The 72,089-nt window shown below is 47.0% G+C and overlaps 1 protein-coding gene across 1 annotated transcript; it reads left to right on the top strand.

Annotated features, from left to right (window-relative positions):
• The first annotated feature begins 26,721 nt into the window (after nucleotides 1-26,721).
• On the top strand, nucleotides 26,722-70,723 carry LOC123770803 (goosecoid homeobox). The gene is made up of 3 exons (XM_045762961.2): nucleotides 26,722-27,422; nucleotides 49,092-49,297; nucleotides 70,064-70,723. Exons 1-3 carry the CDS (start codon nucleotides 26,834-26,836, stop codon nucleotides 70,574-70,576), a joined length of 1,308 nt encoding a protein of 435 aa, XP_045618917.1. The 5' UTR covers nucleotides 26,722-26,833; the 3' UTR covers nucleotides 70,577-70,723.
• The last annotated feature ends 1,366 nt before the right edge of the window (nucleotides 70,724-72,089 follow it).

Raw genomic sequence — 72,089 nt, 5'->3', positions numbered from 1 at the left:
AAAGGAAAGATGTACAGTAAATTTGTTTGCGTAAATGCTTGATGAATACTGGCCCTGGAAGCCTGGTCTTGACGCCAGCTGCGAGTGGCAGCATCATGGAAAGCTTGTCGTGCGAGAGGAAGAGTCCTGGAAGGCAAGGCAAAGCTAGAAGGCGCTGCAGGTTGACCCAAAGACAGGTGGAATGAGCTTCAATGAAGGGATAAAGGCAAAAGAGAAGAAGCGATGGGTCACAATAACGTGGCTAAAGTAAGTAATCACAATCGACTTGAGAATGGTCCAGGACGGACCGAAACGTAGTCGTCCCTTCATCTTCTAGTGTGTGGTCTGGTCAACAAAAAAAAGAGTACTGACAGTGGATCGCATAGAAATAGCTGAAGAGGCGTGGATGATGAAGAGGCCTGGATAACTGTCCTTCGAGGGGATGTGTGAGTCAAGCTGGAAGAATCCTGGAAGATCGTAGTTGGTAAGGAATTCTATGTTTTGATATGCTGAGGGTTAGACGTCCCTGAGGACACTGAAGTCTTTTAAAAGTCTGTTGAAGGACTGGAAAACATCTTCCCCTCACCACCAAACAAAACAGAAAACCTTAATGGCACTTTGAGGGATTATTGAGCTAATAAAGAACCGAAACCCGTCCGGACTAGAGGGAAGGTATTGGAAAAGGCCCAGAGGTGGATCTGTTCGGAGGTCAAGCTGGAAGAGACGAGGAGGGTGCTGGAAAACCAGGAGGGTGCTGGAAGCTCTGGAGGGCGCTGGAAAGGGGCCCTGAAGTGCGCCGTGCTGGGGGGGAATCACTATTATAGCGCCGCCCTCACCACAAAAGACCCACAAATTGAGCAGCCACTCGCAGTCTGCCCTCCACGGCTCTTCTCCAGCTCCTCGCCCGGAACCCCAACTTTCCAGGGATAAGCGCCAGAAGCCTGGAAACGTCGACCGGGAGACCCCCGTGATTGCATCCTTTCAGCGGTGTTGTGGTGAAGTGGGTGGGTCATTGAACCGCCGCCACTCTCCGCCTCCTCCTGAAGCGTGTCGGGGCAGAAATTGTGGTAGCGGAGATTGTCGGGGCAAAAATGATGGAGGTGGAGTTTCTTGGGGCAAAACTGATTGTGTTTGAATTTGTCGGGGCAAAATATGGTGGTGTTAAAAGTTTGTTTTAGGATAAAAATTCTGGTTGTGTCGGTGGTCAAGCACAAATGGTGGTAGTGGAATTTGTCGAGGGTTAAACAAGAGGGTAGTGAAGTCTATCCGGGAAAATATGGAAAAGGGTAGTAGTAGAATTTGTTGGAGCATAACTGGTGACGATGGTTGGAAAATATTGGCATGGGTTGTAGGTTGTTTGGGACAAAGAATAATGCTGTAGGTTGTTTGGGACAAAGAATGATCTTGTAGATTGTTTGGGACAAAGAATGATCTTGTAGATTGTTTGGGACAAAACAATTTTGGTTGTGATGCTCGTCAGTGCGAAATGTTAGGAGAAAGAAACGGGAATTATGTTGGGGACAAAATCAGATTGTGACATTTGTATGCAGATGGTAATTGAGTCTTTTGGGGGATAAAATGATTAGGGAAAGTAGGATCTGTCAGAGGGTAAAATATTTAGGTAAGGTAAGGTCTGTCAGGGGGTAAAATATCTAGGTAAGGTAAGGTCTGTCAGAGGGTAAAATATTTAGGTAAGGTAAGGTCTGTCAGGGGGTAAAATATTTAGGTAAGGTAAGGTCTGTCAGGGGGTAAAATATTTAGGTAAGGTAAGGTCTGTCAGGGGGTAAAATATTTAGGTAAGGTAAGGTCTGTCAGGGGGTAAAATATTTAGGTAAGGTAAGGTCTGTCAGGGGGTAAAATATTTAGGTAAGGTAAGGTCTGTCAGGGGGTAAAATATTTAGGTAAGGTAAGGTCTGTCAGGGGGTAAAATATTTAGGTAAGGTAAGGTCTGTCAGGGGGTAAAATAACTAGGGAAGGCAAGATAAGCTAATTATCCGGAGAAAGCACTAAGCCATTACGACTATATAGCACTTACGAGAGATACGAATATAAGGATTTAGGATAAAATGGTTTGGGGGGTATTGCATTAAATATAAGACCATATAAATTCATGTTATGGCTACTGTAAATCATTAGGATCGTATAAAGTCTTATAGATATTGTAAGATCGTAAACTGTCAAAGATATTTGTGCCTGTGAAATATATATATACGGTCCTCTGCTCCTGTTCTCATAAATTTGAATTCGTTTAAGATTGAGGTCCGGTTATCATTTTGCGGACCATCTCTGCAGTGTGTGTTTGTTAATATATTACCGTCCTGCTCTGCTATGATTCTTCTCCGTAATTTGCATCAACAAACATTGATATACTGGAGCAATTTCTTCTGTTACTTTGTTAACGTATATTAGGAATAGGACGAACTCTTATTGTTGGCCCTTGCGGTACTCCACTCGATAACTTGCTCTACTATGACGTCTTCCCTGCCTCCTACCTGAGAAAGATGCTCTCTCACCAGACTTAAAATTGAGCCTCAATACACCAGACTGTTCCTCTACCTTGAGTAGACGTCTCTTGTGTTACAAGTTTGTTGCGATGCTTGTCTGTACGTCTGTGAGGTCCTTTGACTTCTTAAATATATGGCTATGCATATAAGTCATTCTTCCAGACTCCCTTCCATTCTGAAGGTACTCTTCTTTCTAATGGGGATTTGGAAGGGATAGCAAGGGGGGTCCACACAGTACTATTACTGTCTTTTTTTAGCCTTTAGGTTGAGATAATTTGTTCATTACATCCAGTTTCTTTTAATCCTTTTTCATATTTCTTCTGCCACTTCCATATTGAGCAGTCTATCTTCAAGGAGCTTCTGTTTTTATTAGATCTTTTAATATATTTTATTAATTAAAATTAATTAAATTAAATCTCTTTCTTTCTTTTAATAGATTATTTTTTCTTCTAAGATCTAGGGAGCAGGTTTGGTTCCATTTTGAAAAATTGATGGAGATATTAATTGGGTTTTTCTTATTCTTTATTTTCCGTGTGTCCTCCATGTCTTAATGTTGAACTGATTACTTGGGCATTCACAGATAGTTACCTTATGATCTTCTATGTGGTGGTTTAGGCATGACCTGTGTGTGTGTGTGTGTGTGCATGTGTGTGTGTGTGTGCATGTGTGTGTGTGTGCGTGAGTGCGTGTGCGTATGTGCGTGTGACCGCTGCCGTGAGCCTCACCTGAGCAGCTGTGTCAACATGTAACCTAAACTCCGAGGTGAGGACCTTCCCCCCCCCCCCACCTCCACTCCCACACCATTCCTCCCCCCCCCCCAAGGTCAGCCTCCTCCTCTACGCCCCATCACCTCCCTCCCCCCCCCTCAACCCACACACCTCCACCCCCCCCCTCGTTGTGCCTTCTGCTCTGTACACACTCTTGTTGTCCTTATCACACCTCCACTCTCCTCTTCCTCACACCTCCACCCTCCTCTCCCCCCCCCACCTCAGTGTGTTGCAATACACCTAACTAGGCCAGTAAGGCCTCGCTGGTTAGACCCGAGGGCCGGGGCAGACGGTCGTCACAACGTCAGGGGGAACAATTGGCTGTAATTCGAGGGTCGCGACAATTACGACGTCGGGAAGCAGTCAGTTTATCCCTGGAGGAGAAGCCAGATATATATATATATATATATAATATACATATATATATATATATATATATATATATATATATATATATATATATATATATATATATATATATTGTGTGTGTGTGTACGTGCAGTATGTACACAATATGGGATACCCGGCGGTGCCCGGGTACACCTAGTCTGTTTTTGTCTCAGTGTATTTCACTCTGTCTGCCTATCTGTCTTTCTGCCTGTCTCTTTCTGCCTGTCTCTTTCTGCCTGTCTCTTTCTGCCTGTCATTCTCTGTCCCTGCTTGTCTTGATGGCACCCACTTCAAGATTGCCTTCCGTGGCTGCTAACACAGCTGCCTCTGGGTGTATGGTCAAGTTATCTTGAGGTTATCTTGAGATGATTTCGGGGCTTAGTGTCCCCGCGGTCCGGTCCTCGACCAGGCCTCCTTTTTTGTTACACATCGCCAGGAAGTAGCAGCCCGTAGCAGCTGTCTAGCCCCCAGGTACCTGTTTGCTGCTAGGTAATAGGGGCATCAGGGTGAAAGAAACTCTGCCCCCCCCCCCCATTTGTTTCCGTCTCCACCAGGGGATCGAACCTGGGACTTCAGGACTACGAATCTGAAGCGCTGTCCACCCCAGCTATCAGGCTCCATCTCAGGCCAGTGTTAGTATATACATTCATGGGAATTTGTATATTATTAACTGTATTTGGTATGCGTTTTTTCGTGCTTCGAGACCTGATTTCCGTGTTTCGAGACCTGATTTCCGTGTTTCGAGACCTGATTTCCGTGTTTCGAGACCTGATTTCCGTGTTTCGAGACCTGATTTCCGTGTTTCGAGACCTGATTACCGTGTTTCGAGACCTGATTACCGTGTTTCGAGACCTGATTACCGTGTTTCGAGACCTGATTTCCGTGCTTCGAGACCTGATTTCCGTGTTTCGAGACCTGATTTCCGTGCTTCGAGACCTGGTTACCGCGCTTCGAGACCTGATTATCGTGCTTCGAGACCTGATTATCGTGCTTCGAGACCTGATTTCCGTGCTTCGAGACCTGGTTACCGTGCTTCGAGACCTGATTTCCGTGCTTCGAGACCTGGTTACCGTGCTTCGAGACTAGATTTCTCGCGCCATAATATCCGGTTCCTATAACTCGAAATTCGCTTAGCATCCCCGGATATCCGATTCCCGTACTTGGAGATCAAATTTCCCCACCTCGAGTTCCGGTTCTCTTGCGTCCATAACCAGGACTGAGAAAAATCTTACAGGGAAGTGAAATCCGCAAGAAAACATTATTCAGAAGGTATTTGTGTTGGGTTGCAAGAGTGACAAATCCTGTTTGAGTCAGGCGAGATATCGATGCAAGGACTTTACATTCCATTACCGGTATTTGCGATAGCAGAGAGATGTAGGGCCCCGGTCGGTGAGCATCTTTTTGCCGATAGCGATTCTCACTCCTGGAGCTGCCTGAGGAATCCGTCGTTTAGCAGCGTTGTCAACCACCATCCTTCTTTTCTTTCAGAGGCCACTATCAGTCATTCCGTCCTTTGCCATGGCGTACATCTGGGACTAAAAGCTCTCTTTCTCCCCGGCAGCTCTCCCCTGCCGTGTAACTTTATGCCAACACCGGGGTGAGGATAATTGATCGGCTAAACAGCGCGTGTATTCAAATTAGTAATGATGTGCGTGTGTTTGAGGAGCGGCTCAAGTGCAGACACAACCGCCACCGCCGCCAGATTTCCCGCCTTTTCACGCCCTCTCCTGTTTGGTGGGCTTCGGGGACTTCCGTTTTGTTTCGTTCAAGCGGCGGAACTCTTAATTCGCCTTTTTCGCTTTTTATCTTCGTGTATAACGCTAAAATTTGTTGTATTTGGCGATTATACTTGTCTTCAGTCGAGGTCGGAATCCATTGTTTTATTAGGTGAGAGATAAGTGTCCCTGTGTGAGGTAGAGAGGAAGGAGAGAAGAGGTGTGAAGAGTGGTCAAAAGTTAGCGTAACTCAGAGGACAGACGGCGGCCAGAGCGTCGGGCCATCCCATTGGTTCTTCTGCTTTTCCCGCCTAAACTCGCGCAGCCTGTCAAGTTTCCCACCCGAGTGGTTTCGCCTTCGCTTGAAAGAACGTAACCGCCCGTCCCACAGGTTCGCCGATGTCGCTCTTCTGTCCAGGCCAGCGGAGGGGCGCATTTTGCGCCCCCGGAGCGCCAGAGGATGTAGCCTTCAGCGGCAAGAGAGTATCAGTTTACATTCGTCTGTTAGATGCGGAAAGCAATTATCGTGTTGTTTTTGGAAGACACACAGGCAACAATTGTTTCTTTGGGAAGGGATTGTCAACAGTCACAAGTTTTAGAGAAAGATGGAGCCTTTCCTCCCCCTCCCATCCCCCTTCCGGGCCCCCTGTCCCTCCCTGCTTTAGATTCTGCAGCAAGTTTGCACTAGGGAATTTTGGGAGGCGTTCACACTTTGGTCTTTGACTGGTGGTGGTAATTAACACGTCGCTTTGTCTGTCGCGGATGACGGCCGGGTAATTGTAATCATGACGGCTCTCTTGTTGCCGTCGTGGCTCTTATTAATGTTACGCCTCGCCATTTTTACCGCTGGTAAATTTGTAGAGAATGTTTTCCCGTATTACTTGGAGTAGTTTGGGAGGAACCTGAGAACGCAGCCGGAATGAGGAATAAAGACTCATTTAAATCTCAAGATGAATGAACTTTAGCGAGTAGGCAATGAGTTTTTGTGTTTATAATTGTCCTTTGCGTAGACTTGCCTTGATGTATTCACCTGGCTGGTCTTGTTGGGTCGAGCACTAGTTCCCAAGCCCCCGCCTGCGCCTGATGCTTTCATTCCTCGTGTGCTCACTTGTACTCACTTATAATATGCCTACAGAGCTAGCTTCAGCTCCAGAGTCCCGCCTTTGAGTCGCCGGACACCTATTGCACTATTGCAAGGCCTCACGACGCTCTTAATCACCACCATATCTACTCTCGAAACCATGTATGGACTTAACCTATTACCTCTAATTTCACCTCATTAAACTTGCTCACTACTCTTGCACTAATTAAGTGCTTTCTTGCCTCCCTGCGACTCACCTGAGTGTTTAGCCGTCACCTGTCTTCTCTCGTCTGCCTCTGCATCTTAAACATCTCAGTTCTATCCACTTGAGTAGAAAGCCCACTACGGGCTCACCATAGCCCGTGCTACTTGGAACCTTTGTTCCCAGTCGCTGAATCTTAAACAACAACAACATATCCACTTTGATTTATAGTATATTCTATCGTAATATATAATGCTTCCAGATTCAAGTATGTACAGGTAGAGTTAGATACAGGAACACCGAAATAAAGGTACAATTAACTACTAACTACGGTTAAATACAGAGTTAATTAGATACACATATACTGTGTCATTAGCGGATACAGATGTAAATAACCAGTTAGAGGCTCTGTGAGGCGGTTAATGACGCAGTTTGAGATGTGTGAATAGACTCATGGCTAGTGGGACAGTACTCTCTACAACACGGGGTGACCCTGGGCGGTGAGGGTTCGAATCCTGATCGGGTCAATAGTTCTATTGTATATATATAATAAAAAATTTAGTAACTCGCTTCACAATATTGTCATTTGCTTAGCTAAACGAACTATGGGGTTCAGTCCCTGAGCCCATTATATGTCTCTCAAACCCTTTCCACCACCGCCCATGGAATGGGTATGGGGTGCATAATAGATGACTAACCACTAGGAGGGACAAGTCTTTTCTTATATGGATAATAAGATATATGTGAACTGTTCTATACCTTCTCCTTTGTTGTATATCACTTGCACCTGCCCTCACGTGTGTGTGTGTGTGTGTGTGTGTGTGTGTGTGTGTGTGTGTGTGTGTGTGTGTGTGTGTGTGTGTGTGTGTGTGTGTGTGTGTGTGTACACACCCACACAGGAAGAAAGAGGAGTGTAAGAACACACATGAACACACACACACTCCCGCCTCTCAACCGTGTGCGGGACGAGAAAGCTAAACGAATAGACACACCAAAAATAAGACTTCTAAAAAATTGAGAGTATTGGAACACAAAGGAATTGGTGACTTTGTGTGAGCGGGAAAGCGTGTGCGCGCGCGCTTGTGTAAGAGAATATCAGACAGTAGACATACAGAGATATAACAACTACCTCCCACACAAAAAATAAGACAAAAATTGAATTCTAGAGAAGGCCAACTAGCCAATGTAAGGCTCATTATTAGTATTTGTAAATCTACCCATAATGTTTATCTCAGTGCAGACGAGGAGTCACAATATCGTGGCTGAAATATGTTGACCAAACCACACAGTAGAAAGTGAAGGGACGACGACGTTTCAGTCCGTCCTGGACGTTTCGATCCACAATCACAATCTCCAGTCGATTGTGATTGAACACCATTGAACATCTCAATGATGTTCCTTGTGAGCGTACTCCACTCAACTCCCTCTCCATGTCCCAACCCATGTTATACCCGAGACCAAATATAGCGGCTGTACGATGGTACTAAACTAGCATACATGAACTCGTATGTCTTCTAAGTTGTCTATTTCCACCCCCTTTCTAAGAGACCTTAAGGATCAAGGAACCTGCAAAAGGTCTATTGACCAATACGAGGCAGCTCCTATTGGCCCATGCGAGGCCAGTCAGTCTCTCACGCTATGAAAATTCTATATGAAGCACTGAAAAACAATTAAAGACTCCACGGAAAGCAAATTCCCGATTTCAAACTTCATGAAAATCTCACGGGCCGCTATGGGGGCCGATATTTCTGAAAGGGTGGCATTGGGGCCGACCTCGATTGACCTGTGACACTCTCATACTTCCCACCGCCCTTTGGAGGAGACTAGACTCAAACATCCGGCCTACTTTGGACAAACAGTAGCATAGTTAATATGTCATTCAATTACATCATCGGAGATTCGAACTCGGGCCTCAAAAGTATCGAAACTGTTGTCCTACCAACCAAGCCAGTGATGCTCACAATAAGGAAGTATCTTAGTATCTAACTGGCGTCCAACTGAGACTCTAAACCTGTCCCATTGGAGCACCACTGATTTATCTGCCGGTATAATCCATCCTTTTTAATCCATATCCCACAAGATACCTGCATCAGCTGGGCAATGTTTACGTGCATCAGCTGGGCAATGTTTACGTGCATCAGCTGGGCAATGTTTACGTGCATCAGCTGGGCAATGTTTACGTGCATCAGCTGATCCCAACCCAACAGCACGAGGCGAGACTCGCCGTAGAAAACGTTTCGCGGGAAGATTACAATTTAAAGATCGATTTCAGAGGCAAGTAGTCGCCTTTAAGGTCACACTGGCCTTATAACCTGATTGAACATGGCGAGGATAATATCTGATTTAGTCTAGTTTTTCGCGCCGTGAGATCGGCGCGAAAAACTTTCTTGTCTCCTGCGCATATCTTGTCCTCTAATCCTTCTCATCAGCTCTGCATTGTCCGCAGACAGATATATAGACTGTTCTGCTTCCGATTCAGTTGTTGACAAGAACGGAATAGGTCTCGGTAATTACCGTCTCGACACACACCACTCCGGATTCTCCTCCGTAACTGGTACTCTCTGTTTCCTACCCGGCAGGTACCCCTCTCGTGTATCCAAGCACTATTCGCGGCCTTGGTCTCAAGTTAGTATAAGAGTTGGTCATGTAAGACGGCATTAGACACTTCGTGGAAGGCAAATAATAGTCAATTTGCCTTTCTCTCTCTCTCATGTTTCTTGTCATTGGACTGATAGATTCGTGAAGTGGGCGTCGGGATGTACTCATCAGCTACGTGGGCGGGGTGGGTGGGCGTCGGCTAGGTGGGTGAGGTGGGTGGAGGAGTGACAGCAAGTCGTGGGCGTGGGGCAGGTAGTGAGGTGCAGTAAAGTGTGTACCCAAGCCCTCACCCGGTGCTGTGTTGGGGCTCCGCTTGTCGACAATTTGCAAACAGAGAGACGTGACAAAAAGCCTACCTACGCCCACCCTTTACCTCCCTACATCCATCCCTACCCTCCTTCCCCATCTTGTCTCCAGTCCACTCAGAGCTTCCTCTTGCCTCCTTACCTTAGTCTCCCCCCCCCTTTCCCCATCAACTTAAACCAACAGACTCGCTTATCCTGTGGCTTCTCCCGCTCAAAGGAGTGAAGATAATGCCACCCAACGGAGACTAATACAATTATTCCTGTTGCTGAACCGTTGTTTGCTGCGATACACCCTAAATGTATCTCCACACCTGCAGCTCCCAAATACACGTATTGGACTCTTCAGAAACATCTCTACACCCATTAGAAATAAACCTGTGTTATCTACACTATATCTATGACTGCTATCTTCAGCGTCGAGTGCACTCACTCTCGCCTTAATTAGAGGAGACGTAGAGGTGAGATCAGTGAGCATAGCACGAGTGCCAGTTAACATTTGTTCTAGTGGACTGCATAGCAAAAGCGGCACCCTAGTTCAGACCAATTAGGCACGCCGCTATGCCTCCTCTGAGCGATGTGTGTCCTTTATGCTTGCAGCCTTGCATGCTCTACTTCCTCACAGTAATAGACCGACTCTCTCTCTCTCTCTGTCTCTCTCTGTCTCTGTCTCTCTCTCTCTCTCTCTCTCTCTCTCTCTCTCTCTCTCTCTCTCTCTCTCTCTCTCTCTCTCTCTCTCTCTCTCTCTCTCTCTCTCTCTCTCTCTCTGTCTCTCTGTCTCTCTCTCTGTCTCTCTCTCTCTGTCTCTCTCTCTCTCTGTCTCTCTCTCTCTCTGTCTCTCTCTCTCTGTCTCTCTCTCTGTCTCTCTCTCTCTGTCTCTCTCTCTGTCTCTCTCTCTGTCTGTCTCTCTGTCTCTCTCTCTCTCTCTCTCTCTCTCTCTCTCTCTCTCTCTCTCTCTCTCTCTCTCTCTCTCTCTCTCTCTCTCTCTCTCTCTCTCTCTCTCTCTCTCCCTCTCTCTGTCTCTCTGTCTCTGTCTCTCTGTCTCTGTCTCTCTCTCTGTCTGTCTCTCTCTCGTGTGGGTGTTCTGCCTCTCCCACCCAAACGCCAATGGTAGACTATTATATTATTTTTATAAGAGACAGGCAGATATTGAGACAGAGATAGGCCTACAAAGAGACTCACACACTGTAGGTCTACCCTCATTTTTCCCAGTTTTCAACCAATTACAGTTTCGGCTGTAATTAGTCGACACTTAATATAGGCCTTTTGGGTTTCAGAGTTTCGTAACCTAGCATTGTATCAGACATTGAAGAGGCCTGAATCAGGCGTTCTTCTCTAACACTATAACTCTCGCAGGATTTAATATATTAAATTTGTTTCCTTTCCCACTCTCTTAAACCCATATATATGTACTCTGTTCACCAGGATGTGCTCTAATATGTACTCTGTTCACCAGGATGTGCTCTAATATGTACTCTGTTCACCATGATGTGCTCTAATATGTACTCTGTTCACCAGGATGTGCTCTAATATGTACTTATATATGTACTCTGTTCACCAGGATGTGCTCTAATATGTACTGTGTTCACCAGGATGTGCTCTAATATGTACTCTGTTCACCAGGATGTGCTCTAATATGTACTGTGTTCACCAGGATGTGCTCTAATATGTACTGTGTGTGTTGGCTGTCGCGTACAGTACTGTGCTCCCGATGTTTTAAACGTGTTTTAATGCCATTTGTTTAATTCGCTTGGATTTGCCACATTAATTTGTTGCGTATTATTATTATTTAAAATTTGTTGACGTCCTGTAATTTCCATGTAACCTTTCTTTTGGCAAAGTTTTATGTATTACTGTAATTATACATGTATCAACATACACGAAGGAAAAGTTGTACAGTTATTTCGTTTTATACATGTTGAATGATGATAATTTATTATAGTTATACGATCTATCTGTTTCTATAATACAAGCTGGAAGTGAACTTTTCTGAACTTTCATTTGTGTCAATGTTGATCTTTCCTTCACCTGTGTGGGTTTTTATTTCGATAAGAGGAAGTTTTATGAGATTTTATAAATACAATTGTGTGAGTATTTAGCAGAAGCAAATGTAACAATTTCTGTTTTGGCTGCTGGGAGCTGCAATGTTGCTCTGGTAGTGTGTGTTTTGCTTTGATAAGAGTGAATAGGCGTGTAGCCTTAGTGGCTAGCTGTAGCGAGGAGGATGGAGGGAGGATAGGTAGGTGGATAGTGTGAGCTGGGATGAAGGTAAGTGAGAAGTATGAGGGGGAAGGGAGGCATGGATAGTGTAGATCTTGTTATGTATTCCCGTCTCCTCCGCGTTACGGGTCTGTATATGAGGCATTGAGGAATATTTTGCTCGTCTGTCATTCCAGACCTGAAGCTGTGTTCTGGGTGGACCAGACCTGAAGCTGTGTTCTGGGTGGAACAGACCTGTAGCTATGTCCTGGGTGGACCAGACCTGAAGCTGTGTTCTGGGTGGACCAGACCTGAAGCTGTGTCCTGGGTGGACCAGACCTGAAGCTGTGTCCTGGGTGGACCAGACCTGTAGCTGTGTTCTGGGTGGAACAGACCTGTAGCTGTGTTCTGGGTGGAACAGACCTGTAGCTGTGTCCTGGGTGGACCAGACCTGAAGCTGTGTTCTGGGTGGAACAGACCTGTAGCTGTGTCCTGGGTGGACCAGACCTGTAGCTGTGTTCTGGGTGGACCAGACCTGAAGCTGTGTTCTGGGTGGAACAGACCTGTAGCTGTGTCCTGGGTGGACCAGACCTGAAGCTGTGTCCTGGGTGGACCAGACCTGAAGCTGTGTCCTGGGTGGACCAGACCTGTAGCTGTGTCCTGGGTGGACCAGACCTGAAGCTGTGTCCTGGGGTGGACCAGACCTGAAGCTGTGTCCTGGGTGGACCAGACCTGAAGCTGTGTCCTGGGTGGACCAGACCTGTAGCTGTGTCCTGGGTGGACCAGACCTGAAGCTGTGTCCTGGGTGGACCAGACCTGTTGCTGTGTTCTGGATAGACCAGACCTGAAGCTGTGTGCAGAAAACCAGCCAGAGCCATAAAAAGGATTCGAGCCTCCGAATGTTCGGAGTTTCTGTATATCCTGAGTACTCCCTAGCATGTAGCAAGTCGATTGTGATTCACAATCGACTTGAGAATGGTCCAAGACGGACCGAAACGTCGTCGTCCCTTCACCTTCTAGTGTGTGGTCTGGTCAACATACTTTAGCCACGTTATTGTGACTCATCGCCTGCACCTTAGTTATGTCTTATTCGCCATAAAAGCGCTGCTATTGTCTCATTAATCAATTTGAAGCTATATGGTAGATAACTTCTCGAGATTCCATATTCACACTGAGAGGTGTCTCCCGCTTCTTGGTGTATATACACTCGGAGGCTACTTTGTTCTTTGTTCAGGACTAAAGCATTCTTGGTGGTTGGTCGGTTTGCTGTTGTGGTGGCCTTAATAACCCTCCAGAGATTGAGAGGTGTTAAGCCCAACACCATAACCGTTCATCTTTATACATACTGAAAAACCTTCTTTAATATACATATGCCATATTTCCTTGTGTCTATACAAGGGATATTAAAAACTGATCTGCAAATACACACTCCCGTAGTTACTAAATATGAAGCTTATTTAAACTTGTGAATGTATATATATACATAATATATATACATTTTACCAATTATATTACAAATTATCAGTGTGTGAAGTAGGTGAGTGGGAAGGTGTTGGTGGACGGGCGTCACCTGGTCAGTCCTCTTGCGTCCGGCAGCGGGGTGGCGGGAGTCAATATTAGTGTTGTAGCCGACGTCAACATCGCTAAACACCGGAGACTCGTCGCTGCTAACACAAATAATCGTTTAATGTACGTTTCCTGCCTTCTGCTGCTGCTCCTCGCTGTTGACCCTCGGTATTAAAGAATTTTTTTTCCCTCTCTTTCCAGGGAGGCCGCAGTGTTGACTCGATGGGCGTTCCTTTTTGTATAAGGGAATTTTCGAGAGATTAATTTTTTGGGAAGTATCAAGTGGCGGATCGTGGGCAGCAGCAGCCATTAGTGTATTACGTGGGCGGGGTGGACCCGTATATGGCGTCAGTGTCCGAAATAGATTTATCTCTCATCCCTGGTCTTGCTGGCTATAGTCTAGGCTTTATATAATACACACACACACACACACACATTATATATATATATATATATATATATATATATATATATATATATATATATATATATATATATATATATATATATATATATATAATATATTTTTACACACACACACAACAATCAATAAAGAAGGAGACCTAGGGGTGGTTTTGGATAGTAAGCTGTCGCCAGAGGAACACATAAAGAACATTGTGAGAGGAGCGTATGCGTCGCTTTCCAACTTCAGACTGGCTTGTAATTATAGGGATGGTGAAATGCTCAAGAAATTGTTCATGACTTTTGTGAGACCAAAATTGGAATATGCAGCAGTTGTATGGTGCCCAAATCTCAAGAAGCACATAAACTGGAAAAGGTGAAACGGCTTGCTACAAAATGACTTCCGGAACTGAAAAACAAAGAGTTACTAGAGGCGTTAAACATGTCGAAACTAAAAGATTGAAGGAAGAGAGATGATATGATCACAACGTACAAAATACTAACAGGAATAGACCAAACTGACAGAAGAATTCCTGAAACTTCACGAACAAGAGGACACAGATTCAAGCTAAGGAAACAAAGGTGACGAAAACATATTAGAAAATGTTCTTTTGCAAACAGAGTGGTAGACGGTTGGAACAAACTAAGTGAGAAGGTGGTGGAGGCCAAAACCGTCAGTAGTTTCAAAGCATTATACGACAAAGAGTACTGGGAAGACGGGACACCACGAGCGTAGCTCTCATCCAGTATCTACACTTAGGTAATTACACTAAGGTACTTACACGGTTGAGAGGCAGGACCAAAGAGCCAAAGCTCAACCCCCGCAAGCACAACTAGGTGAGAATGACAATCGACTTGAGAATGGTCCAGGACGGACCGAAACGTCGTCGTCCCTTCACCTTCTAGTGTGTGGTCTGGTCAACAACTAGGTGAGTACATACACACATACCAGACTGCAGCCCACAATGGCTGTCTAAGTCCGAGGTGCCTACTTACTCCTAGGTTAACAGAGGCATCAGGTGAGAGAAACTCCTGAAAGGTTTCTATTTCAACATGGAATCTTATCATGTCCCTGAATTGTGAATCACTGCCGCTGACCATCATCAGTATACGTGTGTACTCACCCAGAAGTTCTCATGATAAAGACAATAAGATCGGGGTATAACATTAAAAAGAAAATTACATTGGATTACGTTTTCTACATTAGAAACCCGACTTTTAAAACGGCAACATCCATGAACTAAAGATCTACCCTGCTAGCTCAAATAGGTAAGAATTCCCCCCTACCCTCCACTCCCTTCCCCCCAACACACACAAACAAACATTCAAACGCTAAAAACATACATTCCGTCCATCAGCTTAGAGGGTCCGGCTGTGTAATGAGTTTTGCCTTGGTTTAATATTTGTAGAGTGGGTGAGAGGGCAACCCCCTCTCCCCCCCCCTCTCCCGTCCCAGGTGACAGAGACGGGCAAATTGACACTTTGAGACGGGCTGAGATCTTGTTTCCGGTCATAGTAAGACAAGGAACAGGAAGAGAATGACAGTGGTGTAAAAGGGAGAGATGAATATGGTGCGAAAGAGGGGAGGAATGGGGTGAATAGGAGGGGGGGAGAAGGTGGGATAGAATAGGAAACAATGATACAATTAAAGCTCAGTACAAGATGCTGCTGTGAAACCTTGAGAGGAAATCTTTTTTGTCAGTGTTGTCTCACAAGAGTAGGTTGATTTGCCTTGATCAGATTTGGTATAGTGGGAGTGTTGAGCATCTGGAGTGTTGCCTGGCGGTGTTGAGCACCTGGAGTGTTGCCTGGCGGTGTTTCCCTTCACCTGTGTTTGGGAATGTGTGGATGACTAAGGCAGTGGGCTAGCAAGGCGTTTTATCAGAGGTAGATCCGTTGACGAACACAAAATAAATACAATTTTTTTTCGCTATAACGTCAAGGGGGGGCATCAGGGGTTATTTTTTACAGCAATGTTGGCCCTTGTTCTCCTGCGTCATGGGACAAGATTGGCCTGCCAGTTTTGATGTACTTCTTTAAGATGATTTTGTGTATTGATAGGTATAATACAGGCTGTTGGTAGTTATTTGAAGCTTGAATAAGTGGGTTTAACCTCTCTCTCTTTCTCTCTCTCTCTCTGTCTCTCTGTCTCTGTCTCTATCTCTCTGTCTCTCTCTCTGTCTCTGTCTCTCTGTCTCTGTCTCTCTCTCTGTCTCTGTCTCTCTCTCTGTCTCTGTCTCTCTCTCTGTCTCTCTCTCTCTCTCTCAGTCTCTGTCTCTCTGTCTCTCTCTCTGTCTCTGTCTCTCTCTCTGTCTCTCTCTCTCTCTCTCAGTCTCTGTCTCTCTCTCTCTCTCTCAGTCTCTGTCTCTCTCTCTGTCTCTCTCTCTGTCTCTCTCTCTCTCTCTCTCTCTCTCTCTCTCTCTCTCTCTCTCTCCCCCCTACGTATTATCCCAGACTGTGTTGTGATAATGAGTATTTAAAACCTTTACTCTACTTGCTTTTTATGAACTAGGGAACAAATTAATAACTTGATCCCAAGGAGTAAATCGGGGCTGATCCGCTGTGCATTATGCAAATGAAATCGTTTTTCGGTACTAAAAATGTCATTTTATTTCCAGAAGAAAATTTAATTAGATTCTTCTCTGGTTTTCCTATTTGGCTCGACCCTTTATCTTTATATCTTTATCTACTTTTTCCCCCCTTTCTGTGTCTCTATGCCATTTTCTATGTACTAAGACAAGGGTTCAATAGGGATGGTGATGAGGAGCCTATTGAAATTGTACTTTTTTGTTGTACTTACCTAGTTGTGCTTGCGGGGGGTTGAGCTCTGGCTCTTTGATCCAGCCAAAGGTATATTTAGTATTGAGTTGTAATCATGTTGTAGCTTGTACGGAGCCGGTCGGCCGAGCGGACAGCACGCGGGACTTGTGAGCCTGTGGTCCTGGGTTCGATCCCAGGCGCCGGCGAGAAACAATGGGCAGAGTTTCTTTCACCCTATGCCCCTGTTACCTAGCAGTAAAATAGGTACATGGGTGTTAGTCAGCTGTCACGGGCTGCTTCCTGGGGGTGGAGGCCTGGTCGAGGACCGGGCCGCGGGGACACTAAAAAGCCCCGAAATCATCTCAAGATAACCTCAAGATAACCTGATAGTCCAAACAGTACGGGTCAAGACTGAAGATCAGTCTTCTATGGGCGGTTCGCTGCTGAGCCAGAGTTGAAATTAATGACCACGAAGGCAAGAGGGGGGGAGGGGGGGGAGGGTAGAAATAGCGTCAGCTACTCTGTTCGTTTGAGATGTATTTATTTGTCTCAATAAACGTACTTGAACTTGAGCACGAACTTGAGCACGAAGGCCAGCCATCCTTGAGGGCGGTGCAAATTCAATGTGAGAGCGAGATGGTGTTTCACATAATATTCTGCAGCAGCTCCTTCTGTTGCAGTGGTGTCCCTCCTGTTGCAATGGTGCCCCTTCTGTTACACTGGTGCCCCTTCTGTTGCACTGGTGCCCCTTCTGTTGCACTGGTGCCCCTTCTGTTGCAACGGCGCCTCTTAGCGCTACAGTTTCTTGTCTTGCTAGCTAGTATCAACACGTGACTATTCCGGGTTACTGAAGAGTTAAACTTCATCCTAAGATGTCACTTTCATCACCTTGAACACTAGATTTATATCCCACTCATTCGTCTGCCTGTATCAGGTGCAGTGTTACGCAGTCTGGTTTTAATCATCATTTGTGTAATTTTCTGCCGCATATTTACATGTCTTCGCTGACCCCCAGGGGGATGTTGCTGTACATCCCCCTGGGGATGTTCAGTAAGTTCAGTAGAACTTCGGTTTCAACCCTTTTACCCTGTCGTAGCTCAGTCGATTAAGGCAGTGTCTGGGATGCTCCCGGACGAAGGTTCGAATCCTCGTCACGGCCCTTGTGGATTTGTTCATGTTGCTGTAATTGAGTGATTAATGAGCCTTGTAGTAGTTGTCATCTCTTGTGTATATAATTATTAGAGTCCTCTCATCATCTAGATATACAGACAGAAGGATTAGTTGAGTCTTGAAGTGGGAATTCCACGAAAATTGGCCAGGACACTACCTTGTGTCCATCGAGTATCTTTCATATTTTGTTCTCATATGGCTACCTTGAGAGTCTGTTTTGAAGGTTGTCCGTAATTAGCTGTAAGGTGGAGCTTCAGATACCTACTGCTTGAAAAGTGGCAGGACGTCCAAGTGCCATATCCAGTGGAAGGCACTACAATATGCATTTGCAACAACATCTGCTGGTCTTGGAGTCCCCTTGTGACTTCTGCCATTTGGTGGAAATGTATTGTAACCGATCTACGACAGAACGTCCTTACTGGAAACCATATTGTCAAAAGAACGGTGTCCAATGACGGAAAAATATTCTCTCATATGTTGTGAGATTCTGCCTGTTGTTGAAAGTTTTGATACTGAGGTGAAATTACAGACCACTAAAAGGTTCTTCTTGTTCGGTGACTGGAACTATATATCTGCTTTCTTCCATGAGAAGCAGGTCAGCAGGTCAGCAGGTCAGCAGGCCAGTAAAACAGTCTCAGGCTGATCTTGCCTGGTCTTACTGCATTACCTGTGTCCAGTAAGTTAAGGAGCTTGTGGAGCTTATTCTGTTTAATAATTTTTACACTCTCTCTCTCTCTCTCTCTCTCTCTCTCTCTCTCTCTCTCTCTCTCTCTCTCTCTCTCTCTCTCTCTCTCTCTCTCTCTCTCTCTCTCTCTCTCTCTCCCTGTTGTCTCTAACATCACTTATTTAATTTTGTTATTTTCGTGTTTGAACTAATGGGAACAAGTTTATGATCCCACGATGTAAATCGAGGCTGATCCGCTCTTCATTATACAAATCATATATATATGTTTTTATTTTTTTGTACTAAAAATGTCCATCTATTTGAAAAAAAAATATATTAAATGGACTGAATCTTTTGCTCTCTCTGTTCATTTTATCTTTACCGTTTGTCTCTCTCAGATATTAAAGATATTCAATGAACTAAACAAAATGTTGATACAAATGTGTGAAAAATAGAAGAAATATATATATATATATATATATATATATATATATATATAATATATATATATATATATATATATATATATATATATATATAATATAATATAATATATATATATGTGTGTGTAATTCTCGCGAAGATTAAAGTTTTCTCTCTCTCTCTCTTTGTAATTAAACCAAAATTATAGAGACCAGTCTAAAGACCCATTATAGGGTCTCTAGACTGGTAGACCCTATAATGTCGAGTTGTATAGTCAATGCAGGGCTATAAGAAGTGGTTAGATTAGGTATTTAGAGCCTATATATTGAAACTCAACTCACATTAATGCGAAAATATTTTGAGTCATCTCAGTATTTTCCCACTGGCAATTTTATCATTCACTTCCCTCAATGGGATGATTCTCAATAAATCATTCCATTGAGATGCTGTTCTCATCTCAGTGGGATGAGACTCGCCTCCCTGGACTTGCTCGGCAGGTCCTTTGGACTCACGTTGGTGATGAGATCGTGTGGTTGTTGTTGTGGTGTGCCTGTAGGAACAGGAGCAGTGGTAGAGGTTATTGTTGTGGTGGTTCCTCTGGCTGTTGTGGTGGTTCCTCTGGCTGTTGTGGTGGTTCCTCTGGCTGTTGTGGTGGTTCCTCTGGCTGTTGTGGTGGTTCCTCTGGCTGTTGTGGTGGTAGAGGTTGTTTCATTGATTGAGGCTGTTGTAGTGGGTTGTTTTCTCCTGATTGTAGCAGTACCAGTCACTGTAGTTGTAGTACCTCTCTCTCTCTCTCTCTCTCTCTCTCTCTCTCTCTCTCTCTCTCTCTCTCTCTCTCTCTCTCTCTCTCTCTCTCTCTCTCTCTCTCCACCAGCACCTTCACACATTTCCAAGATGTTGAGGCACCTTCCTCCTGCCTCTCTCACCCTTCCTCACCTCTCTTCAAACACCCCCAAAGTCCCTCAGGTAGAAGAGACGCTTCCCCCACCCCCAACCCCCCACCCCACCCTCTCCTCTTCCACCCTAACAAGGAGGTATCTTGGCTCGTCCAGGCTTCTTAAATCCGGATTACATAACCGCATTATATATCCAGGTCACTAAACACGGCCGAAGTAGAGAGTCTGCACGGCTGGGTTTGGATATCCGGAGATATCCGTGTGGATATTAAGCGTAGTTTTGGTTTGGTGTTGGGCTGCAGGTCTATCCACCTCTGGAGGATTATTGCGGTCACCATAATTGCTTATTGACCATACAAGTATACTTTAATCCTGAGCATAGTCCGGGACTAGAATGGATATACTCTACTCTCAGTATATATACTGCAGAAGCTGGTGACGGTTTTCGCTATATATACCCTTCGTAGCGGAGTTGACTTCGCTATGAAGCGAAGATAGTGGGCGAGAGAGTTAGTACAATATTATTGCTGTGATTCCTTTCCTATTATTTCTTAAACTCATCATTCTTGATGTATATAACCTTGTCAAAGAACACATTTCTTTGACACTCATTTCCCGGCAATGAGGTGACTTGAACTGGCGTTCTGGGAGTTCCCAAACACCTGCCGTAACCGACTCAGCCACGATGGGTTTAAAAGTCCACCAACCCGGAACTCTACCGAGTTCTCTGGGAGGCTCTGGAGGCCAGGAACTGGAGCCCAACCAGGGTTTTACAGTCGACCCGACCACACACACACACATACACACACACACACACACACACACACACACACACACACACACACACACACACACACACACACACACTGGTCTGTGGTAATAGGGCCCGCACTCTTACTCACAAACTCGCTCCATTGCCTCCAAATGATTTTCATTGATACAACTCGCCATTGTGAGTTCATTGTGATACATTTCGTTGGCTTCTTCTTCATGATTTTACTCCTCGTAATTACACTGTTGTCACTGCTGTAAGGTGCGTTTGGCTGCTTCTTTACACAGTTGTCACTGCTGTAAGGGGCTCTTAGCTGCTTTTTTACACTGTTGTCACTGCTGTAAGGGGCTCTTAGCTGCTCCTATACACAGCTCTCCTCATGATAGACGTTCCTCTGATCACTTCACGACCACCGCACTCTACATGCATATGTTAAACTGGTGAAAATCCTCAATTATGCATTCTTCCTTTGTGCAAATTTCAAGATCATATTCAAGCGATGTCCTCATTTTCGATTCTTGTAGATTCTTTTTCTGCGTTGATTTGGTTGGCTGGAACGTAGCGGCTTGGTTGGATATGGTTGGGTTCTTCCAGGAGAGCTGGTGGTTGTAACACGTGTTGAAACCTGGTTGCTGGGGGCTGGGTTCGTCATTGCTTGTGGTTGCTTGGACTATTGGTGAAGATTCTTCTGTTGGTGCTGCAATGATATAAAATTGTTGTTGATAGTATATCAGCTGGAATTGTTGCTGCAAGCAACAATTTGCAATTAACAGGGTATTAATAGTGTGGATGGCTCTCTCTTTCTCTCTCCTTCTCTCTCCGTCTCTCTCTCTCTCTCTCTCTCTCTCTCTCTCTCTCTCTCTCTCTCTCTCTCTCTCTCTCTCTCTCTCTCTCTCTCTCTCTCCCGCTCATTCTCTCTTTCGAATACATAAGTTTTATATAGGTCAAAATCGCTGTATTTTTACTGAGTGACAATTTATATGGGTTACGACTCCGTCTCTCAACTTGACCTACACATTTAGAAACCTTTCCTTAACTTTACATAACTTATCTTAATTTGGCTAAGTTCATCCTGGGGCATTGGGCCACCCCTCCACCCCATCCCCTGCACCCTAATTCCTATTATATCTCATTTCTGTAACAATGGGTAACAAATTACCCTTATCCACCCCCCCAGTTCACAGTTGCCTAGCCCACCCCCACCTCCCTTGCCCTTAGTTGCCCACCATAGCTCTCCCTAAACCTCCACTGTCTACCCCTGCCCACCCTTCCCTTGACCATAGCTGCCCACCATAGGTCTCCCTAAACCTCCACTGTCTACCCCTGCCCACCCTTCCCTTGCCCATAGCTGCTCACCAGAGCTCTCCCTAAACCTCCACTGTCTACCCCTGCCCACCCTTCCCTTGATCATAGCTGCCCACCAGAGCTCTCCCTAAACCTTCACTGTGTACCCTAGCCCACCCTTCCCTTGACTATAGCTGCCCACCAGAGCTCTCCCTAAACCTTCACTGTCTACCCTAGCCCACCCTTCCCTTGCCCACCATCTCCTTCCACTACTCACCCCCCTTCCCCCACCTCCCACCCCCACCTCCCACCCACCCACCCAACCCGTCCGGCGAGAGCTCCTCATTAGTCAGTGTGTGTACAGGTGTCGACAGGTGTGAAGAGTCAGGTGTGGGCTGTCCACACCTGAGTGATGCTACCCTAGGGGGAGGGAGGGGGGAGGGGAGGGGGAAGAGGAGGAAGTAGGGGGTAGGGGGGGGGGAAGGATGGTTCCCTTTTCAGGGGGGTGTAATGTGCCCCTCACTACCTCATCCCGTCTACTCCTCCTCCTCTCGTCTACTCTACCTCCTTCCGTCTACCCCACCTCCTCCCGTCTACCCCACCTTCTCCCGTCTACTCTACCTCCTTCCGTCTACTCTACCTCCTCCCGCCTACTCTACCTTCTTCCGTCTACTCTACCTCCTCCCGTTTAACCCTTATACAACCCGTCTAACTCTTATACAACCCGTCTAACTCTTATACAACCCGTCTAACCCTTGTACAACCCGTCTAACGCTTATACAACCCGTCTAACCCTTGTACAACCCGTCTAACGCTTATACAACCCGTCTAACCCTTGTACAACCCGTCTAACGCTTATACAACCCGTCTAACGCTTATACAACCCGTCTAACGCTTATACAACCCGTCTAACCCTTGTACAACCCGTCTAACCCTTGTACAACCCGTCTAACGCTTATACAACCCGTCTAACCCTTGTACAACCCGTCTAACGCTTATACAACCCGTCTAACGCTTATACAACCCGTCTAACGCTTATACAACCCGTCTCCTCATCTAATACATCACATTTTTGTACGGCATCGACCAATCTGTTTAAAAATGCAATATTATTTTAAAATATAAAAACACCTTAATATTTACGTTTTGGCTTGCAGTGGTTTGGACGGTAGAGCGTCGGTCTCGCTTCATGCAGGTCGGCGTTCAATCCCCGATTGTCCAAGTGCTTGGGCACCATTCCTTCCCCTCCGTTCCAACCCCAAATCCTTATCCTGATCCCTTCCAAGTGCTATATAGTCGTAATGTCTTGGCGCTTTACCTTGATAATTCCTGAAAAAATTGCAGTGGAGTCGACTGGTCAATTAAATGCCGCTCCTACGTTAATTAAACGATGTTTTAAGGTAAATATATAAACGTTGATCAAACTTTAATTAAACGCTGAACCCAACAACGTTTTATTAAACGTTGACCAAAAGTTAATTTAACGTTGGCGAAACGTTAATTAAATTATGATCAACGGCTAATTGGAATTTATTGAAGCATATTTTGCCTGGTAGAAATTGCCTTGTCGTTTAGCAAATTAACAAATCTTGAAATGTAAAATTCTTGCATATTTGTTTTGTAAATCAGTAATGAGACTGTAAGTCCCACGGCTGACAGCTGGATGGACAGCGCTTCGGATTCGTAGTCCTGAGGTTCCGGGTTCGATCCCCGGTGGAGGCGGAGACAAATGGGCAAAATGTTTCTTTCACCCCTGATGCCCCTGTTAGCTAGCAGTAAATAGGTACCCTGGGAGTTAGACAGCAGCTACGGGCTGCTTCCTGGGGGTGGAGGCCTGGTCCTCGACCAGGCCTCCACCCCGGCCTTAGGACCAGGCCTTAGTGTCCCCGGGCCGCGGGGACACTAAGCCCCGAAATCATCTCAAGATAACCCATATCTATGGCCACTTTAGGTGTGATAAAATAGCGACCTCATACTTCAAGTGCTTGAGATAATGCTGAGGCACTACAATGGGATCGAATCCATGTCTATGGACTCCCTATATAGGCCAGCATGAGCTAACGCGGCCTCTAGTTACCTATGTAGGTATGCAGGGTCGAGTTTAAACCTCTGGGCCCCGTCATGCTAACTGTCGGTTTAGGTTACCTATGTAGGTATGCAGGGTCGAGTTTAAACCTCTGGGCCCCGTCATGCTAACTGTCGGTTTAGGTAATGAAGCCCTAATTTGCGTAACTAGAATCTCATTTATCTTTCCTACTGATTCACCTGTTTCCCCCCCTTCTGACTGGCCAGATAACGGATGTGTTCTCTAATGACAGGCAGCAACTTCAGTGCTATACACATGTAGTTAATATACCTATCCATTTAATTCCATACTCCTGGTTTTTGCCTGCATTTGGAGAATCACAATATCACTCTCGCTATTATATATCTTTCGTTATTCATTTATATATACGTGTATATTTTATAGCTTTTTACTCTTGATTTACACTCAATCTCCTCCCCGGGGCGCCGCGCTGCATTTGGCTAACTGGATTGCAAGCCGCGCTCAATCACAGCTAATGAATGCTCTTCAATTGTTGAGCTTTTCAACTGGCCTGTGTTCTTTGGGGTCTCTCGTCTCCCCATGGTAATGCTTGGACGGGGTCATTAGTGTGAGTGGCGGTGGCTGGTCTCAGCGTTGCGGTGACAGCTTTTTGTTTTTCTGAGCTTCGCAGGCTGCTGATTGGACTTTGCGACCGTGGACAGAGTAGCGCCAAGGCATATGCGCTCATACGTCAATATGTCTTTCTGTAATGAGTACTCATACTCATTACAGAAATAGGATAAGTTTAATAGGCGGGTGATTGTAGACTTTTGTTGTCCGGATGGATCTGGGGAGTGCAACTCAGCTTGCTAGTTCACCATGCATCATTGGAACTCTTTATAGCCTCGAAGGAGCACCTCCACACAGGGCCCAAATAACGCAAGATAATGGGTCCAACCCAGTCACGTTCGTGGGCCACTATGAAATATTTTCAGTTGCTTAAAGGATTGTGAGAATGACTTACAGTACTCGAGGTCAAGGCTGTTGGTCAGCTGGTTTATTGGTACCTTTCATCCCTATCAAGAACATTCCAACCCACCCAATTTCTATCATACCCATTGTGTTGACCAGATCACACACTAGAAGGTGAAGGGACGACGACGTTTCGGTCCGTCCTGGACCATTCTCAAGTCGATTGTGGTCCAGGACGGACCGAAACGTCGTCGTCATTTCACCTTCTAGTGTGTGGTCTGGTCAACATTCTTCAGCCACGTTATTGTGACTCATCGCCTGCATACCCATTATCTACCACACCCCCATCCACCCAGCTCCCTCCTTTAACTATGCCTCGTTCCCCAATTTTCAAGAATGGAAGTTGCTAGGCATACTGGACCATTGGTCTGACAAGGGACATTTATATTTATATTACCCTCGCTATTGCATATTGCCCTCGTTATCCTACTGATGTGTGCTTCTGGTGTTGGGTCTCCAGTTATGTCCGCGCCTAAATCTTTTTTCAGGAGTTGGAAGTTGCCTTCCCTTCATCCTGTACTGAATTTTGAAGTCTTCTTGCGCCATCGGTGCCCCAAACCACTTGGGCTGGACGGTAGAGCGACGGTCTCGCTTCATGCTGGTTCAATTCATGTTCACGTTCAATCCCCCCCGACCGTCCAAGTTGTTGGGAACCATTCCTTTCCCCTGTCCCATCTCAAATCATTATCCTGATCCCCCTTCCAAGTGCTATATAGTCGTAATGGCTTGGCGCTTTCTCCTCATAGTTCCCTTCTTGTCCCATCTCCTGTCCTCATAACATTGCATTTGTCAGGGTTATAGTCTAGTAGCCATTTCTGAGATCATCTCTTTAGTGTGTGTCACTGTGTAATGTTTTGCAGCTCTCCTCAGTTCTGATGTGTCTCATTTGCTTAACATCGTCAGCAAACGTGGATAACAATGAGCTTACTTTCTTCTAGACCATTTACACATATTATCAACAGGCTGGACCCTAATACCGACCCCTTTGAGGTACTCTACTCATGACCTCTCTTCAGTCTGATCTCTCCCCCACTGTGTAAACGGAAGTTAGTTTATCTCTCCCATTGTGCAAACGGAAACACGTTAACATCTCCCATTGTGTAAACGAAAACATTTACATCTCCCACGGTGGAAACGGAAGCTAGTTAACGTCTCCCGCAGTGTAAACGGAAATGTTTACCTCTCCCACGGTGTAAACGGAAGCAAACACCTGCAAAGTAGATTAACGTTTGGCGGGGGAAACTGCAAGAAAATAACTCCGTTCTGCCCCCCTTCAGGAGAGTCCCGTGACGACCAGAAGCCTCTCGGTGTGCTGGTAGCGGGTGTGGGCGATCCGGCGGGCTATAAAAGAACAATACGGAGAGTGGCGGGTGTAGGGCCATCCAATTAGCGGTTCATTAGCGGGGCGGGCGTGTGAGAGGCGCCAACGCAGCCATCATATCCAGTAACTCCCAATATATTGTGATAGATTACCATCTTCCACCTCGGCTGCTTCCTGGAGGGTCCATGGTCCAGCATTCAGGATTTGGGGAACTCCTGGAAAGGCTGGTTTCATTGCTGCCTGGTGGCCCGACTTTTGATCACCTGCCTCGCCTGGTTCTCACAAAGAATAAGATTCAATTGAGTTTGCCAGTGTAAAGTTTCTTAATATTTGCTTCGGTCAATTGGATTGATGTGAGGACTGATAACGGCGCCAAAATCGCCGTGTGACACCACCAGCCCGTAAAAGCCACGCCTTCCCGGTGTTTTTCCCGGTTGTGATTGGCGGTAACGCGAGCGGGTAATGTACGGCGGGCGGAGATTGGTTGAGAGGCGGGACTTCGGGGGCACTCTGGCGAATCAGACGTTGCGGATGTCGTCGGGGCGGAGCCTGGCGAGTCAAAAGTGATTTATGGTGAGTGATGATCCTGGGATGTTCACTTGGGAGTCACGCTCGGTGTGTACAGGTCGTGGTAGGCACGTGTTGCGCGCTACACCTTGTGCTCCTCCGCCATAAACATCCGCCCCGTGTGTTTACTCGCCCAGAGAACTGGAGATTACCCGGACGATTGATAGACCTTGTGGTGTGTTGCTTTACAAAGTGGCGTCAGGAGGCGGTAAAATGGTGGAGACGGGAGGCGTGCGGTCCTCAGGTTCTTCGCCCGTGTCGTCAGCGCTGCCTCCGTTGCCGCCGCCAGGGCTGCAGCTTGCAGGCACGGCGGTGTCCATGTCGGACCCCCTGGCACCCTCCTCCCTGCCGTGCCTGGCCCCGCTACCACACTACCCGTACCCGGCCTACCTCCACCACCTGACGCAGTACATGGGGGCCGCCGACCCCCTCAAGCAGTACCTGGCCTCCAGCGACCCCCTCAAGCACTACCTCACCTCGGAGCACCTCAAGTACCTCCTGCCGGAGCACATGCGGCTCTACCTCGGCCACGACCCCCTCAAGACCTACGCCTCCGTCGACCCCATGAAAGTGCAGCTGCAGATGTCGGATCCTCTGAAGAGCTACGCGTCGGCGTCGGAGCAGCTGCGGTGCCTGGCGTCGGGGGAGGCGACAGACGGCGGGGTGCTGCAGCCGGCGTCGCGTGCACCGTCCTCGGTGTTCACCATCGAGAGCCTCCTGGCCCCCAGGACCTCGGCCGGCGCCCCCCGCCTGCCCCCCACACACTTCCCCGCCCTCCCCCGCTCACACTACGACCTCTTAGGTAAGACAGGTCGTACTCCTAGCTCGTGTTCTCGTAATTTATTCCTTCCATCTTGACTGGCATTGATGGTTACTCTCCCTATCCGGCTATTCCACATTACCCTTCCTGTACCGTTCCATCCCTTCATCCGGCGTGTAGTGTAGCCATGGTTAGTGTAACCATGGCTAGTGTAGTCATGGCTACTGTAGCCATAACGAGTGTAGCCATGGCTAGTGTAGTCATGGCTACTGTAGCCATAACGAGTGTAGCCATGGTTAATTCAAGTCTGGTCAATGCGTTGGGGTGTAGTCAGTCCAGGAAAGTGTAGCCAGTGTCAGCTCCTTAAGTGTAGGCGTCGTCGGGTCATTAAGTGTACCCAAGGGTACCCTCACTTGATTAAACAGCCCTACAGTTCCACTTGAAAGATAAGGGCCAGATTCACGAAGCAGTTACACAGTTACTTACGAACTTGTATATCTTTTTCAATCTTTGGCGGTTTTGTTTACAATTAATAAACAGTTAATGAGCTCCGAAGCACCAGGAGGCTGTTTATAACAATAACAACAGTTGATTGGCAAGTTTTCATGCTTGTAAACTGTTTAATAAATGTAACCAAAGCCGTCAAAGATTGATTAAAGATGTACACGTTCGTAAGTACTTGCGTGAATGCTTCGTGAATCTGGCCCCAGGTTAAGAGCTGTTCTTCCGTCTTGTTCAGTCATTTATATTGATTACCCTTATTAATGTTATTCTTTATTGTTATTGATTGAGTATCATTGTTATTGAGTGTTTTCTTCCTGTTCTGTAATTTTATACTTCTATAATAGAATTTTATTTCTGTGAAAGCTTCGATGATTGAACTAAATTTCTTTGGTACAGCTTCATTTTTTTTGTGATGGAACTAAATTTCTTTGGTACAGCTTCATTTTTTTTTGTGATGGAACTAAATTCCTTTGATTGAACTGCACTTGTGAGATTGAATTATTTTAATATGACTACACTTCAATGGCAGAACTAAATTTCTTTGATAAAACTACACATCTATGATATAATTAAATTTGTATGATAGACCTGCCCTTCTGTGATAAAACTAAATCCCTTTGATAGAACTATCCTTCTATGACAGAAGTAAACTCCTTTGATAGAACTATCCTTCTATGACAGAAGTAAACTCCTTTGATAGAACTATCCTTCTATGACAGAAGTAAACTCCTTTGATAGAACTATCCTTCTATGACAGAAGTAAACTCCTTTGATAGAACTATCCTTCTATGACAGAAGTAAACTCCTTTGATAGAACTATCCTTCTATGACAGAAGTAAACTCCTTTGATAGAACTATCCTTCTATGACAGAAGTAAACTCCTTTGATAGAACTATCCTTCTATGACAGAAGTAAACTCCTTTGATAGAACTATCCTTCTATGACAGAAGTAAACTCCTTTGATAGAACTATCCTTCTATGACAGAAGTAAACTCCTTTGATAGAACTATCCTTCTATGACAGAAGTAAACTCCTTTGATAGAACTATCCTTCTATGACAGAAGTAAACTCCTTTGATAGAACTATCCTTCTATGACAGAAGTAAACTCCTTTGATAGAACTATCCTTCTATGACAGAAGTAAACTCCTTTGATAGAACTATCCTTCTATGACAGAAGTAAACTCCTTTGATAGAACTATCCTTCTATGACAGAAGTAAACTCCTTTGATAGAACTATCCTTCTATGACAGAAGTAAACTCCTTTGATAGAACTATCCTTCTATGACAGTAGTAAACTCCTTTGATAGAACTATCCTTCTATGACAGAAGTAAACTCCTTTGATAGAACTATCCTTCTATGACAGAAGTAAACTCCTTTGATAGAACTATCCTTCTATGACAGAAGTAAACTCCTTTGATAGAACTATCCTTCTATGACAGAAGTAAACTCCTTTGATAGAACTATCCTTCTATGACAGAAGTAAACTCCTTTGATATAACTATCCTTCTATGACAGAAGTAAACTCCTTTGATAGAACTATCCTTCTATGACAGAAGTAAACTCCTTTGATAGAACTATCCTTCTATGACAGAAGTAAACTCCTTTGATAGAACTATCCTTCTATGACAGAAGTAAACTCCTTTGATAGAACTATCCTTCTATGACAGAAGTAAACTCCTTTGATAGAACTATCCTTCTATGACAGAAGTAAACTCCTTTGATAGAACTATCCTTCTATGACAGAAGTAAACTCCTTTGATAGAACTATCCTTCTATGACAGAAGTAAACTCATTTGATAGAACTATCCTTCTATGACAGAAGTAAACTCATTTGATAGAACTAAACTCCTTTGATAGAACTGCCCTTCTATGATAGAACTGCCCTTCTATGATAGAACTGCCCTTCTATGATAGAAGTAGACTCCTTTGATAGAACTGCCCATCTGTGATAGAAGTAAACTCCTTTGATAGAACTGCCCTTCTATGATAGAAGTAAACTCCTTTGATAGAAGTGATTATTTTTATCGATGCGTTTTGACGGCTCCCTTACGTGACTATTTCGTGACCTCTGACACGGTGGCTGTGTGGTGCCCCCCCCCCCCCCCCCCCGGGAGCCTTGTTAGTAGGTGCAAGCATTTACGAAACCTTTAGATCTTGCATCAATTATTGCGGCTTTTGTTGATATTTATGAATCATTGCACGAGCTTGCAAATTTCACGACCCATTGTTATTGTTGTAACGCCTTGACCTGCCAACAGTTAGGGATGATTGTTGGTAGGGGGTGACGGTCTGGCATTTTAGCACGGTCGGCGTTCGATCCCCCGATGGCCCGAGTTCCTATTATGCGTTTCTCTGTCTAGCACCAGACACACACACACACACACACACACACACTGGCTTAGCGCTTTCTTTTGATAGTTGTCTTAAACTATACCTGGAGCTCGTCCTGGGGGTGGTTTGGGGGGAGGGGGGAGCCGGCAACAAGTTAGCTTCCTGAGGCCGCGGTGTGTGTGCGTGCGTGTGTGTGTGTGTGTGTGTGTGTGTGTGTGTGTGTGTGTGTGTGTGTGTGTGTGTGTGTGTGTGTGTGTGTGTGTGTGTGTGCGTGTATTCTCTCTACCCCCCCCCCCCCTCTCCTCCCGTACACCACCACAGATAGAGGCGCCGGTGGCTGAATGGACAGCACGCTGGATACGTAGTCCTGTGGACCGGGGTTCGATTCCCGGCGCCGGCGAGAAACAAAATAGGCAGAGTTTTTCACCCCGTTATGGGTGCCCCTGTTACCTAACAGTAAATAGGTACCTGGGAGGCGAGTTCCTGGGTGTGTACTCACCTATTTATACTCCCCTGTTTGTGCTTGCAAGATCGAGCATTGACTCTTGGATCCCGCCTTTCTAGCCATCAGTTGTTTACAGCAATGACTCCTGTCCCATTTCCCTATCATATCTAGTTTTAAAATTATGAATAGAGTTTGCTTCCACAACCTGTTCCTTAAGTGCATTCCATTTTTCCACTACTCTCACACTGAAAGAAAACTTCCTAACATCTCTGTGACTCATCTGAGTTTCCAGCTTCCACCCATGTCCCCTCGTTCTGTTACTATTACGTGTGAACATTTCATCTATTTCCACTTTGTCAATTCCCCTGAGTATTTTATAAGTTCCTATCATATCCCCCCCCCCCTCTCCCTTCTTTTTTTTTAGTGTCGTAAGGTTCAGTTCCTTCAGGCGCTCTTCAAATCCCATCCCTCGTAACTCTGGGACAAGTTTCGTCGCAAACTTCTGAACCTTTTCCAGTTCCCTTATGTGATTTTTCAGGTGGGGGCTCCATGATTGAGCGGCATACTCTAAGACGGGTCTCACGTAGGCAGTGTAAAGCGCCCTAAAAGCCTCCTCACTTAGGTTTCTGAATGATGTTCTAACTTTTGCCAGTGTAGAGTGTGTGTTTGTGTGTGTGGAGAAAAAAATTAGTAGTTAGTAGCAGTTGATTGACAGTTGAGAGGTGGGCCGAAAGAGCAGAGCTCAACCCCCGCTAGCACAAATAGGTGAATACAGACACCACCATTACAACCATTCTCACTGCCAGTATTATCTCTGCCACCATCACCACAATCATAACAACCAACTGGCCAACCGTATAACAACTATCGGAATGAGCATAAGATCTGGTACTGAATGTAAGTCCAACATTAGCACCGGAGTCACACCTAAACAGGGTATCATCGGCGGCATATGTGACGCTGGCCGACATTACCACCTGACTCGACCAAAAACAAAAACTCGAACATCGGCAAAATTCAATTAAACTCAAGAGGTACAACAAGGCCAGGAGGCGAGGCCTATAGAGCTAGGCCTCATTCTCCTCCGTAGACTCACTCGCGTAGTTAGACGAGTAATCTTAGTGACCTAACAAGGGTCGAGGGTCGCTAGTCCGCGGAAGCGTTAATGCAGAGGTGCTTCGAGAATTTTACCGCGCCAGGAGTCAAGTGAGGACAGGTTGCACTGTGCATCAAGAAATGTGAGGACAGGTTGCACACTTGCCACCTACATCACTGCCGCCCCCCCCCCACCGCCACCGTCAACACCCCGCCCCCCGCTACCACCACCGTCACCCCCCCCCCCTACCACCACTACCACCACCCCCCCCCTACCACCACTACCACCAACCCCCCCCCCCCCCCACCACCACCAGCTACAGCAGGAGGCGAAGCAGTCAGCACTCAGGTTATATATATATATTAATTACCACTAAGTGTGGCGGCCCGAGCGGGCACTTAACCACTGTACCAGCGGTAAGTGGAGGCCCTCGGGAAACAGCTCATCCCCGCCACTCTAGACAAACAAGTCATAACCCGTCATCACTACTTCCGGCAGCGCACTACCTGTTAATTTCCCATCGGTGATGCGACTAAATACATTTACTTCCCCTGTGTGAGTGCGTGAAAAAGTAACAAACATAGCAGGTAAGGACAGAGAGAGAGAGAGAGAGAGAGAGAGAGAGAGGGAGAGAGAGAGAGAGAGAGAGAGAGAGAGAGAGAGAGAGAGAGAGAGAGAGAGAGAGAGAGAGAACATCCCGCACTCAGTCATTACAGCTCCCAGTTAACATTTTCCATTCTAGAGTATTAAAACCGTGAAGGGATTGCGCCCAGCTCCTCCCGGGCTAAGCTGCTTCCCCCCCGGGCGCGCTATCTCTGCATTTTCATCTAGATTGTTTTCTAAATCCCACGAGATGAGCCAAGGTGAGGCGTCGGTGTCATGTCGACCGCTGCCACCCTCCCACCCCACACACACACACACACACACACACACACACACACACACACACACACACACACACACACACACACACACACACACACACACACACACACACGCACCCAATACACACACACACACACCCTCCTATCCCACACCTCACCCCTCCCCTTCCTCATACACAAAACTCGACAGTCATTAAGCTGCTGAGTCAGTTATCCACCCAGGCTGTTATCATACGAGCCTGGCTATCATCCAGCCTCTAAAACAGCCAACCAGTCATTTGACCATCCCAGTAAACAGCCCTAATTAGTCAGCCATAAGGTGTTTATGTTAGTCTATCCACATCAGCTGTCTAAGCTATTAGGCGGCCCTAAGCCAGTCAGCTATCTATTAAGTTACCCCAGCTAACTAGCCGTTAAACCCGCCACTCAGCTAACTAGCAATTAAACCCTCCACCCAGCTAACTAGCCGTTAAACCCGCCACTCAGCTAACTAGCAATTAAACCCTCCACCCAGCTAACTAGCCATTAAACCCGCCACCCAGCTAACTAGCCGTTAAACCCGCCACCCAGCTAACTAGTCATTAAACCCGCCACCCAGCTAACTAGCCATTAAACCCGCCACCCAGCTAACTAGCCGTTAAACCCGCCACCCAGCTAACTAGCCATTAAACCCGCCACCCAGCTAACTAGCCGTTAAACCCGCCACCCAGCTAACTAGCCGTTAAACCCGCCACCCAGCTAACTAGCCATTAAACCCGCCACCCAGCTAACTAGCCGTTAAACCCGCCACCCAGCTAACTAGCCATTAAACCCGCCACCCAGCTAACTAGCCGTTAAACCCGCCACCCAGCTAACTAGCCGTTAAACCCGCCACCCAGCTAACTACCCATTAAACCCGCCACCCAGCTAACTAGCCGGTAAACCCGCCACCCAGCTAACTAGCCCTTAAACCCGCCACTCAGCTAACTAGCAATTAAACCCTCCACCCAGCTAACTAGCCGGTAAACCCGCCACTCAGTTAACTAGCCCTTAAACCCGCCACCCAGCTAACTAGCCCTTAAACCCGCCACTCAGCTAACTAGCAATTAAACCCTCCACCCAGCTAACTAGCCGGTAAACCCGCCACTCAGCTAACTAGCCGGTAAACCCGCCACCCAGCTAACTAGCCCTTAAACCCGCCACCCAGCTAACCATCCGGACACTAAGTCTCACAGGTCGACTTCTCCGACTTACGGACTCCGCAGTCCTCAATTAACTAATGAAAAATGGATTGGTTCTTGATCCGATCATTTCCCTGGATGTACTAGTGGTGTCTTATAGGGGGGTACCCCTCTTGTGGAGGGGAGGGAGGAGTACCCCCTCTTGTGGATGGGAGGGAGGAGTACCCCCTCTTGTGGAGGGGAGGGAGGAGTACCCCCTCTTGTGGAGGGGGGAGTACCCCTCTTGTGGAGGGGAGGGAGGAGTACCCCCTCTTGTGGAGGGGGGGAGGAGTACGCCCTCTTGTGGAGGGGGAAGTACCCCTCTTGTGGAAGGGGGTGTACCCCTCTTGTGGAGGGGAGGGAGGAGTACGCCCTCTTGTGGAGGGGGGAGTACCCCTCTTGTGGAGGGGAGGGAGGAGTACGCCCTCTTGTGGAGGGGGGAGTACCCCTCTTGTGGAAGGGGGTGTACCACTCTTGTGGAAAAGAAAAGGTGTGCCCCTTTTGTGACAAGATGGGAAGGTGTACCCCTCTTGTGCCAGGGGTAGGGGGGGGGTATCTTGAGGTTATCTTGAGATGATTTCGGGGATTTAGTGTCCCCGCGGCCCGGTCCTCGACCAGGCCTCCACCCCCAGGAAGCAGCCCGTGACAGCTGACTAACACCCAGGTACCTATTTTTACTGCTAGGTAACAGGGGCATAGGGTGAAAGAAACTCTGCCCATTGTTTCTCGCCGGCACCCGGGATCGAACCCGGGACCACAGGATCACAAGTCCAGTGTGCTGTCCGCTCGGCCGACCGGATCCCTCTCTGGTAGAGTATACCCATTTTGTGATTAGGTGAAGGAGGAGGGAGATATGCCTCTTTTGACAAAACGAAGGGGGGGGGGGTACCCCTTTTTTTGAGGGGAGGGGAAATGGCTGTATCCGGTTTTAACTATGAAAAAAGGGGGTGTATTCTTCTTTGGGTACACAGGGAAAAGAATGTGTAGCTTTCTTGTGTTCTGCACTGAAGTGGGGGGGGGGGATATCCCCTATGTACAGGAAAAGGGGAGGAAAGATATATATATATATATATATATATATATATATATATATATGTCGTACCTAGTAGCCAGAACGCACTTCTCAGCCTACTATGCAAGGCCCGATTTTGCCTAATAAGCCAAGTTTTCGTGAATTAATTGTTTTTCGACTACCTAACCTACCTAACCTAACCTAACCTAACATTTTCGGCTACCTAACCTAACCTAACATATTAAGATAGGTTAGGTTAGGTTAGGTAGGGTTGGTTAGGTTCGGTCATATATCTACGTTAATTTTAACTCCAATAAAAAATAATTGACCTCATACATATTGAAATGGGTAGATTTATCATTTCATAAGAAAAAAATTTGAGAAAATATATTAATTCAGGAAAACTTGGCTTATTAGGCAAATCGGGCCTTGCATAGTAGGCTGAGAAGTGAGTTCTGGCTACTAGGTACGACATATATATATATATATATATATATATATATATATATATATATATATATATATATATATATATATATAATATAATATTGGAAATAGTGGGTGTATGTCTTGTGTACGGGAAGATACACAAGAAAAAGCATTATAGACATTATAGACTCTCGTGTACAAGAAAGTAGATATATAACTCTTGTGTTTTTTTTTGTACAGTGATGTGGATATACTTCATATATACCACCAGGTGAGATCAATATAAACTCCGGCCCTGATTAAGTTGTACAAACAGTGAAAGTCACAAACAGCAAACAGTCGGTTATAAAAGCAGGCCTATCGTCCCAAAACAAATGCCTATCGCCCAAAAGCGTATTGGTCATTTATGTAATTAAAAATGGAATTTTCTAAATTTGCATTTAATATTGTAAATAATTGGTTTTCTATTATGGATGGGCCTAGGTGAAGTTAGTTATTTTGATTCTGTTCAAGCGCATATGGGTGAAGCATTCTTGAAACATTTCCCTAAGAGGGGCGGACGGCTTTGAACAGGGCTTTTTGTTCACTGTTTTGAACACCTTTGTGAACTGGGGGGTGTGGATGACAGCCTGGATGACTCTCCGTCTCATGATGCGCACTTGACACGCCAAGCTGTCAGGCACACCACTCGCTGTGTTAGAGGACTGACACGGCTGTCAAACACGGGATTGACAGGGATATCAAACACAGGACTGACAGGGCGGTCAAACACTATATTGACAGGGCGGTTAAACACAGGACTGACAGGGCGGTCAGACACGATATTGACTGGGAGGTTAAACACAGTACTCATAGGGCTGTCAAACACAGGATTGACAGCCCTTCGCTGCCAAGTGCGCCGCGTTGAAAACCGATGGCGTTGTGCCCTTGGAGGCGTGGAAAGTCTTAACACTGAAGACTTAATACCACAACCCGCCATCAAAGTCTTGTAAGACTGAAGAACTGTATATTGGGTTTCAAAGTCTTGTTTTAAAAGGATGTATAATCCTACCGTATTTGCGGGAATGTATACAATATACTGGTCTTTGAGAGGTTATACAATATATATATATATATATATATATATATATATATATATATATATATATATATATATATATATATATATATATATATATATATATATATAATATATATATATTTATATATAATTTTTTGTGTATGGTATCCCATTATAGAGAGGCTTGCTAGGACTATCAAGGTCTTCCTCCCCCCCCCCCCTTTTCCCTAGGCCTATCATGGATATCTATTTAGGGCGAACAGAAACATCAGGGGGAAAGAAACTTGTCCGTCCGAAAGTCTCGCTCTTTACGAGAATCGAACCCCTGTAGTCCAATCGGTTGTGTGCCTCCTTCATCAACTACAGTTAAGTATGTCACCTATGCACATATTTAATAAGTCAATATTGACTTATTAAATTTGCGAGAACGGGTTGCAACTACAACGCTTCAAGCCACGTGGCGCTGTGAGGGTGAGTTGTAGAGAGCTGTTGTGGGTGGGACGAAGTACCGTATATACCTCGCTATAATCAGCATTGGTAGACTTATAGCAGTAGAGTATTATACCTCTTGGTGACGATGGGAAGTAGATATTCTACTCGAGAACATGGAAGGGTTCATGTGTCTATTGGCATGATATACCCTCCCCTTCCCCCCTTTTCCACTATGCGCCTTTCACCCATCGCCTTACCAACAATACCTCCCTCCCCCTCCTGTTCCATCTCCCTCCCCCATACTACCCCTCCCTCCGTCCGTTCCATCTCTTCCATCCGCCTTCTCTCACAATGCCTTTGACGTCCCTCTCTTACTCTCCCTTCTCCCTTCCATTCTTCTCTCCCTCTCCTCCTAATTCTCCTTCGCTCGCTCTTTTATCATCGCCAACATATTACTAATTAGTATTATTAATATTGAGGAAATCATTTGGGGGAATTAATAGTACTGTTATTAATTTAAGTTGTTATAACAGCTGTGGTATTTCCCTCTTTCTTCTCCTCCTCCATCTCCTCCTCCTCCTCCATCTCCTCCTCCTCCTTTTCCTTCTCCTCCCCCACCTCCTCCATCTCCTCCTCTTCCTCCTCCTTCCTTCATCCTGAGCTAATCCGGCCTTAGCTTCTTGAAGTCAGTGGTGGCTGTATGGTTTAATATCCGACTCCTCTTTGTGTAAGCGCTCGAGACCCCTGGGATCTCCACTGTGGTTGTCAGGGTGTGTGTGTGTGTGTGTGTGTGTGGGTATGTTGGGGTATGGGGGGGGGAGTTGTGAGACGGTGTGGTGTGTGGGTGTGGGGGGTGTTATATGTACACACTCACACACACACACACACACACACACACACACACTCTCCATAGTGTATAACAAATCACTGGCAACAGGGGAACTGCCAGATATTTGGAAAGCAGCTAACGTAGTCCCGATATACAAGAAAGGGGATAGACAGGAGGCACTGAACTACAGGCCAGTGTCCCTAACCTGCATACCATGCAAGCTGATGGAGAAGATTGTGCGAAAAAAACTAGTGGAGCATCTGGAGCGAAGGAACTTTGTAACACAGCATCAACATGGGTTCAGGGATGGCAGGTCCTGCCTCACAGGGTTACTTGAATTCTACGACCAGGCAACAAAAATAAGGCAAGAAAGAGAAGGGTGGGCAGACTGCATATTTTTGGATTGTCAGAAAGCCTTTGATACAGTGCCACACAAGAGGCTAGTGCGAAAGTTGGAGATGCAGGCTGGAGTGAGAGGGAAGGTACTCCGGTGGATAGAGGAATACCTAAGCAACAGGAGACAACGAGTCTGTGTGAGGGGTGAGGTCTCAGATTGGCGAGACGTCACAAGTGGAGTCCCGCAGGGGTCAGTCCTTGGACCTATACTGTTTCTGGTATATGTAAATGATCTCCCAGAGGGTATAGATTCGTTCCTCTCAATGTTTGCCGACGATGCAAAAATTATGAGGAGGATTGAAACAGAGGATGATAGTAGGAGGCTACAAGATGACCTGGATAGACTGAGTGAATGGTCCAACAAATGGCTGTTGAAGTTCAACCCGAGTAAATGCAAAGTAATGAAACTAGGAAGTGGAAACAGGAGGCCAGGCACAGGATACAGAATAGGAGATGAAGTACTTAATGAAACAGACAGAGAGAAAGATCTAGGAGTTGATATCACACCAAACCTGTCTCCTGAAGCCCACATAAAGAGAATAACGTCTGCGGCATATGCGAGGCTGGCTAACATCAGAACGGCGTTCAGGAACCTGTGTAAGGAATCATTCAGAATCTTGTACACCACATATGTAAGACCAATCCTGGAGTATGCGGCCCCAGCATGGAGCCCGTACCTTGTCAAGCACAAGACGAAGCTGGAAAAAGTCCAAAGGTATGCTACTAGACTAGTCCCAGAACTAAGAGGCATGAGTTATGAGGAAAGGCTGCGGGAAATGCACCTCACGACACTGGAAGACAGAAGAGTAAGGGGGGACATGATCACAACCTACAAAATCCTCAGGGGAATCGACCGGGTAAACAAGGATGAACTATTCAACACTGGTGGGACGCGAACAAGGGGACACAGGTGGAAGCTGAGTACCCAAATGAGCCACAGAGACGTTAGAAAGAACTTTTTCAGTGTCAGAGTAGTTAGTAAATGGAATGCATTAGGAAGTGATGTGGTGGAGGCTGACTCCATACACAGTTTCAAATGTAGATATGATAGAGCCCAATAGGCTCAGGAATCTGTACACCAGTTGATTGACGGTTGAGAGGCGGGACCAAAGAGCCAGAGCTCAACCCCCGCAAGCACAATTAGGTGAGTACACACACACACACACACACACACACACACACACACACACACACACACACACACACACACACACACACACAATAGATATTAGAAAGAACTTTTTTAGTGCCAGAGTGGTTGACAAATGGAATGCATTAGGAAGTGATGTGGTGGAGGCTGACTCTATACACAGTTTCAAGTGTAGATATGATAAAGCCCAATAGGCTCAGGAATCTGTACACCTGTTGATTGACGGTTGAGAGGCGGGACCAAAGAGCCAGAACTCAACCCCCGCAAACACAACTAGGTGTGTGTACACGAGGATGTTCCTACCCAGTCTCCTAGCTAGACTTATCCCTCCAGAAGTCCTCCCCAGGGAGAGTAGGTCTCCCAAGGGTCACAAACCACCACTACCTTCCCTGCCTGGTACCTGAGGCTCGCCTCTGTGGCTTCTGCTCCTTGTAGCTTGGTCCTCTCGTGACTCTTGAGGTACAGACAGGAGGGGAAATGTGCTCCAGTAATGTTAGCTCAACATGGGGGTTAAGAGGCAATGTTTTCACGTTAAATCGACGTTATTGACGTTTAATCGACGTTTATTCGACGTTAAATTGCCGTTATTGACGTTTAATCGACGTTATCAACGCGGGATCAATGTTGTCGGCGCTAAATAAGCAGAAGGATCAACGCTCTCGACCTGAAATCAACGTAGTGTAGTTGAGTCAGCGTTGATCTTGGCGTCTCTCTCTGGGGTAGTATTAACCACTGGGGGTATTCTCACTGGGGTATCTCTGACGGTTGGGGTGTTGTTTGTTGCTATAGATTCAGCTACTCGGAACAAGTTCCAAGTAGCACGGGCTATGGTGAGCCCGTAACTTACCTGGCACAGGAGCGGCGCAAGTAGTACGGGCTATTATGAGCCCGTAGTGGACTTACTAAACTTGTATTCCTTCTTGAAGGACTAGATATATTTTCACTCCTGTGCTCACCTCACCTAATTGTGCTTGCGGGGGTTGAGCTCTGGCTCTTTGGTCCCGCCTCTCAACCGTCAATCAACTGATGTACAGATTCCTGAGCCTACTGGGCTCTGTCGTATCTACATTTGAAACTGTGTATGGAGTCAGCCTCCACCACATCACCCTCTTTCTGTGTAGAGGATAGGTTTTCATAGGACTGAAGGAGAGAGAGAGAGAGAGAGAGAGAGAGAGAATGATGTTGATTAATCAATTCTGGATGACCATAGAGAGCCGTCTCAACTCTTGGGTTCTATCGATAGAGGTTTATGTAGAGTTTCTTAGCGTGCTATCTATTATTGTTCTATATTCGCGTTGTGTTCGGTGGCCCCTGTAACCGAGTGCCGCAGTAGCCACACACACAAGCAACGAATTACTGGTTGAAATTAGCTGTATCTATTTTCTATTATCTATCTGCTACTCTTTTATGCCTTGTTTTGGTCGCTACGTGAATAATTTAGTTGATGATACAGTATCTGACTGTAGTGTTTATTGTGTCGATACAGCAGTGTTATAGTTTATGATTTTCTGTAATATGTGATCATTACCCTATTTTGTTGTGTCATTTTGTTTAGTTCTTAACGTTACTGTAGTTGTGCTGTATATTCTAAAGTTCCTGTTGTATATTTTGAATTTACTGTAGTTGTACTGTATATATAATCTGTTTATGTATTTTACAGTGCACTATTTGTAACTCCTACAGTTGTTGCATTTACTTTTATCATTTCACAAATGCTAAAGTGACTGTATTTTGCTGTCTATCACTAAAGCTGTAGAGGTTTCGTAAGAGAGTGTGTGAAGGCCTGATGATTCCTGTTTGATACCTGCTTGATGGGGTTCTGGGAGTTCTTCTACTCCCCAAGCCCGGCCTGAGGCCAGGGGCCAGATTCACGAAAGCACTTACGCAAATACTTACGAACCTGTACATCTTTTCTCAATCTTTGGCGGCTTTGTTTCCAATTATTAAACTGTTCATGAGCTCCGAAGCACCAGGAGGCTGTTTATAACAATAACAACAGTTGATTGGCAAGTTTTCATGCTTGTAAACTGTTTAATAAATGTAACCAAAGCCGTCAAAGATTGAGGAAAGATGTACACGTTCGTAAGTGTTTGCGTAAGTGCTTTCGTGAATCTGGCCCCAGGCTTTCCTGGCTGTGGCCACAGCTGCAGGTCTGGGGGATGAAGAGACTGTTCATGCAGGCGTTGATGACAATATTAAGATTAAAACAAAGTTAAGGCTTGGAGTTATGTCCTCTACATATACACCAAACTCAGCCGGGACTGTTTTGGTTCAAGGGATTCACAATAAGTTATCGCAAGTGTAGAAGGAATCGTGGAGCTGCGATAACTTCATTTTGACTCCCTGTGACCAAAACAATCGCGGGGTGCATTGCGCTGCTGTCTCACCGTCCGTCCGTTCCTCTATTTTACCGTCTTTCTGTCTGCAGACGAGGAGTCACAATAACGTGGCTGAAGTATGTTGACCAGACCACACACTAGAAAGTGAAAGGACGACGACGTCCGTTCTGGGCCATTCTCAAGTTGATTGTCATTTTGTGTCCGTCTGGTCAGTGGGATATCCGGCTGTGTGAGCTTGTGTAGACAGTCACGAGTCGCAGATAGCGAGGAAGATACAATGTCCGGCATCTTCGCTGACTTGTAACTAATTAGTGAGCCTGGTTGTCCCTCCGCATGCGCGCAATTCGTCCTACTAACGTTTCCCAACATCAAGAAACTGTCGTACTAAAGTGCCCCCTTATCCTAATCCACCAGAGGACCCAAAACAGAAAATGGATTTGTCCATTTCGCCAGGCGTACAAATGGATTTGTATGTCCATTTCGCCAGCCGGTTTACCATTTTCTAGTACGACGAATTTTGGCCTTAGAGTATGCGTGAAAATGCGACACTCTATTAGGACAGTTTGGTGGGAAGCCTTGAGTGCACTAGAGGCTCTCAGCAGCTCTATGATCAACGCGAACTATTCTGCTCTCATAATTACCAGGGGCGGAAACCTGAGGCATTTAGCAGGTTTTAAATATGGTTATTGCGATCATAATATACTGAAATACTCGCTTTTGCTGCCGGAGAAATGATCTTATAATTAAAACAAAATGCAATATTTCGAGGGTAGTGTACCTTTGGGTTCCCCCTGGGATCAGATCATTGAGCGTAATTGGTGTGTATAGATTGTTCTGTGTCCGTATACTCTATACTTAATTATCTCCCTGATATTCCTATGGATTCATTCATTCATTCTTCCTCCCCCAGCTCTCTCTTTCTCTGTTTCAATCTGTCTGTCTGTCTCTTTCCTTCCTCTCTCTTTGTCTGTGTGTGTCTCTCTGTCTCTGTCTCTGTCTCTGTCTCTGTCTCTCTCTGTCTCTCTCTGTCTCTCTCTCTCTCTCTCTCTCTCTCTCTCTCTCTCTCTCTCTCTCTCTCTCTCTCTCTCTCTCTCTCTCTCTCTCTCTCTCTCTCTCTCTCTCTCTCTTTCTCTCATTCTTCATCCTATACTCGTGAGGCGACTGGCAGTATTATCTTACACTAATACAAAGCCTTATGCTTAAGCAAAGTGAACTAACTTCTTGCGTGTCAGCTGGGAATGATATTTCTGAGTGAAATATGAATTAATTCAACAGAAACCCACTTGCTAGCCAAGTTTTCCAACCCTGGAGATAATACCATCTTGAAGGATAACTTGATATATACTACCTAGATTTATACCTCGCCCAAAAACAAGAAACACGATGAAGAAGCAAGAAAACGGGATAAAGAAGCCTGTAACTCCTTTTATGAAGACATTCTTGATAAGAGCAAGATTAAAAGAAGGTTTGGAGTTTATTAACAATGATATATATTTAATAATAATGATATATATGACAGTGTCAGACCACGAAGGAGGGATTAATGCAGGAATTTCCTTAAGTTCTTTCGTATTTAATAATACATCTTCAGAAGGATCATTCTTCTGAAGATGTATTATTAATTACGAAGGTGCATAAGAAAATACCTGTCTTAATCCTTCCTTCGTGGTCTGACACTGTCATATTGTTCATCATGTGTTAATATGTTTGTGATTTACACACACACACACACAGACACACACACACACACACACACACACACACACACACACACACACACACACACACACACACGAACAAGGGGACACAGGTGGAAACTTAGTACCCAGATGAGCCACAGAGACGTTAGAAAGAATTTTTTTCAGTGTCAGAGTAGTTAATAAATGGAATGCATTAGGCAGTAATGTGGTGGAGGCTGACTCCATACACAGTTTCAAGTGTAGATATGATAGAGCCCAGTAGGCTCAGGAATCTGTACACCAGTTGATTGACAGTTGATTGAGCCAAAGCTCAACCCCCGCAAGCACAATTAGGTGAGTACAATTAGGTGAGTACACACACACACACACACACACACACACACACACACACGAACAAGGGGACACAGGTGGAAACTTAGTACCCAGATGAGCCACAGAGACGTTAGAAAGAATTTTTTTCAGTGTCAGAGTAGTTAATAAATGGAATGCATTAGGCAGTAATGTGGTGGAGGCTGACTCCATACACAGTTTCAAGTGTAGATATGATAGAGCCCAGTAGGCTCAGGAATCTGTACACCAGTTGATTGACAGTTGATTGAGCCAAAGCTCAACCCCCGCAAGCACAATTAGGTGAGTACAATTAGGTGAGTACACACACACACACACATATATATATATATATATATATATATATATATATATATATATATATATATATATATATATATATATATATATATATATATGTCGTACCTAGTAGCCAGAATGCACTTTTCAGCCTACTATGCTAGGCCCGATTTGCCTAATAAGCCAAGTTTTCATGAATTAATTGTTTTTCGACTACCTAACCTACCTAACCTAACCTAACCTAACTTTTTCGGCTACCTAACCTAACCTAATCTATAAAGATAGGTTAGGTTAGGTTAGGTAGGGTTGGTTAGGTTAGGTCATATATCTACGTTAATTTTAACTCCAATAAAAAAGAATTGACCTCATACATAATGAAATGGGTAGCTTTATCATTTCATAAGAAAAAAATTAGAGAAAATATATTAATTCAGGAAAACTTGGCTTATTAGGCAAATCGGGCCTTGCATAATAGGCCGAGAAGTGCGTTCTGGCTACTAGGTACGACATATATATATATATATATATATATATATATATATATATATATATATATATATATATATATATATATATAAAGGAAACAATGGCGTCGTCTCTGACAGCTAGCACAAGAAGACCAAGAAAGAGAATTACCCTAAAACATTGTGCCAGACCTCAGCTGGAATACACTCCAGCCGAAGTGTATTCAGAGTACAGATACAGAGTACATCAAAGAGCACGTAAATTAACACTATCATTAAGAAGTACTTTCATTGAAGAGGCGTAGACAACGGGGAGACTTAAGTGAAAACTTAAGATGCTCAACTTATGCTTATGATGCTTAAGATGCGCTACAGTCAAACGAGAGAAACAACTTGAGATACTGGTAGATTCAACATGATGCAAGTAGATTCAACACTGGGCCAGTAGATTCAATACTAGGCCAATAGATTCAACAATGGGCCAGTAGATTCAATACTAGGCCAATAGATTCAACACTGGGCTAGTAGATTCAATACTAGGCCAATAGATTCAACAATGGGCCAGTAGATTCAATACTAGGCCAATAGATTCAACAATGGGCCAGTAGATTCAACAATGGGCCAGTAGATTCAATACTAGGCCAATAGATTCAATACTAGGCCAATAGATTCAATACTAGGCCAATAGATTCAATACTAGGCCAATAGATTCAACAATATGCACGTAGATTCAACATGTACAAACGTTTTGAGGATTTGTTGAACTGTTAAGCACTGGGCACGGCGGCGGAGGACAGAAACAGTGAAGCAGGAAGAGTGACGCTGAAGATGGCGTCGGGGAATTGAAGTGCGACTCGATACGACGTCGGGAAGGACAAATGTGGCTCAAGACAACGATGGGGTAATGTAACGCAGGTAGCAATTGTCATCTTTTACGCAATGTAATGTAATGTCTCGCACGAAAAAGCAATACAGATTTGACACGAGAGGGCGTGTGTGTGTGTGTATTCACCTAGTTCTGCTTGCGGGGGTTGAGTTCTGCTCTTTCGGCCCGCCTCTCAACTGTCCATCAATCAACTGTATGTGTGTGTGTGTGTGTGTGTGTGTGTGTATTCACCTGTTAGTGTCTACAGGATTGGGTTGTTTAGCTCTTGGGTCCAGCCTTTCTAGCCGCCTGTTGTCCAATGTCATGATTCTCGGCTTGTATTTTATATCATACGCAGGCGATGAGTCACAATAACGTGGCTGAAGTAGTTTGACCAGACCACACACTAGAAGGTGAAGGGATGACGACGTTTCGGTCCGTCCTGGACCATTCTCAAGTCGCAATCGACTTGAGAATGGTCCAGGACGGACCGAAACATCGTCGTCCCTTCACCTTCTAGTGTGTGGTTTGATCAAACATTTTATATCATGTTTACTAACCTAACTACTGACTATCGCCAGGATGTGTGGGGCTTCACTGGGAATTTTCAAGGTTCCATTTCGTTGGTGACTGGCATAGGCGATTGTGAAGGGAATTATAAACACAATTCAACATCTTGGCGTGTTTTGTATAGTGTAATAGATTAATTTTAAACTCTGATGTTGTTTTAGTAATTGTTATAGTGTAATAGATTAATTTTAAACACCGTGATGTTTTCAGGGAATGAAAGTTAATTTTGTTTCTTATAACGTTGAAATAGACGCCATGGTCTTAGATTTTTAAGATAAAACTAGTTTTGAGATCCTTAAGTTGAACTATAATGATCAATAGTTACGGCATAGTTATAGAGTAACTATAATGATTAGAAGATTTTTAAGTTTCTCTGATTTTGAACATCTCTGTTCTATATCTTAGGCAAAGTCATTCTTTTCAGCGTTGCAAATAGACTTTCTTTCTTTTATTGGAGTAAAGTTAACATTTGAACACCTTAAAATATATTTTATCTCCGTTAAAGTATAATTAAATATTAAAAATGTTGATTTTGTATGCACATTAATATATAATTTTAATCGCTTTAGTTTCAATTTTAAGCTCTATAACAACAACAACATTTCGAACACATCACCGCCATTTTTTTTTAAGCGCTGGAACGCTTATTGAAGAAATAACCACAGCAACAGTGTTAGTTTTGGGAACTTCAACTCTGACGTTAGGCTCAGTTTCGTTGATTTCTTGCTTTCCTGCGCCGTCTTTTAGGCTTTGCGACCACGAACAAAACATATCGGCCAATTTCGATTATAAAAACATTAAACGCTTATGTATATGAGTGGGATTGGGTGGTTATAGATAGGAGCTGTCTTGTGTGGGCCAATAGGCCTTCTGCAGTTAGTTGACCAGATTACACACTAGAAGGTGAAGGGACGACGACGTTTCGGTCCGTCCGGGACCATTCTCAAGTCGATTGTCTTCTTCTGCAGTTACCTTTGTTCTTATGTTTGAATATGAGCCTGGGAAATGTTATCTATGACGACGACTGTTATCTCCTCGTAGATAACAGTCGTCGTTAGACCAAGATAACATGTGAGAGAGCCAAGTAGCTGAGAGAACCTAGTGTCGGAGAAACCCTAGTGACCGAGATCCTTAATGGCTGAGAGAGCCTAGTGCCTCAGAAACTATAGTTTAGATTTCGTATGGTTGGGTTGGCTAGGTTTGATTATTATTATTAACATCTTTATTGACAAAATTAATTACAATTTTGCCTAATCTGAGGATTTTGATAGTCTTATTAAAGTGAGGATAATGCTGGTATTCACTGTCACGCAGGACAGAGGGTCATACATAAGACAATAGGCTGGGTGTGATTGGCTCTAAATCCCGATGGCGAATAAGTCCGTCCGCCGCGACTTTGAACGCCCTGTCACCTCACGTTCTTCTCTAGCTTTGACACCATTTTCCCCCATTTTCCCCCACTTCACTGTATAAGCTGTGATCTAACAAAGCATTTTTAAGCTCCTTAAATTATTATTTGGATTTTATACGATTAACTTTGTAGCGCACTTAAAAAGTTTCGGGTGCTCAAAAAAGCACTTATTTCGAGCGTGTGTTAAAGAATTGGTTCTGTCTAGAAATTAAATGAATAGCATACGTCAAAATAGGAGTTGCTACAATACATCTAACACTATTACTTTAAATATGAGTCTGCAATGTTCAATGTGAGTCCCCAACGCTGGTTGTGAGAACACAACCAGCAGCCGGTTGTGTTCTTGCAGCAGCCGGTTGTGTTCTTGCAGCAGCCGGATGTGTTCTTGCAGCAGCCGGATGTGTTCTTGCAGCAGCCGGTTGTGTTCTTGCAGCAGCCGGATGTGTTCTTGCAGCAGCCGGATGTGTTCTTGCAGCAGCCGGATGTGTTCTTGCAGCAGCCGGATGTGTTCTTGCAGCAGCCGGATGTGTTCTTGCAACAGCCGGATGTGTTCTTGCAGCAGCCGGTTGTGTTCTTGCAGCAGCCGGTTGTGTTCTTGCAGCAGCCGGTTGTGTTCTTGCAGCAGCCGGTTGTGTTCTTGCAGCAGCCGGATGTGTTCTTGCAGCAGCCGGTTGTGTTCTTGCAGCAGCTGGTTGTGTTCTTGCAGCAGCCGGTTGTGTTCTTGCAGCAGCCGGATGTGTTCTTGCAGCAGCCGGATGTGTTCTTGCAACAGCCGGATGTGTTCTTGCAGCAGCCGGTTGTGTTCTTGCAGCAGCCGGTTGTGTTCTTGCAGCAGCCGGTTGTGTTCTTGCAGCAGCCGGATGTGTTTTTGCAGCAGCCGGTTGTGTTCTTGCAGCAGCTGGTTGTGTTCTTGCAGCAGCCGGTTGTGTTCTTGCAGCAGCCGGTTGTGTTCTTGCAGCGGCCGGATGTGTTCTTGCAGCAGCCGGATGTGTTCTTGCAACAGCTGGATGTGTTCTTGCAGCAGCCGGTTGTGTTCTTGCAGCAGCCGGTTGTGTTCTTGCAGCAGCCGGATGTGTTCTTGCAGCAGCCGGTTGTGTTCTTGCAGCAGCTGGTTGTGTTCTTGCAGCAGCCGGTTGTGTTCTTGCAGCAGCCGGATGTGTTCTTGCAGCAGCCGGTTGTGTTCTTGCAGCAGCTGGTTGTGTTCTTGCAGCAGCCGGTTGTGTTCTTGCAGCAGCTGGTTGTGTTCTTGCAGCAGCCGGTTGTGTTCTTGCAGCAGCCGGTTGTGTTCTTGCAGCAGCCGGTTGTGTTCTTGCAGCAGCCGGATGTGTTCTTGCTGCAGTCGGATGTGTTCTTACTGCAGCATCGCGCTTAGTTTGGTTTTAGATTTAGAATTTTCAAGAGCATAATAATCTTTCATCTCTCTTTTTGCCTCCTTGCAGATGAGATTTCTCTGCTGGCAATTGTAGACTGGAGCTGAGAAAGGTGGAATGTGAGGTAGAATTATACTGCGTATTGCATTATTCAACGTGGAATTGTATTGCACATTGCATTAAATGCAACTTGTCTTGAAGCGCTTTTTGGGGGCTGCGTTTCTTCAGGTTATAGGGGCGTTGAGACGGCGGGTCTCAACCATTGTGCCCTTGACGTAATTCCGGGTCGTAGTTTGGGCACTAGGTACTTGGTAGTACTCATGAGCCTCGTTCTACCGGCCTAGTTAGCAGTAACTAGCCATATGATCCTATAGGACCTAGTTAGCAGTAACCAGCCCTATGTTCCTACAGGACCTAGTCAGCACTAACCAGCCCTATGATCCTATAGGACCTAGTTAGCAGTAACCAGCCCTATGATCCTACAGGACCTAGTCAGCACTAACCAGCCCTATGATCCTATAGGACCTAGTTAGCAGTAACCAGCCCTCTGATCCTACAGGACCTAGTCAGCACTAACCAGCCCTATGATCCTACAGGACACAGCCAGTACCCTGGACTCTACTCGGCGTCGCTCTTCGCGGGGTCCGGTGCAGGAGGCAAGAGGAAGCGACGCCATCGGACCATCTTCACGGAGGAGCAACTCGAGGAGCTAGAAAGGACCTTCGCTAAGACCCACTACCCGGACGTCCTCCTCAGGGAGCAGCTGGCTCTCAAGGTCGACCTCAAGGAAGAGAGAGTGGAGGTGAGAAGCAACAATGTCTATTTGCTTTCTGGTCTTATTAATCTGTGTCAGGAGTCGTCATGCAAGCATTTACGCAACTACTTGCGAAACCCCTACATCTTCCCTCAATCTTGACGCCTTTGTTTACATTTAATAAAGAGTTGACGAACACCTAAACTCCATAAATCATGTTTTTGTTTTTTTTATATATAAACAACCTCGAAGCGCTTCGAGGTGTGGCGGCGGTGTTTGTGTGGTGGTGGTGTTTGTGTGGTGGTGGTGTTTGTGTGGTGGTGGTGTTTGTGTGGTGGTGGTGTTTGTGTGGTGGCAGTGTTGGTGTGGCGGCGGTGTTTGTGTGGTGGTGGTGTTTGTGTGGTGGTGGTGTTTGTGTGGTGGTGGTGTTTGTGTGGCGGCAGTGTTGGTGTGGTGTTGGTGTGGCGGCGGTGTTTGTGTGGTGGCGGTGTTTGTGTGGTGGTGGTGTTTGTGTGGTGGCAGTGTTGGTGTGGCGGCGGTGTTTGTGTGGTGGTGGTGTTTGTGTGGTGGTGGTGTTTGTGTGGTGGCAGTGTTGGTGTGGCGGCGGTGTTTGTGTGGTGGTGGTGTTTGTGTGGTGGTGGTGTTTGTGTGGTGGTGGTGTTTGTGTGGTGGTGGTGTTGGTGTGGCGGCGGTGTTTGTGTGGTGGCGGTGTTTGTGTGGTGGTGGTGTTTGTGTGGTGGCGGTGTTTGTGTGGTGGTGGTGTTTGTGTGGCGGCAGTGTTGGTGTGGTGGTGGTGTTGGTCTGGCGGCGGTGTTGGTATGGCGGCAGTGTTGGTGTGGCGGCGGTGTTTGTGTGGCGGCGGTGTTTGTGTGGCGGCAGTGTTGGTGTGGTGGTGGTGTTTGTGTGGTGGTGTTTGTGTGGCGGCAGTGTTGGTGTGGTGGTGGTGTTTGTGTGGTGGTGGTGTTTGTGTGGCGGCGGTGTTTGTGTGGTGGTGGTGTTTGTGTGGTGGTGTTTGTGTGGCGGCAGTGTTGGTGTGGTGGCGGTGTTTGTGTGGCGGCGGTGTTGGTGTGGCGGCGGTGTTGGTGTGGCGGCAGTGTTGGTGTGGCGGCAGTGTTGGTGTGGCGGCAGTATTGGTGTGGCGGCAGTGTTGGTGTGGGGGCGGTGTTGATGTGGCGGCAGTGTTGGTGTGGCGGCAGTGTTGGTGTGGCGGCAGTGTTGGTGTGGGGGCGGTGTTGATGTGGCGGCAGTGTTGGTGTGGCGGCAGTGTTGGTGTGGGGGCGGTGTTGATGTGGGGGTAATGTTGGTGTGACGGCGGTGTTGGTGTGGTGGCAGTGTTGGTGTGGGAACGGTGTTGGTGTGGGGGCAGTGTTGGTGTGGCGGCAGTGTTGGTGTGGGGGCAGTGTTGGTGTTGCGGCGGTGTTGGTGTGGCGGCGGTGTTGGTGTGGGGGCGGTGTTGATGTGGAGGCAGTGTTGGTGTGGCGGCAGTGTTGGTGTGGCGGCAGTGTTGGTGTGGCGGCAGTATTGGTGTGGCGGCAGTGTTGGTGTGGGGGCGGTGTTGATGTGGCGGCAGTGTTGGTGTGGCCGCAGTGTTGGTGTGGCGGCAGTGTTGGTGTGGGGGCGGTGTTGATGTGGGGGTAGTGTTGGTGTGACGGCGGTGTTGGTGTGGTGGCAGTGTTGGTGTGGGGGCGGTGTTGGTGTGGCGGCAGTGTTGGTGTGGGGGCAGTGTTGGTGTTGCGGCGGTGTTGGTGTGGCGGCGGTGTTGGTGTGGCGGCAGTGTTGGTGTGGCGGCGGTGTTGATGTGGGGGCAGTGTTGGTGTGGCGGCGGTGTTGGTGTGGCGGCAGTGTTGGTGTTGCGGCGGTGTTGGTGTGGCGGCAGTGTTGGTGTAACGGCAGTGTTGGTGTGGAGGCAGTGTTGGTGTAGCGGCAGTGTTGGTGTGGCGGCGGTGTTGGTGTGGCGGCAGTGTTGGTGTAACGGCAGTGTTGGTGTGGGGGCAGTGTTGGTGTAGCGGCAGTGTTGGTGTGGCGGCGGTGTTGGTGTGGGGGCAGTGTTGGTGTGGCGGCAGTGTTGGTGTGGCGGCGGTGTTGGTGTGGCGGCAGTGTTGGTGTGGCGGCGGTGTTGGTGTGGGGGCAGTGTTGGTGTGGCGGCAGTGTTGGTGTGGCGGCGGTGTTGGTGTGGCGGCGGTGTTGGTGTAACGGAAGTGTTGGTGTAACGGCAGTGTTGGTGTGGGGGCAGTGTTGGTGTGGCGGCAGTGTTGGTGTAGCGGCAGTGTTGGTGTGGCGGCAGTGTTGGTGTAGCGGCAGTGTTGGTGTAGCGGCAGTGTTGGTGTGGCGGCAGTGTTGGTGTGGCGGCAGTGTTCGTGTAGCGGCAGTGTTGGTGTGGCGGCAGTGTTCGTGTAGCGGCAGTGTTGGTGTGGAGGCAGTGTTGGTGTTGCGGCGGTGTTGGTGTGGCGGCAGTGTTGGTGTGGCGGTGGTGTTGGTGTAACGGTGGTGTTTGTGTGGCAGCAGTGTTAGTGTAGCGGCAGTGTTTGTGTGGCGGCAGTGTTGGTGTAGCGGCAGTGTTTGTGTGGCAGCAGTGTTAGTGTAGCGGCAGTGTTTGTGTGGCGGCAGTGTTGGTGTAGCGGCAGTGTTGGTGTTGCGGCGGTGTTGGTGTGGCGGCAGTGTTGGTGTGACGGCAGTGTTGGTATGGCGGTAGTGTTGGTGTAGCGGCGGTGTTGGTGTGGCGGCGGTGTTGGTGTGGCGGCGGTGTTTGTGTGGCGGCAGTGTTGGTATGGCGGCAGTGTTCGTGTGGCGGCGGTGTTGGTGTGGCGGCGGTGTTGGTGTGGCGGCGGTGTTTGTGTGGCGGCAGTGTTGGTGTGGCGGCAGTGTTGGTGTGGCGGCGGTGTTGGTGTGGCGGCGGTGTTGGTGTGGCGGCGGTGTTGGTGTGGCGGCGGTGTTGGTGTGGCGGCGGTGTTTGTGTAGCGGCGGTGTTGGTGTGGCGGCGGTGTTGGTGTGGCGGCAGTGTTGGTGTGGCGGCAGTGTTGGTGTGGCGGCAGTGTTGGTGTGGCGGAAGTGTTGGTGTGGCGGCAGTGTTGGTGTGGCGGCAGTGTTGGTGTGGGGGAAGTGTTGGTGTGGGGGAAGTGTGGGTGTGGCGGCGGTGTTGGTGTGGGGGAAGTGTTGGTGTGGGGGAAGTGTTGGTGTTGGGGAAGTGTGGGTGTGGCGGCAGTGTTGGTGTGGGGGAAGTGTTGGTGTGGGGGAAGTGTTGGTGTGGCGGCGGTGTTGGTGTGGGGGAAGTGTTGGTGTGGGGGAAGTGTTGGTGTGGCGGCGGTGTTGGTGTGGCGGCGGTGTTTGTGTGGCTGCAGTGTTGGTGTGGGGGCAGTGTTGGTGTGGCGGCGGTGTTTGTGTGGCGGCGGTGTTGGTGTGGGGGCAGTGTTGGTGTGGCGGCGGTGTTTGTGTGGCGGCAGTGTTGGTGTGGCGGCGGTGTTGGTGTGGCGGCAGTGTTGGTGTGACGGCAGTGTTTGTGTGGCGGCAGTGTTGGTGTGGCGGCGGTGTTGGTGTGGCGGCAGTGTTGGTGTGACGGCAGTGTTGGTGTGACGGCGGTGTTGGTGTGGCGGCAGTGTTGGTGTGGCGGAAGTGTTGGTGTGGCGGCAGTGTTGGTGTGGCGGCAGTGTTGGTGTGGGGGAAGTGTTGGTGTGGGGGAAGTGTTGGTGTGGGGGAAGTGTTGGTGTAACGGGGGTGTTGGTGTAACGGTGGTGTTGGTGTGGCGGCGGTGTTGGTGTGGCGGCAGTGTTGGTGTGGCGGCAGTGTTGGTGTGGGGGAAGTGTTGTTGTGGGGGAAGTGTTGGTGTGGCGGCGGTGTTGGTGTGGCGGCGGTGTTGGTGTGGCGGCGTTGTTGGTGTAGCGGCAGTGTTGGTGTGGGGGAAGTGTTGGTGTGGGGGAAGTGTTGGTGTGGCGGCGGTGTTGGTGTGGCGGCGGTGTTGGTGTGGCGGCAGTGTTGGTGTGGGGGAAGTGTTGGTGTGGCGGCGGTGTTGGTGTGACGGCAGTGTTGGTGTGGCGGAAGTGTTGGTGTGGCGGCAGTGTTGGTGTGGCGGCAGTGTTGGTGTGGCGGCGGTGTTGGTGTGGCGGCAGTGTTGGTGTGGCGGCAGTGTTGGTGTAACGGTGGTGTTGGTGTAACGGTGGTGTTGGTGTGGCGGCGGTGTTGGTGTGGCGGCGGTGTTGGTGTGGCGGCGGTGTTGGTGTGGGGGCGGTGTTGGTGTGGCGGCAGTGTTGGTGTGGCGGCGGTGTTGGTGTGGCGGCAGTGTTGGTGTGGCGGCAGTGTTGGTGTGGCGGCAGTGTTGGTGTGGGGGAAGTGTAGGTGTGGCGGCGGTGTTGGTGTGACGGCAGTGTTGGTGTGGCGGCGGTGTTGGTGTGGCGGCAGTGTTGGTGTGGGGGTGGTGTTGGTGTGGGGGCGGTGTTAGTGTGACGGCAGTGTTGGTGTGGGGGAACTGTTGGTGTGGCGGCGGTGTTGGTGTGGCGGCGGTGTTGGTGTGGCGGCGGTGTTGGTGTGGCGGCAGTGTTGGTGAGGGGGAAGTGTTGGTGTGGGGGAAGTGTTGGTGTGGCGGCGGTGTTGGTGTGGGGGAAGTGTTGGTGTGGCGGCGGTGTTGGTGTGGCGGCAGTGTTGGTGTGGCGGCAGTGTTGGTGTTGGGGAAGTGTTGGTGTGGCGGCGGTGTTGGTGTGCGGCAGTGTTGGTGTGGCGGCAGTGTTGGTGTGGCGGCAGTGTTGGTGTGGCGGCAGTGTTGGTGTGGGAGAAGTGTAGGTGTGGCGGCGGTGTTGGTGTGACGGCAGTGTTGGTGTGGCGGCGGTGTTGGTGTGGGGGAAGTGTTGGTGTGGCGGCGGTGTTGGTGTGACTGCAGTGTTGGTGTGGCGGCAGTGTTGGTGTGGGGGAAGTGTTGGTGTGGCGGCGGTGTTGGTGTGACGGCAGTGTTGGTGTGGGGGAAGTGTTGGTGTGGCGGCGGTGTTCGTGTGGCGGCGGTGTTGGTGTGGCGGCAGTGTTGGTGTGGCGGCAGTGTTGGTGTGGCGGCAGTGTTGGTGTGGCGGCAGTGTTGGTGTGGCGGCAGTGTTGGTGTGGGGGCAGTGTTGGTGTAGCGGCAGTGTTGGTGTGGCGGCGGTGTTGGTGTGGCGGCAGTGTTGGTGTGGCGGCAGTGTTGGTGTGGCGGCAGTGTTGGTGTGGGGGCAGTGTTGGTGTAGCGGCAGTGTTGGTGTGGCGGCGGTGTTGGTGTAGGGGCGGTGTTGGTGTGGGGGCGGTGTTGGTGTGGCGGCAGTGTTGGTGTGGGGGCAGTGTTGGTGTAGCGGCGGTGTTGGTGTGGCGGCGGTGTTGGTGTAGCGGCGGTGTTGGTGTGGGGGCGGTGTTGGTGTGGCGGCGGTGTTGGTGTGGCGACAGTGTTGGCGTGGCTGCAGTGTTGGTGTAACGGTGGTGTTGGTGTGACGGCAGTGTATGTGTAGCGGCGGTGTATGTGTGGCTGAGGAAGCAGTACGACTCTGTTTTCAGCGAGCCATTAAATGCACTAAAGATTGATAACCCAAATGAATTTTCCATGGATATGATACCAACATCAAATCACATATCAGACGTCGCCCTATCCCCATTAGATTTTGAAGAAGCCATAAACAGTATGCCTATGCACTCTGCACCAGGCCCGGATTCTTGGAACTCCATATTCATCAAGAACTGTAAAAAAACACTATCGCAAGCCCTTCACATTCTGTGGAGACAAAGCCTAGATACTGGCGTTATCCCTGACATACTAAAAACAGCAGAGATAGCACCACTCCATAAAGGAGGAAATAAGGCAGCGGCAAAAAATTACAGACCGATAGCACTAACATCGCACATCATAAAAATTTTTGATAGAGTGCTAAGAAGTAAGATCACAAAATACATGGAATCACAGCATCTCCATAACCCCGGACAACATGGTTTCAGAACAGGGCGCTCTTGCCTGTCGCAGTTGCTGGACCACTATGACATGGCATTAGATGCTATGGAAGACAAACAAAACGCGGATGTAATTTACACAGATTTCGCAAAAGCTTTTGATAAATGTGACCATGGTGTTATTGCACATAAAATACGTTCAAAAGGAATTACCGGGAAAATAGGCAGATGGAGCTACAATTTCCTGACTAACAGAACCCAATGTGTAATAGTCAACAAAATAAAATCCAGCCCATCAACCGTGAAGAGCTCAGTCCCCCAGGGTACTGTGCTTGCTCCAGTACTTTTTCTCATCCTCATATCGGACATAGACAAGAACACAACCTATAGCACTGTATCATCCTTTGCAGATGACACTAGGATTTTCATGAGAGTTGGCAACATAGAGGACACGGCAAACCTCCAATCAGATGTAGATCAGGTCTTTCTATGGGCTACAGAAAATAATATGGTGTTTAACGAGGATAAGTTCCAGCTCATGCGCTACGGAAAAATTGAAAATATAAAAACAGAAACCACGTACAAAACTCAGGCAAATCATAACATAGAACGAAAAGGCAATGTAAAGGACCTGGGTGTACTCATGTCGGAAGACCTTACCATTAAAGAACACAATAAAGTAGCCGTCACAACTGCAAGAAAAATGACAGGTTGGATAACAAGAACTTTTCACACTAGAGATGCTATACCGATGATGATACTTTTCAAAACGCTTGTGCTCTCTAGAGTGGAGTACTGCTGCACAATGACAGCCCCTTTCAAAGCTGGAGAAATTGCTGACCTGGAGAGCGTGCAGAAATCCTTTACTGCTAGAATCCACTCAGTAAAACATCTAAATTACTGGGACCGACTAAAGAGCCTAAATCTGTACTCCCTTGAGCGCAGGCGGGAGAGATACATAATAATTTACACATGGAAAATAATTGAGGGGCTGGTCCCAAACCTGCACACAGAAATAACATCACATGAGACCAGAAGACATGGCAGGATGTGCAGAATACCCCCGTTGAAAAGCAGAGGTGCAATAGGTTCTCTGAGAGAGAGCTCTATCAACATCAGAGGCCCGAGACTGTTCAACACGCTTCCACTACACATAAGGGGCATAACTGGCCGACCCCTCACAGTGTTCAAGAGAGAACTGGATAAGCACCTCCAAAGGATACCTGATCAACCAGGCTGTGACTCATACGTCAAGCTGCGAGCAGCTCAAGGTAACCACCTCAAGGTAAGGTGGCGGCGGTGTTTGTGTAGCAGCGGTTATTTAATTTTCAAATCTGAGGCCTTGATATCAGCGGGAAGGACCGCGCTTTCTTAGAGCACATCTCCCCTCAGCTCTAAGCTACCTTGAGGCTACCTTGAGGTGCTTCCGGGGCTTAGTGTCCCCGCGGCCCGGTCGTCGACCAGGCCTCCTGGTTGCTGGACTGATCAACCAGGCTGTTAGACGCGGCTGCTCGCAGCCTGACGTATGAGTCACAGCCTGGTTGATCAGGTATCCTTTGGAGGTGCTTATCCAGTTCTCTCTTGAACACTGTGAGGGGTTTGCCAGTTATGCCCCTTATGTGTAGTGGAAGCGTGTTGAACAGTCTCGGGCCTCTGATGTTGATAGAGTTCTCTCTCAGAGTACCTGTTGCACCTCTGCTTTTCAACGGGGGTATTCTGCACATCCTGCCATGTCTTCTGGTCTCATGTGGTGTTATTTCTGTGTGCAGGTTTGGGACCAGCCCCTCAATTATTTTCCACGTGTAAATTATTATGTATCTCTCCCGCCTGCGCTCAAGGGAGTACAGATTTAGGCTCTTTAGTCGGTCCCAGTAATTTAGATGTTTTACTGAGTGGATTCTAGCAGTAAAGGATCTCTGCACGCTCTCTAGGTCAGCAATTTCTCCAGCTTTGAAAGGGGCTGTCATTGTGCAGCAGTACTCCACTCTAGATAGCACAAGCGTTTTGAAAAGTATCATCATCGGTATAGCATCTCTAGTGTGAAAAGTTCTTGTTATCCAACCTGTCATTTTTCTTGCAGTTGTGACGGCTACTTTATTGTGTTCTTTAAAGGTAAGGTCTTCCGACATGAGTACACCCAGGTCCTTTACATTGCCTTTTCGTTCTATGTTATGATTTGCCTGCGTTTTGTACGTGGTTCCTGTTTTTATGTTTTCAATTTTTCCGTAGCGCATGAGCTGAAACTTATCCTCGTTGAATACCATATTATTTTCTGTAGCCCATAGAAAGACCTGATCTACATCTGATTGGAGGTTTGCCGTGTCCTCTATGTTGCCAACTCTCATGAAAATCCTAGTGTCATCTGCAAAGGATGATACAGTGCTATAGGTTGTGTTCTGGTCTATGTCCGATATGAGGATGAGAAAAAGTACTGGAGCAAGCACAGTACCCTGGGGGACTGAGCTCTTCACGGTTGATGGTCCGGATTTTATTTTGTTGACTATTACACATTGGGTTCTGTCAGTCAGGAAATTGTAGATCCATCTGCCTATTTTCCCGGTAATTCCTTTTGAACGCATTTTATGTGCAATAACACCATGGTCACATTTATCAAAAGCTTTTGCGAAATCTGTGTAAATTACATCAGCGTTTTGTTTGTCTTCCATAGCATCTAATGCCATATCATAGTGGTCCAGCAACTGCGACAGGCAAGAGCGCCCTGTTCTGAAACCATGTTGTCCGGGGTTATGGAGATGCTGTGATTCCATGTATTTTGTGATCTTAGAAGAGTCTGGGGAGCTTATCTTACCCACCCCTTGTGTGCCCACCCCGTGTGCCCATCCCGTGTGCCCACCCCCTGTGCCCACTCAGCGTGCCCACCTTGCCCATGCCGTCATTTTGAGCAACTATTCCCGCCATTTTGAAAGAAATTGCGCCACGTGTCAGCGATCAGGTTATCCCGACTTTTGTTTTATTTGTTTATTGTATGTTCTGTTTTTGCGATTCTGTTGGTTGTATTTGTTGAGGTTGAGGAGCGTCCCTGGGGCCGGCCTGTGCCCGGCCTGGGGACCTGAAGGTGGCTAGGTCTAGTCCCTAGCCCCTTGGGAGTCCCTTTAGCGCCGCCTGCTGACTGGAGGGTTAGAAGTAGCCTAAGCTACGCTATCCTTATGAGATGTATTTTTATAGCCTCAATAAACGTACTTAAACCCTCTGACAGTGACCAGCATAGAGTGTCTTCGGATAGGTAGCCTCTCATCGGGTAAACCCCGTTTAAAACCTTTAATGAGTCTCCTTTTAGTATACTAACCGTTTGTAAACCCATGACACTTCCTGCCCCTTTGCTCCGCGCCCCCCACCACCCTATTCTCTTCCGTCCCCCCCATCAGCGCCTGGGGAGGTCTGGCCCCAGCAGCTGCCCCCCCTCACCCCCTGTATCCTTACCTCAGGCTGGGCTCGTTCAAGCAGCACCCGTAACACCCCAAAAATTCAGATTATCTCCTTGATGAAATAAGAAACTGCATTTTTTCAAAAATTATATATTTATATAGTTCTGGATATATATATATATATATATATATATATATATATATATATATATATATATATATATATATATATATATATATATATATATATATATATATATATATATATGTATGTAACGTGGGAGGAGTTCAACCTCCCACGTTTCTCTTCAAAAGCACGAAAAGGAACTCACATTGACGTGATGGACCAATGAGAAGATCAGTAGAACTAATACTGATGTTCTGATTGGTGGATCACCTTAATGTGATCCACCTCTTTGTGTACAGTCTCGATGGTAGGGGGGTTGCTTGCCCCCCCCTTCTCCCCCCCCTCATCACGGTACAGTGCCACAACCCCCCCTTCCCAAACCTGACTACAGCGCCACCGCTCTGATGATTGATAAAGATTAAGCCACCCCAAGATGTGGCACGGGCATGAATAGCCCGTAAGCCCTCCCTCCTGGGATATAGCGTCACCCCAACACGTTTTCCTGGTACTGTGCGCCCCGCCTTCCTCTATCCTCCTCTCTCGGTTACCAGTCATTGTTATGATAACTGCCCTGAGAGGGGGGGGGGGCGCTGGGACGGAAGTTAGGGGGGTTGGGGGGAGGTGGATAGACAGGAGCCGCACCCCACTACAGGACTCGTTCCTTCCCCACAGGTGCTGCGACACCAAGGTAACAATGGCGAGGGTAGGGTTGGTTCCTCACAACTCCCTACCTTCCTACCTTCTTATCTACCTCCCTCTCTCCTCTGCCTTTCTCCTTCCTTCTCGATCTACCTCCCTTGTGTGTACCTTATCTAGCTTGCCCCTTCTCCTCCTCCCTACCTCCTGACTTACCTATTCACCTGCCTTCCGGCAGGGGGATTAGGGAACAGCCTGACAGCTGCAGTAGAAGGGGGCCAGAACAGCTCCCTTTTTGAGGGAGAGAGAGGGAGGGAGGAGTGTAGAAGGGAAAGGGGAAAAGGGGGGGGGAGATAAGACGTGGATTACCCCCTAATGTTAGACATTGTCCGCCAGGTGTGTCAACGCCCCTCTCACCCCCTATGCCTTTGACCACCCTTCCTGGCTTCCCTTCCCTTCATCCCCTGATATCCTAATACTCTCATCGTCTTCCAAGACTTTGCCTTATATTCCCCTCTAACACCTTCCTTCCTAATTACCCTGATACTCGACACAATCGACTTGAGAATGGTCCAGGACGGACCGAAATGTCGTCGTCCCTTCACCTTCTAGTGTGTGGTCTGGTCAACATTCTTCAGCCACGTAATTGTGACTACCCTGATACTCACTTGCACTCATTCCCTCACTCGCCCCCATTTTCTTTCCCCTTTTTTCCCACTCCAGCTGCCCCTTCACTCCCCCTCTTTACACCATAAGAGAGAGAGAGGGGTCATGTAACACGTTCTTGCCCCGTGCTTTTCCGGGGGTCGATCTTTTATGTCTGCACCCCCCTCTACGCCCCCCCCCCTATTAAACCCCACCGACAATTTGACATGATAAGGGGGGGAGGAGAGGGTGATTTCACCTGTAACCCACCCTCCCTCCCCCCTCCACACCTTTAGTACCACCCATATTAATATGTTGAGGAGAGGTTTGCATGCTCGTGAAGTTTTTTGGAAGGATAGGAGATAGACTAAGAGTGATGCATCCTCTTGGGCTCCACTTTTGGTGCTGCTGGGCCACAAGATGAGTTGAGCAGAGATGTGTATACACTCAACCTAACGTGTTGACAAGGAGAGAGAGAGAGAGAGAGAGAGGATTTTATCTGTTGGTCAATCATTGAGACGAATTGGTTGTTACGACCAGAAAAGGGGGGGGGCCCTGGGCACGCGTCGAGGGTATGGAGGGGGGGGGGATAGTTTCTGGAGTAGGGAGGGGGAAGGGGGGGTTGGGATGGAATATATTAAAATGGGGGGTGATGGAACATCATAAAATATTCAGCTGAAGACCAATTGGTGAAAGCAGTTAAGACCTTCCTAACTACACATTTGGTCAAAGTGACCTATCGGGTCAACGCTAATCTCAAACTACTCACAATGCACGTTCAACCTGAGCTGAATTACGTAGTTATAATTTCCACTCCTAGTTGTTAACATTTAGTATCCAGAAATGACATCAAATATCCAGAATTAATCCAAATATACAGAATGACACCAAATACTCGGAAATGACACTAAATCTATCTATTAGCCCAAATGACCATAAATTATTTTTAATATTCACGAAATGATCCCCCAAATGCCCAAAAAATGACACCAAATATCCAAAAATGACTCCAGATGAACGTCACATATATAGAAATGATCCAAAATATCCTAAACAAAAATTCCATATATATATATTTCCAGAAATATAATCCTAATTTTATTCAGCACGAAGAAACTATACGACAAGACATTGATTCACACGAAGGGATTCCAGGAATCTTAATAATTTCCTGGGAAATTGGACGTAAAATCTGGACGACATTTCCACAGGTACTCTAAGACACATTTGTTTTACTAAACATATATTGATGTACGATAATGGTTGGATAATTATTAGCGGAAGCGTTTAAAACAACGGTCCCCGCGCGTCGGTTAAAGTTCAAAATGGAAAGTCGTTAATAATTGGCAACGCTTATATTTCAAATTTGTTATTTAAACTATTTCATTGATATTTTAAATGAATTCAGGCGGCACTATCGCTAATGAGGCCAGTAAGCCAATGGACGCGTAACTAGTGCACTCACACACTCATGCACACACGCACATACACGCACACACACACACACACACACACACACACACACACACACACACACACACACACACACACACACACACACACACACACACATATATATATATATATATATATATATATATATATATATATATATATATATATATATATATATAACTGAAAACTCACACCCCAGAAGTGACTCGAACCCATACTCCCACAACTGGTATGTACAGGGACGCCTTAATCCGCTTGACCATCACGACCGGACATAAGGAAGTGATAGCCGAGGCTATATGAACCACTTCCCCGCCGGCACTCGGATGGTAATCTTGGGCATAGCATTTTATCAAATCACCTCATTCTTTGGGGCACACGTGAGGAACACAAATGCAAACAAGCCTGAATGGTCCCCAGGACTATATACAACTGAAAACTCACACCCCAGAAGTGACTCGAACCCATACTCCCACAACTGGTATGTACAGGGACGCCTTAATCCGCTTGACCATCACGACCGGACATAAGGAAGTGATAGCCGAGGCTATATGAACCACTTCCCCGCCGGCACTCGGATGGTAATCTTGGGCATAGCATTTTATCAAATCACCTCATTCTTTGGGGCACACGTGAGGAACACAAATGCAAACAAGCCTGAATGGTCCCCAGGACTATATACAACTGAAAACTCACACCCCAGAAGTGACTCGAACCCATACTCCCACAACTGGTATGTACAGGGACGCCTTAATCCGCTTGACCATCACGACCGGACATAAGGAAGTGATAGCCGAGGCTATATGAACCACTTCCCCGCCGGCACTCGGATGGTAATCTTGGGCATAGCATTTTATCAAATCACCTCATTCTTTGGGGCACACGTGAGGAACACAAATGCAAACAAGCCTGAATGGTCCCCAGGACTATATACAACTGAAAACTCACACCCCAGAAGTGACTCGAACCCATACTCCCACAACTGGTATGTACAGGGACGCCTTAATCCGCTTGACCATCACGACCGGACATAAGGAAGTGATAGCCGAGGCTATATGAACCACTTCCCCGCCGGCACTCGGATGGTAATCTTGGGCATAGCATTTTATCAAATCACCTCATTCTTTGGGGCACACGTGAGGAACACAAATGCAAACAAGCCTGAATGGTCCCCAGGAATTAAGACGGATTAAGGCGTCCCTGTACATACCAGTTGTGGGAGTATGGGTTCGAGTCACTTCTGGGGTGTGAGTTTTCAGTTGTATATAGTCCTGGGGACCATTCAGGCTTGTTTGCATTTGTGTTCCTCACGTGTGCCCCAAAGAATGAGGTGATTTGATAAAATGCTATGCCCAAGATTACCATCCGAGTGCCGGCGGGGAAGTGGTTCATATAGCCTCGGCTATCACTTCCTTATGTCCGGTCGTGATGGTCAAGCGGATTAAGGCGTCCCTGTACATACCAGTTGTGGGAGTATGGGTTCGAGTCACTTCTGGGGTGTGAGTTTTCAGTTGTATATAGTCCTGGGGACCATTCAGGCTTGTTTGCATTTGTGTTCCTCACGTGTGCCCCAAAGAATGAGGTGATTTGATAAAATGCTATGCCCAAGATTACCATCCGAGTGCCGGCGGGGAAGTGGTTCATATAGCCTCGGCTATCACTTCCTTATGTCCGGTCGTGATGGTCAAGCGGATTAAGGCGTCCCTGTACATACCAGTTGTGGGAGTATGGGTTCGAGTCACTTCTGGGGTGTGAGTTTTCAGTTGTATATAGTCCTGGGGACCATTCAGGCTTGTTTGCATTTGTGTTCCTCACGTGTGCCCCAAAGAATGAGGTGATTTGATAAAATGCTATGCCCAAGATTACCATCCGAGTGCCGGCGGGGAAGTGGTTCATATAGCCTCGGCTATCACTTCCTTATGTCCGGTCGTGATGGTCAAGCGGATTAAGGCGTCCCTGTACATACCAGTTGTGGGAGTATGGGTTCGAGTCACTTCTGGGGTGTGAGTTTTCAGTTGTATATAGTCCTGGGGACCATTCAGGCTTGTTTGCATATATATATATATATATATATACAGGGGCGCACGCACACACACACACCCACCCACCCACACACACACACTCACCCACCCATCAACTTTTCTGACCCTTGGCCTGAATCTGGCAAACTCTATCCACCATTTATTAACTGTGAAACAACAGGGGGGCGGCGGTAAAATGAAATTCTCGGCGGAGCATAAAGGTGAGAGTGGCGTGCGCCGCGTCTGGTCGGCGGGAGCCGTCTTTGTCACATTAGCCGGCGAGACTCAAAGTTTGTCATCGGCCAATTAGCCGCTCCAGCCGCCGTGATCGTTAATTGGCCAGTCAGTTTACATTGCTGCCGCGCTGTTGATCATACGCGTGTCCGCATAGCCACCCCTTCTCCTCTCTCTCACCCCCCCCTTCCCCCTTCTCTCACCCCCCCCCCCTTTCTCTTCCCTTCTTCCCCCCCTCTTCGTCCTCCTCTTCGTCCTCCTCCTGTTCCTCCTTCGGTTCCAATACCGAAGAGCAGATTACATATATTCCTTTATATCCCTCTGGCGTTTATCTTGTTCCTCTCTCTGTCTCTCTCTCTCTCTCTTTCTCTCTCTCTCTCTCTCTCTCTCTCTCTCTCTCTCTCTCTCTCTCTCTCTCTCTCTCTCTCTCTCTCTCTCTCTCTCTCTCTCTCTCTCTCTCTCTCTCTCTCTCCCTCTCGCCTCTCCCTTCTTCACCTCAGCCTCCCTCATCTCTCACTCCATCACCTCCCTGCCGGCTGTCATTCCGTATTACCTGGATGAGAGTTTAATTGCGTTTTGGAAGGGAAAATTCAGTGTGTGTTTGTACCTTGTCGGAGCGGGTGGGCGCGTCCCTGATGATGGTGATGATGATGTGATGATGGTGATGGCGCCGACGGTCGCTGGCTCACTGCTCTGATTAAACGCCGTTCGGACGCCGGTGTGCAATAAGGATATTTTTTTTAATTGGGTCTAGCGGCGCCACTCGCTGCTGAAATGATTCGCGTGTGTGTGTGTGTGTGTGTGTTGTGTTCACCTAGTTGTGCTTGCGGGGGTTGAGCTTTGGCTCTTTGGTCCAGCCTCTCAACCGTCAATCTACTGGTGTACAGGTTCCTGAGCCTATCGGGCTCTAACAAATCTACATTTGAGGCTGTGTATTGAGTCAGCCTCCACCACATCACTGTACTCACCTAGTTGTGCTTGCGGGGGTTGAGCTCTGGCTCTTTGGTCCCGCTTCTCAACCGTCAATCAACAGGTGTACAGATTCCTGAGCCTATTGGGCTCTATCATATCTACACTTGAAACTGTGTATGGAGTCAGCCTCCACCACATCACTTCCTAATGCATTCCATTTGTCAACCACTCTGACACTAAAAAAGTTCTTTCTAATATCTCTGTGGCTCATCTGGGCACTCAGTTTCCACCTGTGTCCCCTTGTGTTAAATAGACTGTCTTTATCTACCCTATCAATTCCCTTCAGAATCTTGAATGTGGTGATCATGTCCCCCCTAACTCTTCTGTCTTCCAGCGAAGTGAGGTTTAATTGCCGTAGTCTCTCCTCATAGCTAATACCTCTCAGCTCGGGTACTAGTCTGGTGGCAAACCTTTGAACCTTTTCCAGTTTAGTCTTATCCTTGACTAGATATGGACTCCATACTGGGGCTGCATACTCCAGGATTGGCCTGACATATGTGGTATACAAAGTTCTGAATGATTCTTTACACAAGTTTCTGAATGCCGTTCGTATGTTGGCCAGCCTGGCATATGCCGCTGATGTTATCCGCTTGATATGTGCTGCAGGAGACAGGTCTGGCGTGATATCAACCCCCAAGTCTTTTCCTTCTCTGACTCCTGAAGAATTTCCTCTCCCAGATGATACCTTGTATCTGGCCTCCTGCTCCCTACACCTATCTCCATTACATTACATTTGGTTGGGTTAAACTCTAACAACCATTTGTTCGACCATTCCTTCAGCGTGTCTAGGTCTTCTTGAAGCCTCAAACAGTCCTCTTCTGTTTTAATCCTTCTCATAATTTTAGCATCGTCCGCAAACATTGAGAGAAATGAATCGATACCCTCTGGGAGATCATTTACATATATCAGAAACAAGATTGTGAAACTGTGTGTGTGTGTGTGTATGTGTGTGTGTGTGTGTGTGTGTGTGTGTGTGTGTGTGTGTGTGTGTGTGTGTGTGTACTCACCTAATTGTACTCACCTAATTGTGCTTGCGGGGGTTGAGCTCTGGCTCTTTGGTCCCGCCTCTCAACCGTCAATCAACTGGTGTACAGATTCCTGAGCCTATTGGGCTCTATCATATCTACATTTGAAACTGTGAATGGAGTCAGCCTGCACCACATCACTTCCTAATGCATTCCATTTGCTAACTACTCTGACACTGAAAAAGTTCTTTCTAACGTCTCTGTGGCTCATTTGGGTACTCAGCTTCCACCTGTGTCCCCTTGTTCGTGTGTGTGTGTGTGTGTGTGTGTGTGTGTGTGTGTGTGTGTGTGTGTGTGTGTGTGTGTGTGTGTGTGTGTGCGTGTGTGTACTCACCTATATGTACTGGTTGAGTTAAGCAACAGCTCTTAGGTCCCTCTCTGATCATATATATTTACCAATAATAATATGCAATGAATTAGTATCGATAGTAATTAGTATCGATAGTAATTAGTATCGATTAGTAATTAGCTCCTTGTGGTACTCCACTCATTATGTTTCCTCATTAGCAGATCTCACCTCTTACCATGACCCTTTGTCTCCTTCCTGGAAGGTACTCCCTCGCCCAGCCTTTCACTCTTGCCAATACACTAGCCTACTTCTCTAGGTAAAATAAGAATGTTTTGTGAGCGTCAAGAGTTTTATAACCATCAAGGAAGATGCAATCTGCCCAAGCTCTCTGTCTGTCTGTCTGTCTGTCTGTCTGTCTGTCTCTCTCTCTCTCTCTCTCTCTCTCTCTCTCTCTCTCTCTCTCTCTCTCTCTCTCTCTCTCTCTCTCTCTCTCTCTCTCTCTCTCTCTCTCTCTCCTTTTTATATTGTTGTCGTCTTCTCACGAAACTTTTAATTAGTCAAGCGCAATTTCTTTTCTTCTGGAGACTAAATTCATCTTTTTTTCAGTGGCCTACGAGTCGCTTTTTAAGTTGACTCTGTAGTATCTTGCAGGAGAAATTTGTTTATCTTGGTCTGTAGTTCAGTGGCTTCTGTCTTCCTTCTTTCTTATATTTTGCCCCCCTCATTAACCATTCTCCAACTCTCTGGTAGTTCCCTCATTCCAAGTGAGGAGCTGAACACTATATAGCGAGGGATCGGCATTGTGTACTAGGTCGTGTGTCCCGAGACATCTCCCGTCACGCAGGGTGCAGTCGCACCTCCACAGATCTCCAGTATCATCTATTGATACTGGTGATGGCTCAAAAGGGCCACCACTTACGAGCTATTCATGCCTGTGCCACCTTTTGGGTGGCTTCATCTTCATCTTAACACATTCACAAGGGAGACATCTCCCGTCATGCAGGGTGCATTCGCACCTCCACAGATCTCCAGTATCAGCTCTTGATACTGGTAATGTCTTAAAAGGGCCACCACTTACGGGCTATTCATGCCCGTGCCACCTTTTGGGTGGCTTAATCTTCATCAATCATCAATCTTGTGTACTACCTGAAGCCATCAACACAGCCACTCTCCTGGTCAACAAAGGTGTCCAGCAGCTGGACACCCTCATAAAGACTGTGAAGCAGTATCCTCCCCCACGATAACAGCTTGATGGTTAAATGCAACCTCAGAACACTGGGAAAAAAAAAATTGTACCACTTACGGGCTATTCATGCCCGTGCCACCTCTTGGGTGGCTTAATCTTTATCAATCAATCAATCTTGTGTACTACACCATTTGGTCCGGGAGACATCTCCCGTCACGCAGGGTGCAGTTGTGCCTCCACAGATTTCCAGTATCATCTCTTGATACTGGTAATGGCTCAAAAGGGCCACCACTTACGGGCTATTCATGCCCGTGCCACCTCTTGGGTGGCTTAATCTTTATCAATCAATCAATCTTGTGTACTAGAGCCAGCTGCCTCTTGTAGCACCCACGGTGAGGTATTCTCCGGGCCCCTGTGACTTTCCTGCCTCTTGTGGGCGTGTTCTTCCTCTTGTGGCATTTCTATTAGAGCTCGTAGATCTAGGGGCCAGGTCGGGTTCCATTTAAATAAATTTATATTAATTTATTTCTTATGTTAATAGATTTATTTCGATAGCGAAAACAGCCATGTTTCAGGCTTAGCTAAACCCGACACGTTTAACCCTACAGGGTGAAAAATGACTACTGCCTCTCTCTTACTTTGAATGATTAAAGAATATTCTTTGGGTTAATTTGTTAGTACAAAATCAGCAGCAATATTATCATTATATTGTATTAAAGGCTAGTAAATGATGTCGTTTTTCCGACACCCCTAAACGGCGGGAAGGGGCAGGCCAAAAGGGCTCCAGCAGAGCGGCGACAGAACACGCGGGAAATGAGAACGGGACACGACGGCTGTTCGAAAAGGAAAACCACGACAGCGTGAACTGGACGGGTGAAGAGCCCTACAAGGAACAGGGGAGACAGTCGCTGTTGGTATCTTAACGACGCAACCACAGGTGTGATGATGTAACGGGACGAGTCACGACCCAATTGAAGGTGTAACAGCCATCGAGGAAGGGTAGAACTACACATCCGGAGGATTCAGAAGGAAGAAGACGCAATAGGCGGTCTAACAGTCATCCTGGTACGGTGACCACACATCCAGAGGGAAATGAACCCAACTGGTGGTCTAAGAACGATCCTGGACTTCGGTGCTGTTGCGGTATGTGTTGTCACACACATACACACACACACACACACATATAAACATGGCGGGATCCAAGAGTCAATGCTCGATCCTGCAGACACAAATAGGTGAGTACACACACACCAGGCGGGACCAAAGAGCCAGAGCTCAACCCTCGCAAGCACAACTAGGTAAGTACACACACACACACACACCAGGAGGACTAACACTCTCCCGCTCATTGTCTTGCGAGAGACCTCAAGAAGAAGAAGAAGCAACAGGTAATGCATAAGAGAGGGAGGGGAGGAGAGAGAGGCAGTGTAGCAGGGAAGGGAGGTCTGGGAAGGAAGGATATGGGAGAGGCGGTGCCTCAGGTAAGACTGTTCCACTTCAATCTGTCGCGGGCATTATGTGACGAGCCAAATGATGTGGGATAGGGTGAATATTGAGTGTGTGGGAGAGGGGAAGAGAGATGGGGGTGAGCATTGAGTAGGGAGAAGGGGGGCAAGGGAAAAAAAGAATTAAGTGTAAATTAGGTGAAGAAAGGTGGGGGGAAGACTGAGTAAGTATTCAGTAGAGGAGATCAGAGACATTTCCTCCTCTTATCTTGGGATTATGTCATGGGACGGAGTGCAAGAGTTAAGGGCTTGTGAGACTCATCGCAGATGTGTGGAGGAATGGTTACAGGTGTGGGAGGAAGTTAGTGCCTCAATGGAGGTTCTTGTCTAAGGAGATTATATGTTAAGTCAAGCATGGTGTTGGTGGTAAGGGGCGGAGGTGAGGGAGGGATGGAGGTGTGGAAGAGAGAGAGAGAGAGAGAGAGAGAGAGAGAGAGAGAGAGAGAGCAGCACACTGGAGGAGCTAGTGGTAGTGAGGAGCTTCGTGGCGATGTGGGCTTCAGCAGGCGGTGGTCCAGGGCTTCCGCTCCCACTAATACAAGTCTTCCAGCGCCTCCTTCTCCCTTCCTCCCATAGTAACCCTCTCTCTCACCCCTCCCACGGTGGCCACAGCACCCCCACCACCTTCTTGGAGTGGGGGAAGACACAAATTGCATGCTCAGTGGTCGCCGTCCTCGACTCGGAACCAGGGTTCAGTCTCTGGCCACGACAGAAACGGTTGGGCACGGGTCCTTTAATTCTCAGTTGTCAAAGTAGATAAATAAGAACCTGGAGTCAAGCAACTGTTGTGGGCTGCACCCTGGGGAGGGTCTGAATAGTTGGTGTAGGGGGTAGACCTTGGTAAGGCTAAATATAGGTGTGAGTGTACTCACCTAGTTGTGTTTGCGGGGGTTGAGCTCTGGCTCTTTGGTCCCGCCTCTCAACCGTCAATCAACTGGTGTACAGATACAGACGGATACATCTGTGTGTGAGATGATCCGTGTGTTTGAGATGTACAATGTATAACATATGTCAGATCTACATCTTCAGATCCCTCTGAATATGTATTATATATGAATGATATATTTCTCCTCTATATAATATTTTTCATTTATATATATATATTATTTCTAGTGGATATATATATATATATATATATATATATATATATATATATATATATATATATATATATATATATATATAATTTATCAATATAATTATATTTGTATATATATTGTATTACTTAAGAATATACAAATTAGTTGGTCTTTATGCTATTTTTCATTGAAATATTGTGATGTACTTCCCGTGCCTTTAATCATCTTTGTTATGCCTTCTTGTCACATATTTGAAGTAATTCCATTCTTCCTCTTATTTCCTCCTGTCACGTTGTTACCACTCCCCCCGCCCCCCTCCTCCTCGTGTGGTCAAGCACTAACCGGTTCTTTGTCGTGGTCTGCAGGTATGGTTCAAGAACCGGCGGGCCAAGTGGCGCAAGCAGAAGCGGGAGGAACAGGAGCGGTTAAGGCGACTTCGTGACGACTCCAGCAGCAGCAGCCACGACCCTTCCCACCACGCCGCCGCGGACGACGCCCGCGACCCTGACCTCAGCAGCGACGACGAAGTCCGCGAGAACCTCACTTCGGCGGAGAGTAAAGCCTCGGGGTCGTCCCCGGGGAAGTCACAGTCGGGGGAGGGCTGCAGCGACTCCACGACCACTGGCGGCGGCATCCTGCCATTCTTCTCCCCGGCCAAGATGGCGGCCGTGGAGGCAGACAGCAAACGCGCGGAAGTTGCCATGGCGTCGCCACTCCTCGCCGCCCACGCCTGCCACCAGGACCCCGCGCCCGCCGCCCAGCACGCCCTCAGTGGCGCTCTGGATGCTTCTACGGCCTACCTGATGGCCGCCGAGGACCTCCACGCCGCCAAGCGGAGACGGGTCTCCACTGATTGCTCCGAGATTGAGTTAACGTAACTTGCTAAACCAACTCTCCATTTGATGGGCCAAAGTTTCCCTTCTCGGCCAAGACCCCCCTCCAGCTGCTTGGCCAAGGTTGTACCAACTCGGCCAAATTGTGCACCTTTTGGTCGGCTGAGGTCTGTATAATGACAGGTAGAAAGGCCAATCTACTCGTTACATAAGACCTTCCTTCTCGGTCAAGGAATTTCTGCTCGGTCAAAGCCCTTGACGGGTAGGTCAACGCTCGGTCAAGCGCTTGGCCTGACGGTGTAAATATGGCCACTTCTTCCTAGACTAGTCATTGGGTAATACCGCCCACCTATATGTTCAACAGCGCATTGTTTAGTGTCGCTTGAGTGTGTGTGTGTGTGTATGATTGTGTATGTGTGTGTGTGCGCGTGCGTGCGTGTGTATACAGATGTACACACGATATGTGTGTGTGTGTACGCAGCCAGTGTCGTGTTATGACGTATTGCTGTCGTGTTCTCACATGTAAATACTCCCCCCCCCCCACCCCCCCCCCCCCCCCTTCAGTGTACAATGTATAACATAACAAAAAAAAACTGGATGACTTTACAGAATGAGATAATGGGATTTTCCCATGAAATTCAGCAGGCCTATGTTGTAATAGGTGTATCAACCCACAGTGTTTACCTGTGGTTAGTACCAAATTACCAATTGGTAATACCAATTATCTTAGTCTTTACATCGAGAAGGTCAACAATGAGTGTTTGTGTTGTATGGACTTGTCAGTCACGTCTAAACCAGGTACTATAATACAACTCTTAGTCCATAACAGTGTTTTATTGTTCAGTCCTATATACACTATGTTACCGTTTTTGCTATGAGGTGAGTAGGATGGCGAGTCATGGTGTTTGATATTGATAACGTGAGAGGTGAGTAGGATGGGGAGTCATGGTGTTTGATATTGATAACGTGAGAGGTGAGTAGGATGGGGAGTCATGGTGTTTGATATTGATAACGTGAGAGGTGAGTAGGATGGGGAGTCATGGTGTTTGATATTGATAACGTGAGAGGTGAGTAGGATGGGGAGTCATGGTGTTTGATATTGATAACGTGAGAGGTGAGTAGGATGGGGAGTCATGGTGTTTGATATTGATAACGTGAGAGGTGAGTAGGATGGCGAGTCATGGTGTTTGATATTGATAACGTGAGAGGTGAGTAGGATGGCGAGTCATGGTGTTTGATATTGATAACGTGAGAGGTGAGTAGGATGGCGAGTCATGGTGTTTGATATTGATAACGTGAGAGGTGAGTTGCCTTGTTCTGGGGTAGTCAACGGTCGAACAGGAGTTAGTGAGGGTGGATGTGAGAATGAGTTAGAACGCTCATTTTCCCGAACACAGAGTTGCCAGAGGTGCATGCCCTGTGGTGTGGCAGGCCAGCTACACTGTGGTGTGGGGCAGGCCAGCCACTGTCTAAACTGATTATACAAACAAACTCCCTTGGACAGTCGGGGATTGAACGCCGACCTGCATGAAGCGAGACCGTCGCTCTACCGTCCAGC

Source organism: Procambarus clarkii, chromosome 56 (assembly GCF_040958095.1).
Source record: "Procambarus clarkii isolate CNS0578487 chromosome 56, FALCON_Pclarkii_2.0, whole genome shotgun sequence".
Classification (NCBI taxonomy): Eukaryota; Metazoa; Arthropoda; class Malacostraca; order Decapoda; family Cambaridae; genus Procambarus; species Procambarus clarkii.
Note: the sequence above shows the minus strand (reverse complement) of the source record. Positions and strands in the feature narration are given on the sequence as shown.

Excerpts from the sequence above, each read along its gene's own strand:
- LOC123770803 (XM_045762961.2), top strand. The coding sequence starts at position 26,834 with ATGGTGGAGACGGGAGGCGTGCGGTCCTCAGGTTCTTCGCCCGTGTCG. Across the intron at positions 27,423-49,091 it reads CTCACACTACGACCTCTTAG|GACACAGCCAGTACCCTGGA; the intron begins GTAAGACAGGTC and ends ATGATCCTACAG. Across the intron at positions 49,298-70,063 it reads TCAAGGAAGAGAGAGTGGAG|GTATGGTTCAAGAACCGGCG; the intron begins GTGAGAAGCAAC and ends CGTGGTCTGCAG.